Source organism: Lactuca saligna, chromosome 2 (assembly GCF_052625555.1).
Source record: "Lactuca saligna cultivar CGN05327 chromosome 2, ASM5262555v1, whole genome shotgun sequence".
Taxonomy (NCBI): Eukaryota; Viridiplantae; Streptophyta; class Magnoliopsida; order Asterales; family Asteraceae; genus Lactuca; species Lactuca saligna.
In genome coordinates, this window is record NC_136418.1 from 130,219,747 (window position 1) to 130,282,203 (window position 62,457).

General features: G+C 36.7%; 3 protein-coding genes, 2 long non-coding RNA genes and 1 other non-coding gene across 6 annotated transcripts; 4 read left to right on the forward strand and 2 right to left on the reverse strand.

Annotated features, from left to right (window-relative positions):
- Positions 1–1,003: 1,003 nt before the first annotated feature.
- Positions 1,004–2,276, forward strand: LOC145029087 (uncharacterized). Its single transcript, XR_013676365.1, has 3 exons — positions 1,004–1,213; positions 1,858–1,964; positions 2,052–2,276. It is a non-coding gene; the product is annotated as an uncharacterized LOC145029087 (long non-coding RNA).
- Positions 2,277–8,899: 6,623 nt separating this feature from the next.
- On the forward strand, positions 8,900–10,548 carry LOC145031612 (linamarin synthase 2-like). The gene is made up of 2 exons (XM_078980204.1): positions 8,900–9,452; positions 9,522–10,548. Exons 1-2 carry the CDS (start codon positions 8,951–8,953, stop codon positions 10,469–10,471), a joined length of 1,452 nt encoding a protein of 483 aa, XP_078836330.1. The 5' UTR covers positions 8,900–8,950; the 3' UTR covers positions 10,472–10,548.
- Positions 10,549–31,387: 20,839 nt separating this feature from the next.
- Positions 31,388–33,171, forward strand: LOC145031613 (linamarin synthase 2-like). The gene is made up of 2 exons (XM_078980205.1): positions 31,388–31,926; positions 32,016–33,171. Exons 1-2 carry the CDS (start codon positions 31,425–31,427, stop codon positions 32,966–32,968), a joined length of 1,455 nt encoding a protein of 484 aa, XP_078836331.1. The 5' UTR covers positions 31,388–31,424; the 3' UTR covers positions 32,969–33,171.
- Positions 33,172–37,063: 3,892 nt separating this feature from the next.
- LOC145029088 (uncharacterized) lies at positions 37,064–37,939 on the reverse strand. The gene is made up of 2 exons (XR_013676366.1): positions 37,694–37,939; positions 37,064–37,606 (listed from the first exon to the last, which is right to left on the reverse strand). It is a non-coding gene; the product is annotated as an uncharacterized LOC145029088 (long non-coding RNA).
- A 3,120-nt stretch (positions 37,940–41,059) lies between these two features.
- On the reverse strand, positions 41,060–41,166 carry LOC145033129 (small nucleolar RNA R71). Its single transcript, XR_013677368.1, has one exon. It is a non-coding gene; the product is annotated as a small nucleolar RNA R71 (small nucleolar RNA).
- A 952-nt stretch (positions 41,167–42,118) lies between these two features.
- LOC145030083 (uncharacterized) lies at positions 42,119–42,619 on the forward strand. The gene has a single exon (XM_078978510.1). It carries the CDS (start codon positions 42,119–42,121, stop codon positions 42,617–42,619), a length of 501 nt encoding a protein of 166 aa, XP_078834636.1.
- The last annotated feature ends 19,838 nt before the right edge of the window (positions 42,620–62,457 follow it).

The window sequence follows — 62,457 nt, forward strand, 5'->3', positions numbered from 1 at the left end:
ACCGTAGATCGAAAAAACAAAAAAAATAATCACATTAACCGAAATCAAAACAAAAGCCAAAGTTGCGGTTTTAGTTTTACAAAAACCGAAAACTTTCGGTGCGGTGCGGTTTTTAGTTTTGCAAAAAACTGAACCGCACCGCATATATATATATATATATATATATATATATATATATATATATATATATATATATATATATATATATATATATATATATATATATATATATTTCATTTAGTTTATTTATTCCAAAATGATAAGTATCTCAATCTAATCAATGTATAAATTCTTTTGATGGACAATTCATAACATATTTTATCTTGAAGCGAAGCATATCTACGATTAAAAGCATAAAACCAATTAAAAGAAACAAATTGGAGGGTTCTGTGTAATTATTTAATTAGGTGATGTATATATGTTTGTGTAATTAATTAAAAAACAGAAATAATATAGATAAGGAGAAAAAAATGATAGAAGAATGGTGTCTAGCATTTAGGTTGGGAACTTGTCCCACATCGGTGAAAGAATACAAAGGGTGGATGATTTATTATAAATAACTTCATATATGCACATCACTCAGCAGGTGTTGCATGCAGCCTGGTTTAGCTTGCAACCAGTTGGTCCTAGTGAACTACATGGTTTCTTCGGTTATATTAAAAAATTAGTCTGTTTTACGCTAGAAATAAATGGAAGTCAATAAAATTATGGCAAAATTTCGTATACGCCCTTCCTAAATAGCTAAATATCATATTTTTGCGGACTAAACTCTAAATATCGTATTTACCCTTCCTAATGTTTTTTAATATCATAAATACCCAAATCTATTTTTTTATATTTTTTTTATTGATTTATAAATGTTTTTCATAAAATTAAATCATTATAAATAAAATACATAATGATTGGACAATAATACCCTTCCTCCTAATCTCCAATACAACATACGATTGAACCTTTCCTGATCGATTCTGCCAAAAGTCGTTTTCCCCCGTACCTTCTCAAATCACGTTCGAGCCTTCCTTCCATGAGGCTTTCGATCTTTTCTTCCAATCGATACACATAATTGTTCCTTGATTCCAAAATTGATCGTTGATTCCCTGTTATTGCAAACACACACGCAGCAGGTTGCAACTTCCATCCTTTCGTATCTAGCTTCCTTCTGATCGTGTCATACACAATCGTTGATTCCCTTGTATCGCATACACACGCATAGGTAATTACAAACTGAATCCATTCCCATTCCTCAACTATGATTATGTTGTTGTTTGATTTGTTCAACAATTCCTAGACTTATTGTAGCTGCAGTAATCAGGATTTTATGATTTTTTTTTTGTCAATTGAACATTCAATTTGGGATTACAACTAATGAATATGTCACCTACACATCTAGAATCTGGAATTATTGAAGTCCCTGTATAAGTTTCATAATTCCTTTTCCATATAATTTGTCTAATTTGTCATTGATTCCATTATATCATGAAGAAAACTAATTGATGTCAAAACAGAAGAGGTTGACTAGAAAACTAATTGATGTCAAAATATGACTTCATGGGAAGAGATTAACCAGAAAACTAATTTTGATTATGTTGTTGGTGTTTGATTTGTTCAACAGTTCTAAGACTTATTGCAGCTGCATATAATTTGTCTAATTTGTTTGATGATTCCATTATATCATGAAGAAAACTAATTGTAGTCTTGTTGTTATACCTTTATATTTTAATCATGTTATACCTTTATATATGAATAAGCTACTCTTAGCTATTGTGCCAATGATATGCAATGTTGATGTTTGTACTCGTGTTTTTATACCTTTATATCTTTCTTTTTTCTTATCTTTGACTTAAAATTATATTTTAGAGCCGATACAAACCAATGTCGGAAGATCATTCTCAAACAGAAGATACTACCCTTAATGACACATCAAAACCCATATGGGAGAGCAGGGCTACGTCTCCAATAATCGAGTATGTTTATGTGAATACCTTAATGTTAATTCAATTAGATATTTACTGAATTGTATGATTGTTTCTCTAATTAATATTCAATTTCAGGCGTATACCAACATCCAAGTTCAAGTTAAAATTGAAATATGGAGGTTACTTTCGGCTAACGAAGAATAGTTGTAGGCAAATATATTGCTTTGGCTCTCAAAAATGTATCTACATAGACACATTTTTATACAAGTTTAGTCGACTACATGAAGAGGTGGTAAAACGTTATTCATCAAAGAACTACCCAAAAATTTCTATTTTTTATGTTGACAAGTATGCACAAGAAAAATCCCTTATTGTGCTTGATTCTGATGAAAAGTTCATGGCTATGCTTGGCATGTATGGAAACGAGAAACAAGTAACCATTTTAAATTAAAGTCAACAAAATATGATCTAGACATTAAAAACCGCACCATTTTAACCACAAAACCCCACCACCTCATTTTGCGGTTAAAAGTTGAAACCGCACCAAAATAATCGTAAAGCCGAAAAAAACCGCATAACCGAACCACAAATTTAGGTTTTTCAATTAAAATAACCGCAAATGCGGTTTGGTCCAAAAACCGCACCGAACCGCACCATACTCACCCCTATTCCAAGACTTCCTTCTCCAAGCTAGAAACTTCAAGATCTTCTAATTCCTTTACAATGCACAAAATGAACACCAAACTTCCTTCCAAGGCTCAAAATCTTGACAATGGAGGCTACAACTCGTTTTAGGGTTTTCATAATAATGGAGGCTGATAAGGAGGCCAGAAAAAAGGACTTAAGGCCTTTAAATAAGGTTTAAGACCCTAAAAATTAGGGATTTCCTTCCCAGCTGTCAACTCGCCGAGTCGAGGCTCCTCAACTTGTCGAGTTGGTTCATTTAATTCTCGTGATTCTTCCATCTTAAACACGTCGAGTTGGTCCCTCCAACTCGTCGAGTTGACCTAAAAATATAGTTATTCTCAACAATTTCTCTTCAAGATTTCGAGTATTACATTAATACAAAAATAATCATACAATTCTACCAAGTATGTATGTAAACCAGAAAGATAATATAATCACTTTAGCTTCTTTATATGCTTGAGTTAAAAGTTTTTCATAAAAAAGTATTCTCCGTAGACGATTTCCTCCATAAGATATATATTTGAATAACTTTAGTTTAGATCGATAGAAATAAAAACCCTCATTTTTCTACGATATATGTTATTTCTATTTTCTTGATGTATCACCCCCAAATAAATAAAACACTTTTATCACTAATATTACGCCCCTGAACACCTAGTAAATGTGAAATCATATAAATATAGATCATAAACATTACATGAGCGTTAGAGCTCAATAATGAAGGTCAATAATGGTATCCTCTCTATCACATCCCATAGATGCTTCGTCTCTGTCGCATCCTTTTAAACATGTATGTACTTGATTGTGATTGTATTAACCTTGAATGAATTTCTTCATATACATATTATAATGTATGATAAATTCAAGCCTTTCAATTTGAATCTCTTGTTCTCAAACCTAGAAAAATATATCTCCTACCTGTAACAAACCTAAGAGTCAAAAGGTTTAAATTTCAAAAGCATTGCATTGTAAATGAAACTACCTGGTGGTAGGTGATGAATATGATGAAAAGAACTTATTTTCTTCCATGTTTTCCAAATACAATCAAATACACATGCATCATAGTCCATCAAATGAATGGAATTGGTTATCCATGAGGAGAAGATATTATGTGTTGATGGATGAAGAAGACGAAATAATAGCGCTGGTATTTTACCGTTTACGATTTCAAATGGCTTACTGGGTTTCCTTCTTCTAAAACATGTACTAGAGAAATCTTATTATCTGGAATCATAGTCGGACCTCGCTAGAACCCTAGAATTCGATAGACAAAAAGTGGGGTGGTTATAACCATATAAATTAGTGAAGTGAAATCTGTATATCTAAATCAATAGTTTTTTTCTTGATTTAAAGGAATTCAAATCAAAGCTTAATTTAGGAATGAATACAGAAAAAGGTAAACTGGTAATTTGAAATCACAATTCAAAATGCCTTATAGAAACTAAAGCAAAAAATAGAAAAAAAGAACTTACAAAACTACCTAAAATTAGGTGGTAGCTAACAAATGGATTTCAGTGAGTCGACCAAGTGGACAAAAAAAGAAAAACCATTTGAGTTGCAGAATTTGAAATTGAACGTTAGTGATGGAAAAAAGAACTTACAAAACTACCTAAAATTAGGTGGTAGCAACAACAGGTGGATTTCAATGCTAAAGCAGGGACTTTATCGTTCGAGGGGCTACAGACGAGAGTCGGTAATAACTCGTGCATATGAAACCATATGGAGTATCTTTTGTTTTTTCGATCTTGATAGAGATGATAGAAGGAATTAGGAGTTTAAACGAGATCGGAAAGAGGTGATTTGCCGAGATTTATGGCTATGAGGATATCAAATTGAAAGCATTCCTTATTTAAAGGGATTCAAATTAAATCGGTTATGAGGGTACATTGGTAATTTAAGTTTAAGGTTAAAAGCAATTTGGAGATGCCAAATGGCAAAAAAAAGAGTCTTTTATTAGATAGGAAGATTACTAATATATACTATATAGTGTTTGTTTGTCAATGATCTATATCCATCAAAGAGTACTTGAGTGGTATTCCACATGCATTTCCAAGTATGAAAACTTCCATTGTATAAAAAGATTGGAATTTTTTATTATATTAGATCTATTACAATTTGTGTTCACCATAACTTAGACCGGCGAAAGATGACATAATTTTACCGATTGTCACGGTATAGGACTTTAGCGAAACAGCAAGTGAAATTTTATGGCTCCATTGGCTTGTCAAGGATTTGGACTTTTCTTCTGATGGACCTACGCCTCTATTTTATGACAACCAATTTGCTAGGCACATTGCCAACAACCCTTCCATGAACGAACAAAGAATGTTGAAATGGACTGCTACTTTGTTCGTGAGTGAGTAACATCTAAAAAGATTCTACCTCTCTGCATTCATACAACACATCAAGTAGCCGATTTGTTAAACAAAGCTTTAGGTGCACAAAGTCTATAATTTTTATTATACAAGTTGGGCATTTGGAACTTACATGGTCCAACTTGAAGGGAAATAAAGAATTTCATCGTAGTTATCACCATTCTAGCGGATTACTATGATACTAGGTTATAACCCGTGGACACCACGGATAAAAAACGTAAAAATAATTTTTATTAAAAATTTAACGTAATTATTGACTAGTGATAGTAAAATATTAATTAATTTATAAATATAGTTGTTTTGGCTGTAAGTTCATAATGATATAATGATAGGTTAAAACTACGAAAATATAGTGATTTGAATAACTGATCGAGAATTTGTATTTGTAGATATGTTAGGAAATTATGATTTTATACAATGCAATATAATTTTGAACATAGTTTAAAGTAGAAATGGAAATATTAATGGAAATGGTATTCTATGGAATTTAAACTCTATTGGAATATAATAGAAACAAGCTGAGACAAGAAAAAATGTATGTATTAAAATGCTGAAGTAATGTTCATTTATTAATAATGAATAAAATTTGATATAAATAATAAAATTGTACAAAGTATTTATAAATTTCTAAAAACCTCTTTATACACAATATTACATGTTTTATTTGTTAGTCTACTATTTTTATATAAATCAACAATTTTAATCATATTCTACTTTGAACTGTGGATAAAACAACATATAATTGGTGAAATGTAAAAACATGGTCATTGAGAAACAAACCAACATTCGACATTGAGTAACCTTGACTCTTAATAATTGTAATTACAATTTATTTATTTATTTATTTATTATTATTATTATTATTATTATTATTATTATTATTTTACATTTGCTTGATCGACTTTTATCATTTGAAGTCATTGAAGTAGATGATGCTGATAAATACTTCAACCAAATCAATGTGGTGCAAGTTGTTTTAAGAAAACAATCATACTTTTTAAAATTAAGTATAATAGTATGCTTAAAATTGAATAATTTTGGCCCAAAATTCCAAGGTTTCCCTTTTGTCTTACTTTCAATCCAAAATAAATAATGCTATCTAATTATATTACCAAAACTTAAATTTAAAATTTGTTAACGTAAGAAAAAATGAGCTCATTTATACAACAAAATGAAAACATGATATCTACCTAAATATCTATTTGAGATAACACTTTACTTTCCTCATTTGTAACTAACTACAAAATCCAAAAAATCAAATAATAAAATAAATCATAAACAACATTGATGATAAGAACTTAATTTCAAGAGTTTTTGTAAAGACATGCCTTTCTTAGATCCTAGCTCTAGCAATTCAATGTTCACTAAATTACTAAGTTATCAAGTTCATGCAGTTAATGGTTACTAAGCTACACATAACATGAATTTAAGCAACTAAAGCAACAACATGAGCATGCTAGGTAACAATAAATCAAACAAAAGCAATTCACCAACTAAATAAATCCATATACAATTATGCTATTCATAAGTTTGAAGCTTCATCTAGCTAGATAAGAGTAGCTAGATTCAACTGCTCATAGTAGCAACTAAATAACACAATTCAAATAAGAAAACATGTTCATAAGTATTAATCAAGTAAACAAATTATGAACTTTTACTCTTTTGGTGTTGAAAACCCTTTTCCAGGACTTTTCTTCTGCTGTAAATAGCCTCCTCGAACCTCTTCCTCCAACAAAAAGTCCCCCAAATCGTAATGGGCAAAGGTATTTATAATATCTTCAAATTTACCGTTCACATCGTGAGAATTTAAGTCTCACGTCGTGAGAATTTAAGTCTCACGTCGTGAATTTGAGATAATCGTATTCGGCAAGGATTCCTTCACCCGAATGCTTATCTTATAACTCCCTCTACTCACGTCGTGAACCATCAACTGTTCACGTCGTGAGTACGTCTTTTGGGTGTTTTTCGTTCTTTTCTTCAAGCCCCCCAAAGTTCCAAGTATTGTCACTTTTGGTTTCTTTCTTTGAAAATACTTTTATTTGCCTGCACATAACAATTTATCCTTATAAATACCATAATTCTATGCAAATAACCAAAATATTTAATAAAATGTAGATCAATATTGCCTAAAACTATGTATAAATATGGCAATATAGTAACATAACCATTGATATTATGTATACCAGATCCCTCAAGTTACTTGTTGTCAAGCTGCAATGCAAAACACCACCAATAATTGAATCTCTAACAAATTAAGAGAAAACACACAACAAAGAGTGTAAGTAGATGAAAAAAAAGAAGAAGAGAGATATGACTAAATTGTGATTAGGAAAAGTGCTTACAGTTAAACAGATAGAACCCTAATTGCATAAGTTAAACCGATTCAACAAATAACAAACATAGAAAACCAAATTTTGATCAAAATAGATCCAACATAACCATTGAATTATGTACACCAAATTCCTCGAGTTACTTGCTGTCAAGCAACAATGCCAAAACACCACCAACCATTGAATCTATAACAGATTGAGAGAAAACACATGACAAAGAGTATAAGTAGATGAAAAAAAAGATATGCGATTAAACTGTGATTACCGAAAGTGATTATAGTTAAGCAAATAGAACCCTAATTGGCATAATTTATACTGATTCAACAAATAACAAACATAGAAAACCAAATTTGATAAAAATAGATCCACCATGTCAGTAAAAGCGGTAGCAAGAAACATAAAATGTAAAAAAAGAAAACGCATAAAACAGAGATCTAATCTAGATATATAGTATAATGCTTATATGGGGTTCTATAAAGTACCGACTTTGAATGAGATTGTTAGATGTCAGTATTGGTTTCAAAGGTTAAGGTTTTAGTTGTTCATAGCTCAAAGATCTTGATTATTTACAGTCTACATAGCAAAATCAACACAAGAAATATAAGCACCATGAGTAATATATGATAGGGAAAATTACGTTTATCATCATACTTGTATTGCCTATGAAATAGCTCTAGCTCTGAATATGGCGGTTCTATCTACAACAAAAACCATATCTGCTCAAAATTCTACATTAATAAAATTTAAATAAAGCAATTAAATCAATGAAAGAGCTCGAAGCATCATGAGAAATTAGGGAAGGAGTCATGGGAGCGGCCGAGATATAGATGAAGGTGAAATCATAACAAATAAAACCCTAGAACCTAAGGATACTTGACGAAAATTTAGGTTAACATTTTAGGTTTTTTTAGATTTGAAATATGAATTTGAATGAGAAATAATTACTTAAATTCATTTTTTATAATTACGGGAAATTATTTGTGTGACGCTTTAGAAATGTGCCATGGGGCAAAATATGATCTTTTATTAGAAGAAGAGAAGATATATAGAAGATATTTATTGTTATCTTTATCATAATTATTTGGATTCTAGTTTGTTTCCAATTTGGATACGTTTTTGTGTTTCCAATTTGGATACGTGCTTGTATTTCAACTCTGTTTTCAATGAATGCAAACAAACTTTTGAATAATCAATTTCCTTACCGACATGTTTAAGAAGATAATGTTTCATCTTTTGAATCATCCAGAATGGACCACACAAATTTCTTTGACTAAAAAAATGAGTTTGAATGAATCAAAATATCAAAAAATATGTTTGTAATTCATACATCTTAAACCTATTTATAAAATGATTCTTACCATCATATTTAAAGCTACAAAACTACCAATACTTACGTTTCTACCCATACACACATTACTTCGATTTGAAATCGAAAGGCAGACACACATGGTCCCTCATCTTTTTTATGTAGCTAACAAACGTTTGTGTACTAAAGATTTGTTCTCCCAAAATAAAATTATAATTATAATTAATATATAAATTTCATAAAATTATAGATTTTCTGACTAGCTAATGATTGGGACCGCGACCATTCTTTTAAAGGTTAGCATATTCCTTAGCAAACTCGAGAATCTAAACCAAAATGAGTTGCAGAAACAAACCGCATGCAGTTCTTGTGCCATTCCCACTCCAAGGCCATGTAAACCCTTTTATGAAGCTAGCGAAGCTTCTCCACTTTAATGGCTTCCACATCTCCTTCGTCAACACCGAATTCAACCACCACCGTCTCATCCGCTCCAAAGGCCCGGAGTCCGTCGAAGGTTTGCCGGATTTTCGGTTCGAGACCATCCCCGACGGCATGCCTCACTCAGATCAAGATACCAGTCAGGACATACCGATGCTTTGTGACATGACCAGAAAGACATGTTTGATTCCGTTCAAGGAGTTGTTGCAGAAGTTGAGCTCGTCGGCCGGAATCCCACCAGTCAGCTGCGTTGTCGGAGATGGCCTGATGACCTTTGCGATAAAAGCTGCTAAGGATTTTGGGATTCCCGAGGTTCAGTTCTGGACTTCTTCGGCGTGTTCTTTCATGGGACTTTTGCAATATCGAGAGTTCATCAAAAGAGGAATTGTTCCTTTTAAAGGTTAGCAAATGTGTATTTGTTTTAAACTTCATGTTTTAATAATCGTATCTAAACTGTGTTACTGTGTAGATGATAACTATCTAACGGATGGAACATTGGAGAAAACAATCGATTGGATCCCGGGGATGAGCAATATTCGTTATAAAGATATTCCAAGTTTCATTAGAACAACAGATCCCGATGATATCATGCTGGATTTCGCGGGGGAGGAGACCCAAAATAACTTGAATGCTTCCGCGATTATCTTCAATACTTTCGATGCATTAGAGCATAAAGTATTAGAAGCCATTGCACCCAAATTCAATTACCACAACATGTTCACACTCGGCCCTCTTCACTTACTCGCCAAATACGTTCCAGATGATAGTCCAGTACACTCGCTGAATTCGAGTTTATGGAAACCAGATTCCTCATGTTTGCAATGGCTAGACCAGAAGAAGGAAAGGTCTGTTATCTATGTCAATTATGGAAGTTTGACTACTATGACAGAGAAACATCTGATGGAGTTTGCATGGGGTTTAGCAGATAGCAAGCAATCGTTCTTATGGGTGGTTCGACCAGATGTGACAATGGGGGATTCAGCGATTTTGCCTGAAGAATTCTTGAAGGATACGAAGGATAGAGGACTCATGGTGAGTTGGTGCGAACAAGATCAGGTTCTGGCCCACCCATCGATTGGTGGGTTTTTAACACATTGTGGGTGGAATTCTACGACTGAGAGCATATCGGAAGGTGTTCCGTTGATATGTTGGCCTTTCTTCGCAGATCAACAAACAAATTGTAGATACTGTTGCATTGAATGGGGGATTGGGATGGAGATTAATCACGATGTGAAGCGAAATGAAGTTGAAGTTCTTGTTAAGGAAATGCTTCTGGGAAATAATGGAAAGGAAATGAGAAGAAAGGCCAATGAATGGAAAACAAAAGCAAAAGAAGTGAATGATATTGGTGGTTCATCGTATAATAACTTCCATCGGTTTATCAAAGAGGCTCTTCTTTCGGGAGTTTCCCACGTTTAAGAAACGTGTTACTGGTTCAATATGTTTTCATTTTGGATCAGGTACTTGTGTTATAAAAGAATCACTTCCATAGTCCATTTATGAGTTTTACGTAATTTGTTTTAAAAAATGTGTGCGAGCGATTATGAGAGTTTATAAAAACTTTTAATAAAAAACTGATATAAACTTTTAATAAAAAACTAAAAGCTTATTTCAAGTAGAGTTTAACGTTAGTCTTAATCTATGTATTTCAAAAGTTTACAACTATTTTACCATATGGAATCGCATAGGTTCATCGTTTCGGTTCTTGAACTTCCCATTTTTCGGTTTTCGGTTATGCAATTCCAGTTTTAGACACCTATGAGTAAGCAAAATATATGTTGGAACCGTATGTAACTGAACCTGAACCGATCGGAAACTAAATATGTTATTCGGTTTGGTTTTTTGTTACTCCATATCAATAAATTTTGTTCTCAGATTTTTGAGTCTAGTTCGGTTCAGTTCGGTTTCGAAACCAATCTCGGCCTTACAACTACCGATTACTACTAACAACTTGTGCCAAACATATTAACATACCCTATAATTAGAGTCTTTACGATCATGTAAATGACTATTATTAGAGTTATTGTCGTCTAAACACCATAAAATATGACTTCAATGTTTAAATGGCTCCTCAACTAAATTTTGTGACTTTTAAATGATTAAAAATGAAAAATAATATACCTACAAGGAAAAGGTAATTATGGTATTATATCTGTCACACCCCCAAACCGAATTGGCGGAAAAATTCGGGGGTGGAGGACGTCATGTACAATATCATAACAATGCATAATAGTAAAAACAAGCAACAACATCCATTGCATTAATAAAATAGTTAAATACATGTGTGTTCTTTTGTAAGGTTTAAATGACACCAAAAGTGTACAATCAAAATAAAGACGAGTCTTGGATCCACTCCGTCCTTCAAAAGTTGCATGGGTGTACCTGTCTTACTGGTTCACTGAGAGTACAAGTTATTTTGAATGAGAGTATTAGCATAAAATGTTGGTGAGTTCATAAGTATTTAATATCATTTAGTAGTTAAAAACCTCGAAGTAGTTGTATTAACACATTGAAAAGTTTGTAAATTTTTCCCAGAAAATCCTATATTTCCTGCTTACAAATAAAGTAGCATTCTATCCGAGGCCCGATTGTTTTACATGTTTGTTTTTGTATAAAAATGTAATGTTTGCTTATGTACTTGTAATGGTATGGAAAAAAATATAATGGTACTTCATTACTGTGTAAAAGTATATTTTCTCCCATTTACCACTATCATTTATTAGAAAATAGAATGTTTTATCTCAGCAGTGACACTACTGACTATGAAATGATAAAATGAAGACTCAAGGTTGTATTAAATGTACTATACTCCTTGGGGAGTCTTATTGCCTTTAATTCCTATTTGGTTAATTAAAGGTTTAGATGTGAATTAGTTTGTAACCATGTTGATTGACGGCTGAATACCTGACGACCTTCTGGCATCATAAAATAGTGATGTGACATTTTGTCACCACTTGGCCTTACCGGCTAGGACTGTAGCTAGCAGTCGGGGTGTGGGAGTGTCTATCCCGTATAGATCTATACACACAATGCCCGCTCTCCCTCCAGGAGACTGTGGTTACAATGTTATACAACAATGTATTGTTGTATCATGAAGTAGTATTTCACATTCTAGTTATCGTATTCTAGTGTTTGTATAACATGTTATAGTGTATTGAATGTTCTCTCTGTACTAGTGTATGGTATGTTCTCTCGTATAGTATAGTGTGTGCTCTCTTAGTTTCTCGTCCTAGTATGTTCTTTCTGTTTCTCATAATAGTAAGTTTGTATGGACTCATAAATGAACCGACTCTTGTATGTTTCATTGTACTAGAAATAGTGAATAGTAATCTCTCAAACTATACCTATTATAGTTTACTAGTAATGTTTTTTGAACGACTGCATGTGTATTGAAATGAAATAAAAGCTTTTATATCTATATACATATACATAATATATAACTAAGGTTCAAACGACACTCGGGAAAACAACCGAATACTCTAAGTCCACAACCAAACAAGGAACATGAAATCAAGCGAGTTATTAGTCCTAAGTCCTTTCAACCTTACTTATATTGCTATATCTATCTAGACATGATTTTTGACATTATATAAGTTAAAAGAGTTTAAATAAATAGTTTTAGTATGAAAAGAATTTGATAAAGATGTTTGATAACACAGCTTGAAAGTATAAGAAGTTTATCTATTTGTTCTAGTTATTAATCACATGCGATTGGTATAATAACTATAATGATTCAACTTGTATTCCCCCCCCCCCCCCCCCCCCCATAAAAGCATTTAAAATCATTTAAAAGGTAGATTAAGGGGTATGAACTCACCTGATGTGTGTGGTTCGTATGAAAGAGTGGTATAGGATGTTAAGGGTCAAGTGAAGACTTGGGAACACACGGATCCTATTTAGCATATAATGACACATATATGATTATAATTAGTGTTTATTCAACTAACCGGGTAAGGGAAACACCTTAGGGTCTAGGGTACACTTGAATGGAGAGGTAAAAATCACTAATGATTGTGTATAAGGTGAGTTTACGGCTACACTTGGTGTTTGCGGCCAAGTGTTCACATCCCTAGGGTTTACGACCAATAAGTTTATAGCCAACGAGTTTGCGGCCGTAAACTCATGATGAAAAGTGTCAATGGGGGTGTTTTAAGGTCTTACAAACCACAAGGAAGGGTTCTAGCCTCAAGTCCAACGCTTAGGAAGAGTTTAAGGCTCGTATTCACCTCTAACTAAGGTTTACAGCCAAGGGAGATGCTCTTGGCCGTAAACACCTCTTGTTCTTGGGAATGGACGATTTCAAGGTGTTTAGCATGTGATTCAACTAGATATAAAGTATAGGGAAGTAATACTTACGATATAGAAGCTTAACAAGGGTGATTTTGGACCAAAACACAAATGTGTTCTTGGTGTTCTTGAAGATCTAACCCTAAAAGATGAAGTTAGTGGGTTTAATCAAGGGGTAATGCTAGATAAGAAGATGTATCAACTAGACAAGGGATAAAACACTTACATTTTTGGAAGAAAAGTGAAGATTCTTGATGATAGTTGAGAGCAAAACCCGATTTCTTGGCTTGGAATTGGTAAAGTGTTGGAAAAATGGTTAAGTATCATATATATGTAGGGGGAGTTCTCAGCCAACCAAGAGTTTACGGCCAACCTTGAGTTTACAGCCGTAAACTCTAGTTTACGGCCATAAACTCCAATCCTTGGAGTTTTCCGGCTTTATGTAGTGTACTGAACTCTAGAATATACTTCTTATCATTCCTTATGGTGGGTACTAGGCTTAAAATGCTCAAACAGACTCTAAACAGTGCTAAAAGTTGTCAGAACCAAGTCTAACTTTGACTAAATTGAATGGTTGTACAAGATAGAAATTCCGGGTTGTCACAATATCCGGTTTGTAGGTCCTCATCAATTTAGACTTAATTGTATGATGTAGATTATTAATGCAAAATAGACAATATATATGAGATTATTAATACTACACCCATATAGGTATCTTTACTCTCAGTTGTCAATGCACCCTCTTTAGCCGATTGCTCCCCCTCCACCTCCTCCCCTTCTCTTCCAACAACTTATATTTCTAGGGAAAATGACTTACGAGCCCAACAAAGTTTTCAAACCGTTCAAAAAACCCCAATTATGTTTTGTTTGTTCAAGAAAACCCAATGGACTTAACCTTTTGTCTAAAAAAACTCAACTAATTAAGTTACACTTTTGTTCAATTCTATGGAAGTCAAAGAAGAGAAATAGATGACATAGTTTATTACCATATCGATAAAATGACTTGTCAGACTACCGAAGTTTCCAAACCATTTATAAAACCCCAATCATGTTTTGTCTGTTAAAAAAAAACCCAACCCAATGAACTTAACCTTTTGAACAGATAAAACATGATTGGGGTTTTTTAAACGGTTTGAAAACTTTATTGGGATTTCTAGACAAAAGGTTAAGTTCGTTGCGTTTTCTTGTAGAGATAATAATTGAGGTTTTTTGAACGATTTGGAAACTTCGTTGGGCTTATAAGTCATTTACCCTGTAATTCTACCACTTCATCCAACCACAAGACTGCGACCGCTTCCTTCCACCTAAAAGTTAAACCCTTGATTTGAACTCCACGACTAGTGTGAAAGATAAATGGAATCGAGGAATATGTGTGTCTTCCTCAATCTATTTACCACACCAGGGAAAGAATAGTGGCCATCTTTATCGAACTCCAGATCATACCGATTTTACCCTCCATATTTTTTGTTTTGAAACCCCCAAAATTGCAAGTTACTATGTCATATCTCTCCATATCACGAAAAAATCAGCCATTGAGTCAATCCAAATAATCTTCATCACCACAGTCGATCAAAATGGTGCCCAACATTATTGATTTCTCCAAATCAACATCAAAACTAAGCCAAATAACAACAAAATTATCTTCGACGGATAGAATGATTAGCAATTTCTACAAAACATGGTATTTAAATTGCTCCCTGAAGCACGATAGTTGGATCGTAGTTGAAATTGAAGTTGTAAGTGAAGTGATCATCATCATCGACTACGTGTTATTTTCTGAGCCTTTTTATTTCCTTCCCTCAAATTTTATTCAAATGTTTTGTATTATGAAGAATATTTTGAGATTCTCGACTTTTGTTATGTAGTTATAAAATTCGTAATTGTAAGTTATTAACCAAAACCCAAATATTTGATGAAACTCTACTCAGGTTGATGAGTACTCTTATATGTTAGTTCCATCCATTTAGGCAGTTGGAGATGTAAATGAGTTTGACACAAGTTGCTTTAATGTGGAGAGGGGCATTCGTCAAGACCCTTTTTGCAAATTGATGTGTTCTTAGGTCCGTCTTCCATCTTTCACTTGAGGATCCGATCTCCACATGGAATATGATTGACCTGAAGACTACAAACAAACCGTAAGCAATCGACTAGGAGGGGATCCCGAATGATTCTTTGACGGTTAAGTTAGCAAGAGGCTATATATTCGATGGGTTATACGCAAGATTTAGAAGTAGATTCTTTGTACTTACCTTCTTGAGGTGTCGAGGGGTCTATTTATAGCGATATAGGAAGTGGCAAGCTCTTCCTACATTGACCATAACATGCCATCTTATCGCATTTATGGTGTAAATCCTGAAGGTACGACAATTAGTACTATACATACCGTTATACAGCTATCATGTGGCTGAACCTGGATCTCTTGACCACGTATCCTCGTATAGGCTATATCCTCATAGTTTCGACATACTGTCATTACTGTTTAGACGTCACTTTGTACCTTCCTTTTGTTCTTTCCTTTCCCTTATGTAAGTCTCTAATTTGCCTGTGCATCAATCAAATCCGTTTGATGGTGCGGAATCCCAATCAAACGGATGATGTCAGATCAAATAGTAGAGAAGGAGAAGAAGAAGATGATGAATCTCAATGTATTAATGAATAAAATGATGATCCGGGTACAAGAGATTCACAAACACATACTAACACACAGTAGTTCTTCTGTCTCTCTAGCCGTAAACTCTCTAGGGTTCATCAATCTATGCCTCACACCCTAATACCTAGATTTATACTAAGGGAACATGGGCCGGAAACAAATTAGCCGTAAATGAGTTTACGACCGTAAGGTGTTTACGCCGTAAACTCAACCGTAAACATGGCCATAAAATCATAAATATTACAGAAAAACATAATTGCCCAGAAAAGTAAAGTATAAACCATATTTTGACCCAACAATCTCCCCCTTGGTTTATAGCTTTCTTTTCTTAATTGACCCAACAAGCTCCCCCTAAAAAGTAGCTGGCTCTTCTTGTCAATCTTCAATGAGAGCTTGGCTTCAGTTTTAACCTTCGATTTCTTCACAGCATCAGGATGAACATATGAATCTTCAATGAATGACTTCATCTTGAGCACTTGAGGGTTTCTTCAGAATTTGGCATTGAACGCACATTGGGTGAGGAGGCTTGACGTACTGATTCTTGAAAGATGGCGCTTTCAGCTTGAGAATCTTCAGAGAGAACAGATCTTCTGGATCACTTCAGCAAGTACAAAGATAGCAGCAGACTGAATGAGGAGGCTTCAATGCAATCCGTCGCATAATCTTCAAGCCAGCTTGGCCTATCTTCTGGGGTTGAAGCATTAAATGTCGAAAGAATAATCTTCATTTCTTGCTCCTTTGAATGTGAATTCTTCGATGCTCACGGACGAGGCTTTGGATCAGAAATCTTCAACACAAACTCCATGAGTCTTATCTATACCTGAAATCACTTTTCAAGACAAAACAAAACTAAAAGAAAACTTAGCACACAAATTAAAACAGTAACAAAAATATTTTTGGATTTTTTTTTATTTTTCTGAACAAGAAATAAAACACAAATAACACTATTTTTGGATTTTTAATTTTTGATTTTTTTTAATTTTTAATTCTCCCCTAATATTTAAATTAGAAGAAACTATGAACAAATTTAACAAAAATAAAATGATATCTAACTTTAAGAGTGATTTGGGATCAAAGTTGTTAGACAATCTTTATCCACTTGTTGGTACCTTTCATATTCACATCTTTGTCTGGTCGATCGTTGGTATTGTGGTCCACTTAAACACGAAAAATTATGACAGATTTAGGACATACTATTTGTTACAAGACAGGGTGAACTTAAAATCCTAAAATTTACATATGATCCTAATTCTTTAAATACTATATCTTCAGGACCATTCATCTGACGACGACCAAGGATATTGTTGTCCACCTAAATTGAGCAGCGAGATCTATAAACAATCTGTATGAGTTCAATTTTAAGTGTACTGGAACATGTTTCCCGCTTCCTGATATGCCCCAGCCATCAAGAACTTCCAGAGTACTCCTTACACCGGGTGAGCAGACAACCATTCAGAGAGAAGATAGATTCAGAATTTAATAACTTATCACTTTAGAGGGGTTGAGAAGTAGAAAGTTGCATATGTTGTGTACCAGGTCGAATTAGAAGTCACGCAAAGGAGACAACATATGGCTAACAGATAAGAAGAATTTCATATATATAACTTGCAGAGAAATAGAGTTGCATATGTTTCAATCCAGGTCGGATCTCTTCCAATCACGCAAAGGGTGCAACATATGACTAACAGACGGAAAGAAAGAAAATGATATTCTACAGACCTAATTTATTGGAATTTACCAGTCGCCCTATCCAACCGTAATTAAGGACAAAATCCGCACATCAAGGAAAAGTTAAGCCACGGTTCCAAGTACGGGTTCAATTAATGTGACGGGTAGATTCTCATGTATATCTCCCTACTCAACCTATCCGAGCGTCGTATTGTCAGGCTGAACGAATCTAACTAGGTCAAGATTTGTCAAGACTAAGAATTTCCTAAGTTCAACTCTGCCTAGTCAAGTCCATTTAGAATTTTTCGTGCCTACCGACGCATCAAGTCAGAGCAAAGATCCTTCAACTTTGGGTACGTTATGCAGAATCAGGTTGCCCGTTATCACTTGATAATATCACTTCCCAAAACATCTCCCGCAAGCACATTCCATTAACACCACATTTTTGATTTTTTGTTTTTCTAATGTTTTTGTTTTGTTTTTATTTCTCCCCCTAAATTTGTGCATAGGAGAGAAACGAAAGTAAATGCACAAATTTAAACTATCCTAAAACAAAAATTAGTCTTTAAAGCGAATCAACTTAAGAAAAATTTAGGAGTATAGAGAAGAAAACGCAAACCGTAATTCACCGATTGAATTTGCATCCAGAAGGTCTGAGAATAGCATGTGTAATCTCATAACAGATCCGAAAATTCTTCATGTCATTAAGCACAAACCCCGTGAGTGATCACTTCTTTTCTTCCCTTCCCTCAAAGGACACATACTCTCAAACAAATGTTCTGAGTGTTGTACAGTTGAGAGATGTCCCCAATCATATGCTAGGAGCAGCCACTACCAACCAACCGAAGTCTGATGATATGACTCCATAGCTGCTTCGACACAAAGCGGGATCAGCTGGTCTTTGGAACACAGTCCATTTTGAAACTGGGTCGACCTTTGTAATCCCTGCATGGTACTCTCTCCCATGACATGTCCTTCTTATCACAAACAGAAGATGTAGAAATATTAGAGTCGTTAGTTGATTTGGGAGATTGAGCCTTCGGAACCCATTTGTAGTTGGGTTTAACCCATTTCTTTTTCGATCCGATGGGTGGCTCAGTACTTGATTTAGAACTTGAAGCCAGTTGCCTAGATGACTTTGACCTAACCGGTCTTGGCTTCACAGGAGTATCTCTTGAACTAGACTTCTGGGCCAACATTCCCTTCTTGACTTTGGGATTCAGATTCTTGTCCTTTGGAGTTTGATTCTTGGCCTTCTGCGCGTTCCAGTCATCATGGTCTGAACGTGACCTGGAAGGGTTTCTTTTGAAATATCTCCCACTTGGCGCATTTTTCCATCCTTGTGCATAGTAGGGAACGTATGCACGATTTGGACAGTTGTGGGCAATGTGACCATGTGTTCCACAGTGAAAGCATGTCCTTTTCTTCACTAGGGAGTTGTCTCTTCCTATCCCTGGTGGCGTATCCTTGCCTTGTCTCTTGTTGTTCCCACATGCACACTTGCCACAGGCACTCTGTTTAGCTTGAAATGGTGGCATGTATTTACCAACAGGAGGTTGATTAAAGGCAACAAATTCAGAGTTCAAGGGGTCGTTTGTTTGTTCAGAAGAACTCTCCTTGTTCTCATCCTCTGTTACTTTGCCTGCACAAGGAGTAGCAACATTAGAATCTTCAATATTAATAACTCATCCTGACACAAATCCAACTCGTTTTCCATATTGAAGATGTGGCTCCCTGTCAGTTTCATTGTGTGTCATAGGGATGGATGTGTAGTTATGATTATAAGGAGGAGGTACACTATCATACCCTAGACCCTTGTTTTGATTTTCTTTGAATTTTAACTGGTTTTCATATAAGGACTCGACTGTCTGACTTGACGCAGTATAATTTTTGAAACTGACATTAGTTTTTCCACACTTAATTTTTAAAGCATCAAGTTCTTCAGTTACAGCAGCAAGTTGACTCTTAACATAATCATAATTTTCACACTTGTTGCTATACTTTTCCTGAAGTTTCCTAAAGTCCTTGGTTTTTGCTTCTAACCCAGCCTTCAGGGGTTTCTGTCCTTTCCTGAGTTGATATCCTTCATATCTCAGGTCTTCAACTTCTCTTTTAAATATATCAATTTGTTCCCGAAGAAATTTAATCGTGGCTTCACAAGCTGGAGTACATGTAACTTCAGTGACCGGAATGTTTTCAGAACTCATTGTTTCTCTAGACTTCAAAGCATCAAGTTCTTGAATTATATCAGCAAGACTAAGATGATTGAGATCTTTTGTCTTCTTGATGATGGTCGCGTTCATATCCCACGATTTCGGAAGTGAATTTAGCAGCTTTTTGTTTAGCTCGGACTTTGTCAAGAAGATCCCGACTATATTCATCTCAGTAGTGAGTGTAGTGAATCGCTGCAACTGAGTTTCGAGGGTTTCTCCAGGGATATAATCGAAAATGTTGAAATTTTGTCTTAACATATCGTGATGACTCTCTTTCATGTTTCAACTCCCTCGTAAACCTTAAAATCAATTAAAAAGCACAACTAGAAGCTAAAATAAAACTAAGAAGTCAAACCCTTTGATTATAAACCTCAAAAGTCAACCTTAAAAGTCAAATTTAAAAAGTTAAACTCAAAAGTCAAACTTGAAAAGTCAAATTAAAAAAGTTAAACTTAAAAGTCAAATTTAAAAGGTTAAACTCAAAAGTCAAACCGAAAAATTACATTTGAAAGTTTAAAAGTTAAACGAAAAAGTCAAAGTTTAAAGTTAAAGGTCAAACATGGAAGTCAAAGTTAAAATTTTAAATAAAAGTCAAAATTTAAAAACTAATTTTTATATATATATATATATATATATATATATATATATATATATATATATATATATATATATATATATATATATTTATATTTATATTTAATATTTTATTATTGGAAATGAGGTTTTACAAATAAAAGAAATTGATTTTGGGGGTTAAAAGTGCCAATTTTCGAAATTTAGATGCGAAAAGGAGAGGTTTTGAATGAAAAAACGGAAGGTAAGAAACATGTGGCAATGTAGATCATCTGGTAAGGCGTTGGTTTTCTATGGAGGAGACCCGGGTTTAAATCCTGGCACCGCCCCAATTCTGTTCTGGTTTTTTTAAGTGCGAACTGAAGACACAGCTGCCATGCGAGATGCAAGGTGCGAGGCGAGGACGATGTGCGAACCGAGACAATCTAGACAGAGCCACAAATTCCGAGCTGTCTACGAGACGCAAACCTCGGGCCGTGAACTCCGAAACCCTAGCCGCCGCCACTGAGAAACCCTAGCTGCAAACTGTTTACGGCCGGAAACCCTTCAAAGGCCGTAAACCCTTCAAAAAACGACGTTTTTCACACTTTTTTTTTGCTCAAAAACTCGATCAAAAACTCGTTTTTATAAAAAATGCAAAGAACAAACCCCTCTTAATTTTCAGAGATTTATCCAAAAACGCAAAAATAATTCGAAAATAAGATCAAATAATGCCCCAAATCTGACAACATTGACTGATACAACTTGTCTCTGATACCAATTGTAAGTCCCTAATTTGCTTGTGCATCAATCAAATCCGTTTGATGGTGCGGAATCCCAATTAAACAGATGATTTCAGATCAAATAGAAGAGAATGAGAAGAAGAAGATGATGAATCTCAATGTATTAATGAATAGAATGATGATCCGGGTACAAGAGATTCACAAACACACACTAACACACAATAGTTCTTCTGTCTCTCTAGCCGTAAACTCTCTAGGGTTCATCAATCTATTCCTCACACCCTAATACCTATATTTATACTAAGGGAACATGGGCCGGAAACAAATCAGTCGTAAATGAGTTTACGGCCGTAAACTCAACCGTAAACATGGCCATAAAATCATAAATATTACAGAAAAATATAATTGCCCAGAAAAGTAAACTATAAACCATATTTTGACCCAACACCTTAAAAGTTGTTATGCCAATTCGCTGTTCAATGACTCGCGCATCTTCGAACATGCCAGTTCGGGATGTCCACGAAAGGATAGAGGTATTTCCGAATTATACCCCATTAAGTCCCCCAGTTTGTAACTCTATGTATTGGATGGAGTATGGATGAAAACTTTGGTAAGAGCGATATTATAGCCGTTATGGTTGGATAGGGGCGCAAAACTCCTGAATTAACTTTGACGTGACATGTTGACTCTAGGCCTAATGGTGATCCCTATAACCGTCTCTTCATCTGCTATTACTTGAATAGGGGTACAATATCCACCAACCACTTTGTCTACCTATTAATCTTCATATTCTCTAGACTCGCTATAAATATTTGGTTTTAAACCATTCGTTTCACCATTCCCTCTTTCATTTATAGTCAGTTTTCTTTTCCTATCAACCTTTCCTCATTTTCTCCCTCTCTTGTAAACATGGCAAGCACTGGAATTTCTCAGATAGGAATGGTGAAATCCAAATTAACCGTTTGAACCATGGGTACGCTTGTTCGAAAGTACCATATCGATCCCAAGTTCCACCCTCGCTTGTCGGACGCCAACTATGCCATTACTAAAGCTCCTGAAGGCCTCGTGGGGGTTTATCGAGTATTCTCCAAGTTTGGGTGGCATCTCCCTACTTTCGATTTCCTTGAAACCGTTCTAGATTACTATGGTCTACACATCGACCAAATAACCCACAATGGCTTTCGTAAGGTTCTTTTCTTTACCCTATTGTGCGTTGCCCTAGATGTGTCACCATCTACTACTCTGTTTTTCTACTTCTACCTTCCTATGTCCAATGGAGACTAGGTTTCCTTCTCCCTTCGCCATGGTTCGGTGGAGTTATGTGATGGTCTTCCTACTTCTATCAAATTTTGGAAGGAAGAGTTCTTCTACGTTCATGCCTCTGCCTTTTTTGGTCCTATGGAGTATGGTGCAATTGCTGACAAGGCTGTCGACTTCGCCCTTGAACTCTCAGCTGAAGAACTGTTGATAACAGAGAGGTTAGCAAGCAACTTTGTTTGATGGGCAGATCTTGAGGAAACAGTGTTGGGTATGGCGGGAATGAGTCCCCAATGGAATCACTTAGGTAAGAAACCTGTGGGAATTTTTGAGGGAAAAACTATAACCCTTCTTGATCTTCTTCATCGAAAGCATAATGTGAACCTTGCCCTAGTTACAGAGGATGTGATGATCCCGGACTCCTCGAATCATTCAGAATCCAACATGGATTCCACTCTAGAGGTTTCTCAGTCAGAGATCTATAAATCTGTTCCTCCTAACCTTTTCTCTAAAGGTGTGAAATTGGATTCTGATCATGGTAGACCTCCCATAGTGTCTACAAGAGCTTCCTCGATAGGGTTCATCTTAAAGAAGCATTCTGAAAGTGCTCAAAATGACCAGCTCATTCAAATGTCTCTTCCCAAATGGAAACATTCTGGTCGAGAAACAAGAAGCCAAAGTTTGAATGATCTTGATAATTATGCTATTCTCGATGTTACAGGCTCTAAACGTAACTTGAAAGGCCCTATAATCACCGTCTTCCACGAATGTCTAATCGAACCAGATAGAAAAATGAAACATGTGGAAAGCGAGGCAGAGGCATCCCAATTGGCCAAATCAGGATCGGAGGATGCTGCTAAGAATCCCCCTAAAACCCCCTTTTAGAAAAGGAAAATCCTAAGAGCTTTTATGTTGCCACTGTGTTCCAGCAAAAACTCTTTAGGTCTGGGTTTGGCTGCTTTGTGGCGTCGACCACTGATTCTTCGGTTGTTACACCTATCCCTATCCTCTTCGATACCATGACTTAGAACAAGGAGCCTGTGGGAAACGAATCTGTGGACACAGAGGTAATTATCTCTAATCCTCCCTCTTTGTTGGGTCGTATGTTCCTTTTGTTGGGTTTTGAGTATTCTAACACTCTTAAGGTGTACATGCAACCCTAAATACCTTTGATCTATGTTTTCTCTATTATACATGCAAGCTTGTACTTTCCAAGGTATTACTCTAACTAGCATACAAAACTTTGATACTTAGGTAATGAAACTAGTTATGATGACATACCTTTTGTTGTAGTTGGAAGCCTTGTACCTTTAAGAACTTAGTACCCCAAGTGCTGAACCTCAAATGGAATCACACAACACCACCAAGAATTGGAATAACTTGAGAGAAGAACACTTTCACTTCATGAAATCGGCTAGCCCTCCTTACCAAGACTCTAGGTCACATTTCATGAGCTATGAGGCTTCTTATATAGTGTACACATTAGGGTTACACCATGTAACTCATGGCTTTCCATATTCCTCATGATCCATGGGTTTTAACCTCCATAGAGTATCTGTGGGTCACTACATGGGTTTAGCCCAACACGAAGAACTATGGATCATAAGCCCACTTTATAAAAATGAATGATTTACCAAATCAATCCCCATTTATTTAGTTAGTCTCTTTTGATCACAAAATTAATTCCAAACTACTTCTTGATCAATACTAACTAAATAATATGATTTCATATTAATATATTAGAACTTATAATATATTAATAAATCATAAATATCATATTCTCACAAAAGTCTATCCAAATTGTTTCGATGCCATGCAACCCAAATGGACCATGCTACTCTCGGGTCAAGTACATACCAATAATAGTTATGGGATTAGACACCTAATCCAACACCTTTTCTTTCTTAATCGATGTTTGCTTTCTTCGATTTATATTTTTTGTATCCTTGTTATGATTTGGTTGTTTTATTGTTTATGAAGCTATTTTCATAATAGGAAATGAAGCCGTTATGCCAACACTGATTACCCTTGCTGCATCAATTCCCCAGTTTCAGCGTCCTTTCACTGTGACCATTGTTCCTCCGAACCGTTTTCAAATCGGGGTTCTCTCTGATGAGGAAGCACTTGATAAGTCTCGGCCATGCTTGATGGAAGGGGTTTACTTGTTGAATGAAGTGTCCCTCCGCAAGAAAACATGCTCAGAGGAGCTTTTCCAGTGCCAGGTTGTTTTAGAAAAAGATTTGGAAGGGCTAAAACAGTTGCGGGTCCTTCACAAACAGATGGAGAAAGAAGCCAAAGAGTTGAAGGAAGAGGTTCCTGGTTTGTCAGAAAGGAACCAAATTCTGGTAGCGGATGATTCGATCTATTGGTTAGTAGGAGGAGCTGAAAAAGTTGAACCAGGACTTGCAAATGAGGATAAATGATGCTTTGGCCATCGTGCCTTAGCCGTTAAAGAGCTCGAAGGTGTTTCTTAGCTGTATCAATCATTTAATTCGCAATACACATAGAAAGTTTCACAGTTGGAGATTGTTTGTTTGAGTAAGGATGTCAGCATTAAGTTATTGGAGGAGGAGTTGGTTATGATGAAACTCTTGATGTTGGAAAGGGATGCTCAAATTGCTATGTTTAAATGATGCACAAGTCCTGACGGAACATAAAGCGGCCACTTGCCAGGCAAGAGTGGACCAGGGAGCCGAGGAACTGCAGTGGGTTGTGAAAGAAGGAATTCCTCTTTTTGTTCGTGCTTTATTAGATTCAAGAGAGTTTGGTGTTGTGAATGCTACCTTGCAGACATTCGCCATCCAACTTGGCCTTCATCAAGCTTGTGTTGACATGAAGAAAAAATACCCTAAAGAATTGAAGGATAAGAGTGTCTTGTATTTTTACCTAGATGCACAACGTCAAATTATTGATCATTTTTCTGAGCTGACAACGTACAAGTACTCCCTTTTATCTGCTCTAGGGGATGAAGGAATGGACGTGGGTGGTATGAAAAAATTGTTGAAGGTTGTGGGTTGTTCCACAGAGGATGAAGTTGGATCGTGTTAATTTTAGTATTGGTTTGAAGATGTAATCGTTACTTTTTGATTTCACCCCTGCCGCTAGGAGGGTTTGCTTGTTTTGTTATTTTCTTATGGCATCTTGCTAAATGAAAATGGACTTTTGCTTTATATGTTCGAGTCCTTTTTTCTTCCTGTTCATATGGTCATGGAAGTTGTTTGTAGTTCATCTTGTTCTTTTATTGCCCCGAACTGATATCTAACCTTTTTATTGACTCGAACTGTTTTTCAAGTCTAGAAATATTTTACCTACAAACGTGAATGTTACGTTTAGCATATAATTTGATCCACCGAGCTTTAACCCAAGAATCGAATGGTGAGGCATATTATGGCAATGTTTAGGAATTAGTCGAACTGTAAGACTAAAGTAAGAGAAAAAATAACATCAAGCCAGGTGGGTTTCCAAAGATCAGACTTGGCGAGTAAGGTTACGGTTTCCCATAAATCACTCAATGGGTAGACTTGCCGAGTTGGGGAAACAACTCAGTGATTCAGAGGGGGATTAGAGGGCTGGAGTTCAGGGTGGAACTCGCCGAGTTGTTCTTGAGACTCGGTGAGTTGAGTCGGGGTGGCCCCGCGATTCATGCCAGGTGTGACTCGTCGATCAAGGGGAGGAACTCGACGTGCCAAGCGGGACAAAAGAATTTGTGGACACGTGTAGACTCACCGAGTCGCCCAAGTGCACTTGACGAGTCAGGTCAAAGTTTGACTGTTGACTTTTATGGTTTTGGTCAACAATTGTGATGTTGGATCAGGAAGGGGTAAAATGATCTTTTACCCTTCTGGGGGATGGTAGAAAGGGGTGTAGTCTAGCCTTGAGAGCCGTTAATGATTGAAATAATTACTTTATGTGATTAGGCGGGGCTAGGTCATTCCGAGGTTCAAAGATACCGAGTTGTGATTTTCTGAGACATTCCCGAGGTGAGTCTTCTCACTATACATTACCTAGTTTGGTAACCATGAGCAGGCTAGAGGGTCTTTTATGTTATGTGCTATTTGTGTATATGTGTTGTGATATATGTATGCTATGTGGAATAGACCGGACCGGAGGGTCCAATGACATAGATCGGGCTGGAGTGTCCAACGAGACAGACCAGATCGGAGGGCCCAACGATACGGAACTAGAGGGTTCCGCTAAGACACATCGACCAGAGGGTCATATTGTGGCCTTGAGTGGCGTATGTGCCGTATGTGGTATTTTGGGGAAACTCACTAAGCATTTATGCTTACCGTGTTGTGTGAAATGTGTTTCAGGTACCAGCGAGGATCGCGAGAAGGCGCCAGCTTGATTGTACACGTTGTGGGAGTATTTTGATGAGATTCTGGGGAAATGTTTTGGATATTTATATTTTGAGATGGATGTTTATGACTTGAGATACATTGTGATTTTTATAATAAATTATTATGTTTTTGAAAAGCGAAAAATTTGTTGAAAATTTTTACGGTGTTACATGTTGAAGTAGAAAGAAGGGCACAAAGCCAAAATCAACCAGGTGAAGAAGATCTTAGCCCTATTACAGATGACACATGTAGCACCTGGTTCTTGGTATGTATTCTGTTATTAAATCTTCATTTATTTTTGCATTTTAGCCTTGGACTCAACGGGTCGAAGGACTGACTCGCCGAGTAGAAGCGGGATGAGGCGCGGGGTTTGAGCTGCGGACTCGGTGAGTTGGGTCCCGAACTAGGCGAGTAGCCGTTGTTTGGACAAAAACCCTAATCCAGGGGTTTGCACCCTATTTAAGCGACCTTATGCAGCCTCCTTTCCCCCTTTATGCTCCCAAACATGCCTCATAGCAAACCCTAGCTGTTTTGAGTAGATCTAAGGCTTTTTGAGTGATTCTTGTGAGTTTTGACCTCAAGGAAGAAGGAAGAGCATAGAAGGATCATGAGGGGACTGAAGGATTCGAGTTTGGTTCATCATTTGCAGTCTTTGGAAGGTATAAAGTCTGAATCTTGCTCATTCATTTGTTAGATCCCTCTTTGAGGTGATTTAAGGCTTTTATAAGCCATTTTTGGTGGCCAACCATGTTTGCAAACATGATTGGGGGTTGGCCTTCTGTATCATGTCATTTTATGAACCACAAGTCAGATCTAGGTTGCTTTTTGCACCAAGGAAGGCCCCATGCAACAAAAGAACCATTTTAGAGCCTTTTAAGCGCTAATGTCCCATGCATGCACGTAAAGTTTGTAACTTTATGTGCTAGATCAAGTTTAGGGGCCTGTATCTATCATTTGGGTAAGTGTTGTACCTCAGAAATTGAAGCTCTTAGTAAGGAATGTGATAGACTCGGCGAGTCCATTCCTGGACTCGGTGAGTCCAAGGGTTTTGGTCCTATATCAGTGAGGGTCATAAGGACCAGTTGAGTGTTGAAGGGTTTTAGGAGTCTCGGGGAGTGACCCAACGTTCTGGACTAAGCAAAGTGTTCTGTGAATTCATGGTAGTCGGTGAGTGCATAAACGGACTTAGCGAGTCCAAGGCAATCTTTATGGTACTCGGCGAGTTGTTCATACAACTCGGCGAGTCAAGGACAGAACATGTTCATAGGATGAAGAGGAACTCGATGAGTTGTTCATACAACTCGACGAGTCAGGGCAGGAAATGAGTCTCGGTTGATGATGAACTCGACGAGTTGTTCTTCAACTCGGTGGGTCGGATGAGTTTCCTTGTGGCTTTCGAATGGGAGAAGAACTCGTCGAGTTGTCGGCCCAACTCGACGAGTAGAGTCGCGGATGGGTACGAGTAGAGAGTGAGGGACTCAACGAGTTGATGACCCAACTCGGCGAGTCGAGTCAACTGGAAGTTGACTTTGACTTTGACTTGACTTGGTTGAGGGTAAAATGGTCATTTTACCCTAAGTATAGAGATTCGTTTCTAACTAAGTGCTTATGGGGTTTGTAGCCGGAGGATTTCCAGAGCAGCAGCGGAAGGAGGTTTCCCGCACTGATTAGCAGTAGCTACTTGTACGAGGTGAGTTACCTTCCAGTAGGGGTGGGTCTAAGGCCACAATGTCGGCCCACCAATGAGGAGTACTTAGATGATAATTGTCTTTGTGATAATTTATCTTGGTCTGGTATGCATTTGTTTATGAGTCATGTATGTATGATATATTACATGATATGGATAGCTTCCCTGATAGTGGTCCTTAGGATCAAGGGGTAGGTCAGTACCTGGATATGCTTGACTATGTGCTTACATCTTGCTATTGTATGCTAGTTGTAGGGGTGGAATAGTCCCCAGTTACCGGTTGCAAGATACCGATGACGATTACCGGTTGAAAGATACCGATTATGATTACCGGTTGAAAGATACCAATGATGATTACCGGTTGAAAGATACTGATTATGATTACCGGTTGAAAGATACCGATGGTATTGTTTGGTATGTGGTATGATGGGGGAACTCACTAAGCTTTGTGCTTACGGTTTCAGTTTTTGGTTTCAGGTACCTCTTCATCTATGGGGAAGGAGTCGGCGGCGTAGTATGGCATCACACACACATTTGATCTTTCCACACGCTGTTTTCTGGGATTGTACTCTGATATGTTATTTGCTTATGTTGTGGGTTTGAAACATGATACTTGATTTTATCAGATGACGTGTTGATTTAATATTTTCTAGTAAATGTTTTATGAGCACTTAATTAAAAATGAAATTTTTGGACTTAAATTTTGGGGCGTTACAACACAAGTGACCCGATATCACCAGTATCAACTCTAACAACCAGGTTAGGTAACTCATCAATTTTATCTTCGAGCACAGGAAGCACATCAATTGAAACACCAGGAAGTAATCAGAGCATCAACAACTCTACCTACGATCATACACATGTTCGAGGGTCTCGATCATTATACGACATTTATGATGAAACACAATCGGTAGAAATGGAAGATGAACAAGAGGAATTGATGTTCATTGGAGATGAGCCTACAACTTATTTTGAAGCAGCGTGTAACCGAGAATGGGTAGACGCAATGAAAATAGAGCATCGGTCGATTGAAAAAAAACCGAACTTTGATGTTGACTGATCTGCCTCGTGGTAAAAAACCCATAGGGTGGAAGTGGGTTTTCAAATTAAAAAGAGATTCTGATGGAAAAGTAGTACGACACAAAGCGAGGCTTGTAGCGAAGGGATACATATAGGAAAATGCGTTGATTTTAGCGAGGTTTTTGCACCGGTGGCTCGGATAGAAACAGTATGCTCGCTGTTAGTTCTGGCTGTTTTTGAGGGGTGGCAGGTGGACCACCTCTATGTAAAGTCGACCTTCTTGAATGGTGACTTACAAGAGGAGGTGTATGTAACTCAACCTGATGGTTTTGTGATTGCAGGAAAGAAACACATGGTGTACAAGCTAAATAAAGCTCTCTACGGCTTACGTCAAGCACCAAGAGATTGGAATGTCAAGCTTGATAAAATGTTCAAGGAGTTGGTTTTCAAAAGTGTCCCCAAAAACAAGTTGTCTACAAATGCCAAGAATCAAAATTTGTACTAATTGTTAGAGTGTATGTTGATGATTTGATAGTAACAGGTTCGAGTGAAGAAGGAATTTGTGTGTTTAAAAGGAAAATGCGGTAAGTTTTCGACATGAGTGATCTTGGGAAATTGTCATACTATCTTGGAATGGAAGTTCAACAACGCAAGAACATAATCTCTATTTGCCAAAGGAGGTATGCTTAAAAGATATTACAGATAGCTGGCATGTTTGATTGCAACTTAGCAAAATGTCTCATGGAACTGAAGCTTAACCTGACCAAAGATGAAGGAGTGCTGGTGAATGCTACACATTATCGTTGTCTCATTGGGAGTTTGCGTTATTTAACTCACACCAGACCAAACCTAAGTTATTCAGTGGGTGTCGTTAGTAGATTCATGGAGTCACCACGAGAAAGTCACCTCAAAGCAGTTAAGCAAATTTTGCGATACATCAAAGGGACTATCAACTATGGGTTAGTGTATCGGAAGGGAGGAGACGGGAAGATACTCAGCTACAGTGACAACAGCCACAATGGGGATCATGAAGACGGGAAAAGTACATCTGGGATGACATTTTATTTTTTAGGAAATCTAATCACTTGGTGTTCACAAAAACAGTGAACAATAGCTTTGTCTTCTTGCGAAGCCGAGTTTATGGAGGTGACTTCAACAGCTTGTCAAGCTTTGTGGCTACAAGGTTTGTTGAAGCATTTGACAGGTTCTAAAGAAAGTTGTGTAAAGCTTCTTGTAGACAACAAATCCGCAATTGAGCTGATGAAAAATCCGGTATTCCATGGAAGAAGTAAGCACATCAACACCCGACATCATTTCATTCGAGAATGTGTTGAAAAGGGTTTCATATGTGTTGGGCATGTAAGCGGGGAAGAACAAAGGCAAAATATCTTGACCAAAGCACTTCCACGAGTCAAATTTGTAGAAATGCGGAATTTGTTGGGTGTTGAAGACCTGAAGACATAAATCAAGATTAAGGGGGAGAATGTTGGAATTAATCCTAATTTGGTTCATGTTTAACTCAGTTTTTAATGCATTAAAAATGAAAAAGTGGTTACCATATTATTAGCTAAATGTGGTTAATCAGGTAGTAAAGTATTTTCAGTTTCAATTCTTAGTTTAAAGCCTTTTATTTCAGCTTTCAATGTAATAGTATATAAAATTTTCAATCCGTGTTTTACTCTTAACAGCATTAAAATAAAAACTTCCAAAAGTTCTTCCAAGTGTGCGTATCTCTAATTCCTAATTCAATTTGCATATTTTGAATGTGTAGCTTGATATTTTGCTGTCAGATTTCCAACAGTGTACTAAATTTTTTTTCCCCAAAAATAACAATTATAGTTAATGTATAAATTTCATAAAATTTTATAGATTCTCTAAGTAGATAAGATTGGGACCGCCGAACATTTATTTAATGGTTTGCATCTTCCTTAGCAAACTCGACAATCTAAAGCAAAATGCGTTGCAGAAACAAACCGCATGCAGTTCTTGTGCCATTCCCAGCACAAGGCCATCTGAACCCTTTTATGAAGCTCGCGAAGCTTCTCCACTTTAATGGCTTCCACATCACCTTCGTCAACACCGAATTCAACCACCACCGTCTAATCCGCTCCAAACAACCGGAGTCCGTCGAAGGTTTGCCGGATTTCCGCTTCAGGACCATACCCGACTGTATGCCTCTTTCAGATCCAGATGCCACTCAAGACATACCCATGCTTTGTGACATGATCAGAAAGACATGTTTGGTTCCGTTCAAAGAGTTGTTGCAGAAGTTGAACTCGTCGGCCGGAGACCCACCAGTCAGCTGCGTCGTCGGAGATGGCTTGATGACCTTTGCGATAAAAGCTGCTAAGGATTTTGGAATACCGGAGGTTCAGTTCTGGACGGCTTCGGCGTGTGCTTTCATGGGTTATCTGCAATATCGAGAGTTCATCAAAAGAGGAATTGTTCCTTTTAAAGGTTAGTAAATGTGTATATGTTTTAAATTTCGTCTTTTGATAATCGGTACTTTTTTTTTTTTAGATAATAGTAGTATCTTAACTGTGTAGATGATAACTACCTAACGGATGGAACATTGGAAAAACCAATCGATTGGATCCCGGGAATAAGCAATATTCGTTATAAAGATATTCCAAGTTTCATTAGAACAACGGATCCCGATGATATCATGTTTGATTTCTTGGGGGAGGAGGCTCAAAATAATTTGAATGCTCCGGCGATCATCTTCAATACTTTCGATGCATTAGAGCACAAAGTATTAGAAGCCATTGCATCCAAATTCAATTACCACAATATTTTCACAATAGGCCCTCTTCCTTTACTAGCCAAATACGTTCCAGATGATAGCCCAGTAAACTCACTGAATTTGAGTTTATGGAAGCCAGATTCCTCATGTTTGCAATGGCTAGACCAGAAGAAAAAAAGGTCTGTTATCTATGTCAATTATGGAAGTTTGACTACTATGACAGAGCAAAATCTGAGTGAGTTTGCATGGGGTTTAGCAAATAGCAAACAATCGTTCTTATGGGTGGTTCGACCAGATGTGACAATGGGGGGTTCAGCGATTTTGCCTGAAGAATTATTGAAGGAGACGAAGGATAGGGGACTCATGGTGAGTTGGTGCGAACAAGATCAGGTTGTGGCCCACCCATCGATTGGTGGGTTTTTAACACATTGTGGGTGGAATTCTACGACTGAGAGCATATCGGAAGGTGTTCCGATGATCTGTTGGCCTTTCTTCGCAGACCAGCAAACAAATTGTCGATATTCTTGCATTGAATGGGGGATTGGGATGGAGATTAATCACGATGTGAAGCGAAATGAAGTTGAAGTTCTTGTTAATGAAATGCTTCTCGGAAATAATGGAAAGGAAATGAGAAGAAAGGCTAATGAATGGAAAACAAAAGCAAAAGAAGCGAATGATATTGGTGGTTCATCATATAATAACTTCCATCGGTTTATCAAGGAGGCTCTTCTTTCGGGAGAAGTTTCCCACGTTTAAGAAACGTGTTACTGGTTCAATATGTTTCATTTTGGATCAGGTACTTGTGTAAGAGAATCACTTCCATAGTCCACTTATAAGTTTTTTTGTAATTTGTTTCAAGGGAAAATAAGAAATTTTTAGGGTTTACTTTTTTAGTCATTAAAATTGTTTTATGCCTTTATGAAAGAACTAAGTTGTGGGCAACCTGTGCTTTTAGATTCTTTACTTGTTTTAGCCGGTTTGTATAATATGGTTTGTATAATAGATAGATTAAACTTGGGCCTCACCCATCTCTCTCTCTCTCTCTCTCTCTCTCTCTCTCTCTCTCTCCATCAATTAAACCGCTTTTATGACCTATCATAGTCAAACGTTTTCTCTCTTTCAATTTCAACGTTCCCGAAATTTGTTTTTTTTTTTTTTTTTGCCACAATTCAATTATGAATGTATTCAAACATGATTTTCATTTACTCTTCTTTTTCGTGATTCTAATAATCTAATTGCCATCGTTAACATCTGCTCAAGCAAGCTATAATATAACATCCCAAAATTCAAGACTAAAAATTTCATTTTTAATAAAGTTATTATAAAACCGATAGTATAAAAACATCAATTGTATTATCCCATATTAAAACCAGTATGTCAATAATCAAAACATGTCATAATGAAACAATATCAGAGTATAATCTCAATGATTTCATGTGCGGAAAACATAGTGTGATGTGTTGCGATCTTACCGGCTCCTTTCCTTTTGAAGAAGAAGTACCTGAAACCAAAACTGAAAATCGTAAGCACGAAGCTTAGTAAGTTCCCCCATCATACCACATACCATACAATACACATACTGCTTAGCATATCTGGATGTTGGTCTACCCCTTCGGTCTCTTTCAACTGGTAACCACCTAGCATATCTAGGTGTTGGCCTACCCCTTTGTTCTTTTTCAACCGGTAACTGCCTAGCATATTTGGGTGTTGGCATACCTCTTCGGTCCCTTTCAACTGGTAATCGAGGACTATTTCACCCCTACCACTACCACATAATACCCTAGCATATACACATAAATCACATACCGCCTAACATATCTGAGTGATGACATACCTCTTCTGTCTCTTTCAACCAGTAATAGAGGACTATTTCACCCCTACCACTACCACATAATAACATAACATAACATACTGTCAAACATATATGGGTGCGCGACCTACCCTCCGATTTATTTCAACCGGCTATGGGGTCTAACCTAACCGTCCTACCACTATCACATAATATCATAGCATACTAGCACATAAAGCATATCAGATAGTGGCACAATAGACAATTATCACAAAGACAATCATCTCAACTATAATCAACTACTAGTGAGCCAACATTGGTGCCTTCGACCCACTTATATTGAAAGGTAACTCACCTCGCACTACTGAAGTCCCGCAGACAAACCCCTAGCTGTTGAATGATAGATTCCCGAACTGTCAACATCTAAACAACACCCAATTAATAATTGGGTTCCAATACATAACCATAAGTGATAAGTCCATGCTTGGAGTCACCCCATCTTAGGTTGATTGAAGCCTAAGGCCCAATCCAAAGGCCCAAAAGTCAAACTATGAACCAAAGCCCAACATATGGCCTAATTTTCTGAATTGGGCCCAAACCTCTACATGGCCTTACCTTAAGGCCCAACCATTTATTCCAGTCTAAACATTTGGCATTCCTATGGTCCAACATCTCATAATCATCAAGGCCTAGTTATGGCCCATCTATGGCCAATTTTTCCAAATTAGGCCGAAACCCCTCACATGGGCCTTACCCTAAAGCCCATCCACATATTCTAGTCCATATGCTTGTTCTTGGATGACCCATCAATAGCCCAACCACCAAAGCCCAAAAGAAAGTCCCAACTCAAGGCCCAAGCAAAATTAGGGTTTTCACATAAAATGACAATTAGGGTTAAGTGTTCTTACTTAACCCATTAAGGACTTAATCCATTAAGTCCATCACTCTACTCGTTCAAACATACAATATGGTCGGGACTAATTTATAACTCCAATCCAATGGTCCAAACATGCGGGTCCCGACAATTCCAAATTAACATATACAAAATTAAGGTTTTCTAAACCCTAATTAGGGTTTCTAACCCAATCGTGATCCAATTAGTCCATTAGTTAAGCTTTTAAGCCAATTAATTGTTAATTAAGTCAGACACCACCCACTACCACCTCGGGTAGTGGTGGTCAACGACGGCTCGCGGCGGCGGCCACCACCTCACGGTGGTGGTTATGAATTTCCTTGATTATTTCGGCCACTAATTACAATTGTACAACAATATTCAAATGAACACACACACAAAGCCACCCTTGTGGCGGCAAGCGGTGGTTGTAGGTGATAGCCACCACCTCACGGTGGTGGTGGTGGTGGCTTTTCTCGTGAAATCCGGCCAAGCCACCACACGTATGTCATGCACACAAGTGGCAGAAGCACACACACACACACACACACACACTCCTTTTGTTCATAAAATGGACCCACCCACCCACCTAGTGGCGTATGACGGTGGCAGTAGCAGCGACAGCCACCATGGTTGGCAACCATGGTGGTTTTCCTCGGGTTTTTCTATCCAACGAGCACCCATCTACACTTCACGGTAGAGCAGCAACACACGAACAAGAGCTATAACACGAAAGGCACCTGCGACTGAGCTACCCTCGAGATGATGACGACAACCGGAACTCAGCAGAAGGCCACCATAGAGAATGATGGCGACGACGGATGCTAGTAGTTGTAATCGAATAAGAAACGGGAGGAGGAGGGGTTGCAGTGGCGTGGGTCTAGCGTCTTCACCGATGGACGACGACAACATCCATGACTCATGGATCCGGCCATTGAGGTGGCATCAACAATGCTCACATCATTGTTGGAAGTGGCTCTGGCGGTTGGCTTCAGTTATTCTCAGACTTCACAAGTGAGGAGATGACGGCTGGAACGAGATAAGGGTGGCGGCGTCGGTAGTGAAGGGAGGCATAAGGATGGTGACGGCTGAATTTTCATGCTAGGGTTAGGGTTACCGGGAGGGTGACGGGTTATATACCCCGACCCCATTAAACTTCATTCCATAACTGCACATCTAGTCCCTCATTCTCCCTTTCCTTTCAAATAAAGTCCATAAGTTACCCTTTTAGCCCCAGCCTCTAAAAATCCTTTCATAACAAGCCCAATATTTTACCAAGCAGTCCCTCCTCTACAAGTTATTTTCAACTGAAGTGCATATATTACCATTCAGACCCTTAGCCATCAAAATCTTAAAATTTAGGTCCTATATTTACCAAACACCCCCTCACCTGAAAATCTTTACAAAACAATCCTGGCTTACACTTTTAAATCCCTAATTCCAAAATTATGATGTTTAACTCCTCGAAGCCAACACCTTGCTAAATTATTATGGATTTTGGGCTAATATTCATTCATTAATTTTAGAGTAAATTACACGAATGGTTCCTATGGTTTAGGGTAATTTGCACGTTTGGTTCATAACTTATTTTTTTAACTCGAAAGGTCCCTACAATTTGTTTTTGTTACACGTTTGGTCCCTGTCTTACCTAAAAAGACTATTTTGCCATTGATTTTTTAATTTATTTAAATAAACATACCACGGACTTCATTCCTCTCACCTTACCTTACCTATTCCACCATTTTTCCTTATTTAAATAATAGTCTTTTTAGGTAAGATAGGGACTAAGAACGTAACAAAAATAAATAGTAGGGACCAAACGCATAACAAAAACAAACACTATGGACTTTCCGAGTTAAAAAAATTAGTTAGGGACCAAACGCGTAAATTACCCCAAACCATAAGGATCATTCATGTAATTTACTCTTAATTTTATCTATTTATTTATTTAATAAACAGGATGTTACATGTAATCGAGTTTGGAGAGGTGAAAGCGGTGATTGGCAAAATACAGTTTCCTACCCTTCGGATTTAGCTATGGTTATGAAATTTATCTAGATTGTTTCGATGGAGAGATTCGTTTAGGTGGATACACCGTTCATAATTTACCCAGAGATCATATATTGATTAATCTACCGGTGAACCAAAAACACACACTCAGCACATCAGATTCAAAATAATACATATTTATTTATCCCTCACTAGATTTTTTTTCATCGACTCCAATGGCAAGATGATAAAAAAGCATCAATTCAAACTCAAATCTCCACATACAAAATCAAAAACCTAGAAATTATAGAGAGAATAAATCGAAAACTACACACATCGTCGACCTTTTATTTACCACGCGCATCAGGAACTTACTACAACCTTCATCGCCATCTCCACAAGTGCCTCCACTGGCAACAACAACTCATCTCGGATCTTTAATTGTGTGCACATTTAACTAAGCTGAAAGCTTGAAAGATAAAATCTGGTTCAAATCCTGTTAATTTTGAAGGGCCATATGATGATTAAGAAGAATAAAACCCAAATCAATCGTGGGTGTGGCGGTATAAAGAGAAAGAGATGTAACCATATGGAGGGAAACAACTCTTCGTCGGTGAGATGCGGTTCTATTAAGGCTTGATTTGTTAATCGCATCAGAAGAATAATGGATTAAAAATTGTTGTGGGTTCTTGATTTTTTATATGTTCACCGACAATGGAGTTACCTGGAGGGAAAAAAAATTAGAAAGATGATGCATTGATGATGGAAGTAGGAGTTACCGGAGAGCAGTGGTAACGATAAGGATCTCCACCTCCACTAATGCTTTGCTTGTGCTGTGTAACCGGTAAGGATGAGGACCTTCATGTCTGTTAATCCCTTAACATTGCCGTTTATTGATTCACATGTCTTCATCCCTGATATGTTTGAACTTATGTAGAAGATAAGCCTCTTGAGGGTGGAGAAGAAGGTTTTAAAAGGCAGAGGTAATGGTAAGGAGAGGAGTGGCGTTTGTGTTGTGTTGTCGGTAATGAATTTGTATGGAGAGAGAGAGAGAGAGTTAATTGTTTTAATTATTAAATTGTAAAAGTACGTGAGCTGTCATGTCATAAGGGGTAACCGGGTTACCCCTTCGTTTTTTCAAAAAGGATGTTTTAGACCCGACACAACCAACTTTGTTCCCTTAAAAGACACAGAAATAATATTAAGGACTGAATGAGTCAACCCTAAAAAGTTCGTGGATTATGTGTATCATTTTTCCTTGTTTTAAAAATTAATGTGTGCGAGCGATTATGATAGTTTATAAAAAACTCGAATTTAAAATAAACAGTTTCATTTATAAGTAAGAAATTAAAAAAAAAAACTATTCAAAGGTTATTTCAAGTAGAGTTTAACGTTAGTCTTAATCTTTGTATTTCAAAAGCATTCAACTATTTTACTGTTTTGGAACCGCATAGGTTAATCGTTTCGGTTCTTGAACTTCCCATTTTCGGTTTTCATTTATGCAATTCCAGTTTTAGACACTTAGGAGTAAGCAAAATATATGTTGGAACCGAATCTAACTGAACCTGAACTGCCTGGAAACTAAATATGTTATTCGGTTTTGTTTTTGGTTCCTCCATATCAATAAATTTTGTTTTTGGATTTTCGAGTCTAGTTCGGTTTCTGGTTTCGAAACCAATATCAGCCTTGCAACTACCGATTACTACTAACAATTTGTGCCAAACATATTAACATACCCTATAATTAATGTGTTTATGATCATGTAAATGAGTCATTATTATTAGAGTTATTGCTGTCAAAACACCATAAAATGTGACTTAAGTGTTTAAATGGTCTGATATGTGCATAATTAGTTAATTATTTAGCATATACTTTTATTCATTTTTAACTAATTTTGTGTATAATGTGGACAAAATGTACTTAATAAAGCTTAAATTTTGTTTTCAGTTCATAAGACATGCTTAGGGGTGAAAATGAACAAAGGGAAGCAATTGAAGATCAAAGAGTGAAGAATGAAGGACAAAAGAAGACCTACTCGGCGAGTTCTCGAGCATACTCAACGAGTACATGAGAAGATTCCAGAAGATAAGTCAAGACTCCTGATTTGAGACGGATAACTCACACCTACTCGGCGAGTTGGGTCTGCTACTCGCTGAGTACACCCTGTTTTTGGATAATTATAAATACCAATTCATTATCCGATTGGAAAAGACTTTTTGCAATTTTAAGAGATGGACCTGCGACAAAGAATCCCTAGAGGAGCTAAGGAACCCTAATCTTCAATCCTTGGAAGAATCAAGGCTATTAGGTTAATCATTCCACTTAGCTTTAGGATTTAAGATGTTTAGCTTAATTAAAATTGTTATTGAGTTTGTTTTTATCATGACTATTAGCTAAATTCGTTTAGTTTCTGTTTGGGAAGACTAATTTGCTCCTATGGTTATAATATACTTTTTGATTGATTATGATTTGGTGATTTTATTAAATTAAGTTTGTTAAAGAACCTTATGCATTGATAACAACTATTTTCTGTTAATTGGAAGGTAATTAAGCTGCATGAACATCTCTTGATTATTAACCTCATATGTATTGTGAACACTTGATCATATGCTTAAGAGTAATGAATATGAAATTAAGATTAATAAGAAAATAAGTAAGTTAATGTGTGAGCTTGTTTGAGGAACCAACAAACAAGAGGTTAATTGAAATATCAACTTGATTAACCAATTACAAATCTTATTTAATCCAAATAATTGAACTAGGTAATTAGTTAATTTAAACAATTGGCCACTGCTTGAATTAATTAACTGTCTAAGGGTTAGGAGTAATGAGCATGAACCTAACCACTATAGTTGGTAACCAATAATAATTAATTTATCTTGAAAATAACCATAGGAGTGAATTAGTTGAACCTAAACAGAACCCCTTTAATAAATTTGGTGAAATTGTCATTTGTTTTAATCGTTAGTTAGTTAAGTGTTTTATTTGCTTTGCTTAAGTTTCTAGTCTTGTAAAACTAGAGAAAAACCATTTTACTTTTATTATTTGCTTATTTAAAATTAGTTATTAGATCAATTTCCGTTCCCTGAGTCCGATACCCTAGTTATCCAACTATACCACTAAAAGATAGGTTCACTGCCTTTGTGTGCTTAACTCATTAATAAAAAGTAGGATTAAAACTAGTTTGTTTTCCATACATCAAGTTTTTGGCGCCGTTGCCGGGGAACGGTTATAAATAATTTATATAATTTCTAATTTTTTCGACCCTTTGTGTGAGTTTACTGGCACAAAGTTAATTTATTGCATATTAGTAATTAGTAGTTAGGATTTAGGAGCTAAATTCATTTTGATATTAAGTTTAGATTTCCTTCAAATTTACACTGCTACTCGCCGAGTGCATGCGCACCTACTCGGTGAGTACAAGTTTATTTAAGCCTTTAATTGTCGTTTTTTTAGTACATTTTTTGTTCTTTTTACGTTGTTATCTTGTTATTTCAAAACTCTCATGACCAGAGGATTAAACACCCCGCTGGTACCCCCGTTTGAAGATCCCGAATCCGCTTTGAGAAGAAACAAAGGAAAAGACGTGGAAAGCTCGAATACACCAAGGAAGTCACCTTTGTCCAACTTGAAGACTGTTTTTGGGAAGAAGAAGAGCAGCAAATTAGGAGCATCCAGCGCATCTTTGGCAAGTGAAGACCCGATCAAGGAAGATACCGAGTACGACACCGAAGAAGAAGAAGAACCCACGTACAGACACGACTCCAATTCTGGCGATGAGTAAGCTCATACCATGGCTAACATTGATGAAATCCCCATGGGAGAATGGAAGAAGAGGATCCGCGATGACACCGGCCCGGGACTTGTGCAGCCCGCAATTCCCGCTACTGCTACTTTTGGGCTAAAGGGCCACATACTTGCCCAACTCAAAGAAATTCCTTTTTATGGAAAAGATCACGAAGATGCCTACAAGCATTTGGATGAAGTTAATGATGTAGCTGATTACTTCAATGTTCCAAATGTTCCTCGTGAGACTCAAATACTTCGCATGCTTCCTGTGACATTCAAAGGTGCTGCAAAAGATTGGATCAAATCACTTCCCCCCGGATGAGTCACTACATGGGCCAAGATGAAAGAAGAGTTCATTGACCACTTTTGCCCACCTTCCAAGATAGCCAAACTAAAGAAAGCAATAGCTAACTTTGAACAACAAGCTAGAGAGTCCTTATATGAAGCTTAGGAGAGGTACAAGAGTTTACTAAGAAACTACCCACATCATGATCTAAATAGCCAGCAAGAAGTCTCCATTTTCTATGATGGAGTCAATGTCACCACTAGACAACTACTTGACTCACAAGGACCGCTTACCAAAAAGCCACCCCCAGTAATCAAGGAATTAATTGAACAATTCTCTAAGCAGTCTAGAGAATAGCACAACCCAAGAAACGATGTTACTAGGGGAGCCGCATATGCAGCTACTGAAGACTTATCCACGGTCGTGGCTATGCTGAAAACCATGGATAAGAGGATGGATAAAATGGATCAAACAATCTATGATATTCGGGTGGGTTGTGAAAATTGCAATGGACCGCATCTTACTAGAGACTGCGACCTGGATGAAAATGGCAACAAAAAGGTGCAAGTATGTTACTCAAGTGGACACCGATATGATGAAGAATGGAGAAAACCAAAGAAAGAGTGGCTCCCGTATGAAGAGTACAAGAAGGCTAAGGAGGAGAAGTACAAGCAAAAAGGAAGAGGTTTTTACCAAAAGGAAGAGCTGACACAAGAAAGGAAACCAAGTTTGGAAGAAATGCTTACCAAATTTGTAGCAGCTTCAGAAAAAAGACATGGTGATCATGATGCTGCCATTCAAGAAACAAGAAATATCCTTAGAAACCAGCAAGCATCCATTCACAACATAGAAACGCAGCTGGGGCAACTTGCTCAACAAATAAACCAAAGAGCACCGGGCGAACTTCCTAGTAAAACCGAAAATAACCCACGAGGCATGCACATAAATATAGTTACAACAATAAGTGGGAAAATAATTACCCCTCTGGCCCCTATTCAGAAAGAAGCACCTAAAGAATCACAGAGGAAAGAGGCAGAAACTCAAGAAGAAGATCAAAACTGTCAATCTGACAGCCCTACTCACCGAGTACCAAACCTGGACTCGGCGAGTACAAGGCTAAATCCGACAGAACAGGTCCCTGAAAAGCCATATCAGCCTCCGATGCCATACCCATCCCGAGCTAAGAAGGAGAAGCAGGAAGAAGAGTACCAGAAGTTCTTAGATCATATCAAGACTCTTCAAATCAACATACCCTTCATTGAAGCCGTCGTCCAAATGCCCAAACATGCCAAGTTCCTCAAGGAACTTCTCACTAATAGAAGGAAGATGGAAGAAGTGAAGAAGGTAGTTCTAAATGAAAACTGTTCAGCTGCTATGCTAAATAAGCTACCAAAGAAGAAAGGTGACCCGGGGAGCTTAACACTACCTTGCCAATTTGGAAACTTAGCTATAATTCACGCCTTAGCTGATTCGGTAGAAAGTGTCAACTTAATGCCATATTCGTTCTTCAAGATGTTGGATCTCCTGGAACCAAGACCAATCCGCATGGCAATCCATTTAGCAAACAAGACTGTCACTTTCCCAAGGGGCATATGCAAAGATTTGCTTGTCAAGGTGGACAAATTTGTCTTTCCCGCTGACTTTATCATCTTAGACATGTAGGCGAATCCTCAAGTACCAATAATCCTCGGAAGAGCCTTCCTCAACACTGCAAGTACTATAGTAGATATGCGGGATTCAAAGCTTACCTTGCAGGTAAGTGATGATTCTGTAACCTTTGGTGTTGATCAAGCTATGAAGTATTCAAGGAACAGTGACGACACAGCTTTCTCAATCGACATGCTAGACGAACTATTGGAGGATTGTGAAGAGGAAGATTCCAGCGAGTCCACAACTGTTGATGAAGAATTTGATGCAGAAAAAGACTTAATGGAGATCGAAAGGTTGCTGGAAGAAGCTGAATATGAAGAAATAATGAAGCAAACTGAGAGCCCTACTCGCCGAGTAGGGCCGATCTGATGGGTTTTGGTCATAAGACATCCTATGTGCTCATACAAACCCTAATGCTTGGATCTAGGTTTCTCTATTGTACATGCTTTGAATCCAAGACTATAAACCCTAATTCTAGCATACAAGTAATCATATTAACATGCAATTAGGTTTAAGATCATACCTTGATTGTTATGTAGAAATAACAATCCTAAATCTCCTTGTATTGACTTTAGAATGCTTAGAGTCACAAGTGTCACTCCTTTAATGGCTTACAAACACCATAAGCAAGAGGATGAAGAGGAGAGAGGTTGGAGGCTGCCAAAAACGTGTGTAAACCCTTACAAGAACATTAGCCACGTTTTTGAGCCTTAAGGGGTCTTTATATAGTTGGGCTATTAGGGTTATCTAACAAGGAAACCCTAATTTGGATGCTTAAGCCCTAAGCAACCCATAGACTCCTTTAATTAAGCCCATGGACGATTTCCTTATGGGTTTCCCATTAGAATTCGTCCATCCCTTAATATAAGGCAATCCATGGCCCAAATTGCAATTATCCTATAATTACAATTCCAGTCCCTTAAGTTTAATTAATTTCTTTTAGTCACAAAACTAACTACCAATTAATTATTGACTAATATTAATTAAACAATATGATTTCTCCTTTAATATATTATTCTCATAATACATTAATAAATCATATTTAATCCTTACTCTCCATAAATCATCCTATCAAGTTGCTTTGGTGAAGGCAACCCAAAAGGACCATGCACCATCGGGTCAAGTACATACCAAAATAGTTATGGACTTAGACACTAATCCAACAGTCTCCCACTTGGATAAGTCTAACAACTATTCTGCGTATGACTTCAGATCCTGATCTGCAATCATAGCTTTCCAAAGCCACTGTCAACTCTGATCATATCAGATACGCGTGTCCTTAGATAAGGGATCATATATTCCTCCATTCTAGATATCGTATGATTTCTAATCATTCTCTTTGTACTATATCTCGATTTCCGATTTATGACGACAGACTAATTGAACAAATCAAATTAGCCCTAGCCCGGCCGAGCATTTACGTATGTCATCACTAAACCATCGAGGGGCCCAAAGATATCGCTTTTATCCTACCTTGGATAAAAGGAATGGATAAACTTTGATACAATGCTTGCTTGCACTTACTAACCAAATCACCCACAACAATATGTTTTATAACACCAAGTTACTAGTGCGTTTACATATTATCAATGTGCAACCGATTCGCAAGATACAACTCACACATCTCGGTTTCAAGAATATAAGATGTTATCGTCTCACTAATCACTCGAGATACAATTCATGGAGTGATCCAAGTGAGCGTGGGTTTAATCCAATGCTCAAATCATATTCATAAGCACTCATGAACGTTGCAGCAAACATTTGCTTATGTCTAATACTTTTTTAGACAATCCACACACCAATTCACGACAGTCTTCATTCATATCTACTTCCAACATATGAATGACTGTGGCCCGTTCGAATAATTCGATTATTCTTAATAAACTCAATTATTCTGGAAGTCAAAAACATGCAAGGTGAAACACAAGAATAATACTAATCCCATATGGCCTCAGCCCTTTGAGTATAAACAAAACACGTTTTATTTATCACCATATCGAATACTCATTATTTGTTGTTTCGGGTAATCAACTTTTTACTTGAATCATTACACTTGTCTCATGCTCCTAGCATGCACACAATGTTTACCTATGGTTCTTACTTTTGTGAAATAGACAAATTGAATACATTTCCAATCATTCTCATTTCACAACTCCAAATCCATTTTCTTAAGTGTAAGAATATCAAATTCTTGTTACTTATAGAATATACTAGATTCTAACACTTTATGCAACGATCCTTTTGTAATGTCACTGCACCAAAGTCTCAAAGACTATTGCCAATGATATTACAAAGTCCTCTATCGGAGATTGTTACAAGACAATTCCTTAGATATGATGTCTCTCTCTCAAAGTACATTCCTTTGAACATCCTTTTGCATAAAAGTTTCTAATCTAGACATAGATTTTCAATATTTACTTCCTAATATGAACACGCTTCCATATTTTCCTCATGACAACTCATTCATAATAGAATCTTTTCTATTTGTAATGATGTCGATATTATCCATCCAATATGGAAACATTTCCATATTTTCCAATACTATACTTCCAACTACTCACAAGCGACCAATCCTCGTCGAACTTTGGATTGTCCTTTGATAGTTGTTTAATTATTTTTAGTCAAATCCAATTCTTGTCCCTTTTCCCTCTAAATGCACTAGACATTTGGAAAATTTTAGAATGGTCAAACATTAAAGCATTTGCAATCGATCCTATACCCGAAGCGTATGAGACACGACGCACAATGTTTTATTTGCTATGTTCTCAAAATTCGAATTGTGAAGAGGAATGTCGTAATCATAATCGAAACTTTAAGAACACACTATGTACCCTTGACTAAGTTTATTAACATTTCTCAACCTAATCCTTTAGATTTGAAATGAAGCATAATATTCTCTCCCTTAATTATAGCAAAACAACTTTATAACTCTTACAACTTTGCAAAGTATGGCTCTTGTTTTCTATAATTAATATTGCCAACTATGCAATACGTGCCTTAATAATCATACAATCATAACATTTATGCTCCCACTATCATGATGATTATTATAAAACATAACACTTATGCTCCCACTAGCTTCGACATGTATTCATAAACATCTTAACTTTCAGAAAAACAATACCGATTGAATTTCTTAAGTCCATGTTTCTAATACTTAGTGCTTTGATAATCTTTTATCAAGGCTTCTTGAACTTATACACCTTTGCCTTAGATAGTTCATATGTGTGTCTTAACAATTAAGACTAATTGCCAAACCTCACAATTCAAATTATGGAAAGGGATGCCGTAACCATGATCAAATTCGAGAATGCAATTTTACAATCACTATCTTCTTAAAATCTTTCTTAGTGAAAGCATTTTCTCACAATCATTTTCATGAAGGAGGAAATCTTATGACACTTAGATTTAAATGGTGTATTTGTTCCTATCCATGTGAATTTGTTAAAACAAATTTTACAACAAATTCAGACTCATATGGACCGAACTTTCTTAATCTTGATTTCTTGCCTTATGGTAGCACAGCTGCCCACCACGTCTTCCAAGTAGTTGAGCATCTCACCTTTTTCCTATCAATGTACCTTTCATTGATCAAGGTCCTTGCCTTTTATGCATTCAAATGAGAACTCATAGGACTCACATGCATGATTAACTTGATTGGATTGGCACAGAAACAAAACAATGTCTTCAGGATAGGTTGTAAACCTCAACTTGTGTGCTAGTGATGATCGATAAGGTTTATTTTATTTGTTCTTGAAACCTTTCAAGACCATTAAGACTCCCACCGACTCCTTGACATATAAGATTCTCTTGTCAATAAACATTTGTTGACAACCAAATATTCAAGAGTTAGTGTAGCTTTTATCAAAACACTTCATAAATTGGTCTTAGTTGGTCTCTGTCTTATCCACGACATCACAACTTTCCACAATTGATGAATGTTATACTATTCACTCAATGTCACAATCTTGACTTTAAGACTTGTTTTGGAACGAAGTATGATTGACTTCTTGATTTGACCATTTCTTCAATCTTTGATTCCTCTTCTTGGACATACAATTGTACCAAGACTCACTTAGAGGATCAATTGAGATATGGTTCTCAATCATTAAGACCTATCATAAAGCATAAAAGGTACTCTCCCTTCTTCTTAGAATGGAGAAACTTTTATCTCTCTGCCTACTTGATTCTTCTTATTCGTTTTGCTATTGATCTAAACCCTTTAATCAATTCAAAATTACACTTAATCTTGTAAGTGTAATCATATTTACTAAGCCTTTAGTAAATCATGACGAATATCTTTGTTACTCTTATGGTAAACTCGATCAACACACAACTTTGTGTACTCGATTTCCTAGTCCTTCACTTGACACTTTGTCAATGAATTAGTCTAATTTCCAAATATGAAATTTCTCATTTATCGTACAACCAAGTTGCGTGATTCCAAGTTTCTGTCCAATTGAAACTTGGGCGATGAGAAACCTCCCTATTTGGTAAATTCTTGACATTTCCATAACTAAGAATTATATCCATTCGTTGTAGAAATATGCAAACATCAATTTTCATAACGATTTCATTGCAAGGAAGTAAACAAATAAATAAGTCAAACAAAATTTATTTTATTTATAAAAGCAGCGGAAAAACATTTGTCCTTACAATGCAAAATCTATTGAAAACTATGTAAAAAGAAAATTTCTAACAACTCTATCATAACTATCTAAGCTCAAAATCCAATCTTCAAGTCCATGCGATCAAGATCCATCTCTTGTGATTAGATTCATCTTGCTCTCTTATCAAGCTTCCTTTCTTTTCACCGATCCTTCAAAACATTCAAATGCAATCTTATCACATCATGTATTAAGAATCAATGAATAGGAACTTAATGGAGTTAGATAGTGGATTCTTACCTAAAGCGTAGTCATACTTTTGACTCTCCCATCTTTTAGATCTCTTAGGTAGATAGGGCAACTTCGTCTCCAATGCCCCTTCTCTTGGCAATAAAAGCAAATTGACTCCTTTGGAACAACACATGGAACTACTTCAGACATCGCCTTTCTCTTATGATCAAACTTTTCGATCATTGCATGTCTTTTCATTGCCATTGTCTATATCCATAGAGGTCTTGAAGGCAGATTCACCAATCAACTTTGCTTTTTCTATTGCGCTAAACCATTGTTGATTCAGCAGCAATAAGCATGTAGGTGAGATCTATAAGTGTCACATCGTGGTGCATCATATAGTACTCTCTTACGAACTCACTATACGAGTTAGGAAGTGACTGAAGAACCCAATCAACAGTCATCGCTTCACCGACAACAGATCCCATCATTCTTAGTCTATCAATGTGTGATTTCATCCCTAAGACGTGTGCACACACCGACTTGCCCTCTTTAAGTTCACTTGCCAAAAGGGCTTGAGTGATATTAAACCTTTCAATTTTACAATCTTGTGGGTTAGGGAGAATAATTGGAGGAGGAGGAGGAAGTGAAGCATGATTTCTTGTTCCTCGATCGAATCGTGGAATATCATCTTCATGTGGAATGGTTGTTCCACAGGATTTGAGAAGACCATAGTTGTCGAACTTTGACATCGGGAGAAAAACGAATTCAAGTTAGTTGATTGATTGAGTCCTTGGTAAATCACCCAAATGAAATTCCAAGGCTAGGACCCAACACAATATCCTACAACTCGGGAGAGGGATGCCGTAACCCAAATTGCAGAACATTTGAAGGTAAGTGAATGACGATTCACTAATTTCCACCATGAAAAACGAAAAAGAAATTTAAGTTTTAAATCTATGAAAACTCCTAGATCCTTTGAGATTCATTGAACATTTCAATGGCATGTTTAAATCTCGATATGCCCCTCTAGTTTGTGACTGGGATGCCGAGGATCACAAAGCGGGTGTGAATAACCATGCAAACTACATGGTGCCCTCACATGTTACAATCACCTATTCGATGTGCCGGTAAACCACACACGCTCCACCGAACTATGACAAACATTGAGTCACCCTTTGCTACCTTTTCTTAGAACCATTTAGTATGCCGGTAAACCACACACGCTCCACTAACGTCTTCGCAAGGGCACAAAGTGTAATTTCATGGAATTGCATCAATTCACTTTTGCCTAGGTAACTAAGATTGGGAATTTGAAAAACATTTAGTTACTTTGTATTTCATTATACTTATAATGGAAGGTTTCGTCCTATCCTATCCGTTCGGCTAACGATCCTCCACTAGTCAAGAGTGCGGTGGGTAAGAGTGGATACCCATTCAATCGCCATTTTATAGGCAATTTCCTTAAACACCCCTTATAGACCAGCTTCGTGAATGAGGCCTACTAACGGTAAGACTGACTTTTACTCATAAACATATATAATGTTAGACTTTTAATGTTATATATAGTATAGAGTGTATTTTATCCTTTTAAAATACTATATGGTTAACTTTAACAATTACACTTTTAATTCAATTAAAATGGTTAACCTAAACTTTTATGGATTTATTAAACCTCTTTTAATTATACTCCTTAATTAATTAATAAAACCATAAGGGTGTGATTCGAACTTTTCAAAACATTACTGGGGTTTTAGAATTTAACATTCTTAATTAAACTTTTAATCAACTTTTAAATTCCAAAACTTGATGGCAAGTTTTGAAACATTTCAAAACATTAGGGTTTTAACTATTTAAATTTCAAAACTTAAAAACTTTTGGGTTCAAATTTAAACTATAAAACCTAAAGGGGAAAATATGAAACTTTTCATAACTACAATGATCAAATAACAAATAATCTAAATTAACATTTAATCACATAATTATCTATATTTAATTTATTTAATGATTTCTTGCAAAACAATTATCAATTTACTCAAAATAATTAATCAATTATCTTATAAGGAAACAATTATCTTGTTAATTGATAATTATCTTTAATTAGATCAAGAATATAGTCATATATATCATAAAATCGGATTTATATTGATCTAACATGATAAGGTAACTATCCAAATGCAAAAACAGCAAGAAATCCCGAGATAAGCATTATCTGACGCTCGAACTCGCCGAGTACTACGCTGTACTCGCCGAGTTGAGGGGTACTCGCCGAGTTCCTCAGCCATAAAGCCCAAAAAACGATTTTCCAGTTATACAATGCATCAATACAATTGAAACCATCCTAGGCTCTGATACCACTGATGGGTTTTGGTCATAAGACATCCTATGTGCTCATACAAACCCTAATGCTTGGATCTAGGTTTCTCTATTGTACATGCTTTGAATCCAAGACTATAAACCCTAATTCTAGCATACAAGTAATCATATTAACATGCAATTAGGTTTAAGATCATACCTTGATTGTTATGTAGCAATAACAATCCTAAATCTCCTTGTATTGACTTTAGAATGCTTAGAGTCACAAGTGTCACTCCTCTAATGGCTTACAAACACCATAAGCAAGAGGATGAAGAGGAGAGAGGTTGGAGGCTGCCAAAAATGTGTGTAAACCCTTACAAGAACATTAGCCACGTTTTTGAGCCTTAAGGGGTCTTTATATAGTTGGGCTATTAGGGTTATCTAACAAGGAAACCCTAATTTGGATGCTTAAGCCCTAAGCAACCCATAGACTCCTTTAATTAAGCCCATGGACGATTTCCTTATGGGTTTCCCATTAGAATTCGTCCATCCCTTAATATAAGGCAATCCATGGCCCAAATTGCAATTATCCTATAATTACAATTCCAGTCCCTTAAGTTTAATTAATTTCTTTTACTCACAAAACTAATTACCAATTAATTATTGACTAATATTAATTAAACAATATGATTTCTCCTTTAATATATTATTCTCATAATACATTAATAAATCATATTTAATCCTTACTCTCCATAAATCATCCTATCAAGTTGCTTTGGTGAAGGCAACCCAAAAGGACCATGCACCATCGGGTCAAGTACATACCAAAATAGTTATGGACTTAGAAACTAATCCAACACGATCTACTCGCTGAGTTCCTCCAGTGAAAAAGAGGAATTCGTAATTCAGCCACCAACTTGCCGAGTACCCTGCCTGCACTTAGCGAGTCCAGCAGTCAGAACCAAAAATCTGAGCTGAAAATGCTACCTGAACATCTGGAGTATGCTTTCCTTGAAGAGGGCAACCAAAAGCTAGTGATTATAGCCTCTGACCTGTCCAAATCTGAAAAGGAGGAGCTCGTGCAAGTGTTGAAGAAACGGAAGTGTGCCATAGCTTGGAGCATCACCAACATCAAGGGAATAAGCCCATCTTATTGCTCTCACAAGATTATTCTGGAAGAAGGAGTGAAGCCGGTTGTGCAGCACCAAAGAAGACTAAACCCGAAAATGCAAGAAGTAGTCAAGAAAGAAGTGGTCAAACTCCTAGATGCGGGAATTATCTATTCCATCTCCGATAGTCCGTGGGTGAGTCCGGTCCAATTGGTGCCTAAGAAAGGAGGGATGACGGTCATAACCAACGAGAATAATGAGCTAATTCCTACATGAATGGTAATCGGTTGGTGAGTGTGCATCGATTATCAAAAGTTAAACGATGCCACTCGAAAATACCATTTCCCTTACCTTTTATTGATCAAATGTTAGAAAGGTTATCGGGCCATAGCTATTATTGCTTTCTAGATGGATTCTTGGGTTACTTTCAAATACCCATAGACCCCATGGACCAAGAAAAGACCACATTCACTTGCTGAAGTGGGACTTTTGCATGTAGGCGCATGCCCTTTGGGCTATGCAGTGCACCCGCGACTTTTCAAAGGTGCATGACAGCCATATTCCACGACATGGTGGAAAAATTCATGGAAGTATTTATGGACGACTTTTCCATTTTTGGATCTTCTTTCCATGATTGTCTCACAAACCTTGACTTAATGCTTGTTCGGTGTGAAAAAACCGATTTGGTCCTCAACTGCGAGAAATGTCACTTTATGGTTAAAGAGGGTATAGTGTTGGGCCATAAAGTTTCCAAAATGGGAATTGAAGTGGACAGGGAAAAGATTGACACCATTGCCAAATTACCCCCACCAACTAATGTGAAGGACATTAGAAGTTTTCTAGGACACGCGGGTTTTTACCGGTGTTTCATAAAAGATTTTTCCAAAATAACTAGACCTTTGACACAATTATTATTAAAAGATGCACCATTTAATTTTACTAAAGAGTGTTTAGATGTGTTTGAATTTTTAAAGGAAAAATTAACTAATGCCCCTATCATTGTTGCACCAAATTGGAGCTTACCCTTTGAAATTATGTGTGATGATAGTGATTATGCTTTAGGAGCTGTCCTTGGTCAAAGGGTTGATAAGCACTTTCGACCCATATACTATGCTAGCAAGACTCTAAATCCAGCCCAAGAAAATTACACCACCACGGAAAAAGAACTATTAGTTGTGGTGTATGCTTTTGATAAATTCCGTCCATATTTAGTTTTTATCAAAAACTACCGTTTTTACTGACCACTCTGCTATCAAGTATTTGTTTGCCAAACAAGATGCCAAGCCAAGATTGATAAGATGGGTGCTACTTCTTCAAGAGTTTGACATAGAGATATGAGACAAAAAGGGAATGGAGAATGTAGCAGCTGATCATTTGTCAAGACTTGAAAACCCGAAATTGCATGAAGAAAGAGTTGGCGATGACATCCCGGACGAGTATATTATGGTGGCCATGAGAGAAGAACCATGGTTTGCCAATATAGCTAATTACTTAGCTAGCAACTACATCCCAAAAGATCTCACAAGTCAACAAAAGAAGAAATTATTTTCTGAGATAAAATATTACTTTTGGGATGAACCATATCTTTTTTCGAAGCTGCGCGGATGGGATCATACGAAGATGCGTGTTCGGGAGTGAAAGCCAGAAAATATTAGAGCATTGCCATAGTGGACCCACGGGTGGACATCACAGAGCACATTACACGGCGAAGAAGATCTTTGACATTGGGTTTTATTGGCCTACTATTTTTAAAGATGTAGCCCAATTTGTCAAAGAGTGTGATGCTTGTCAAAGAGTGGGAAACATTTCATCTCGAAATGAAATGCCACAACATAGTATCCAAGTGTGCGAGATATTCGATGTGTGGGGGATCGACTTCATGGGACCATTTCCCGTGTCTAGAGGCAACAAATACATCTTGGTGGCGGTGGGTTATGTATCCAAATGGGCAGAGGCACAAGCATTACCAACTAATGACGATCGGGTAGTGGTGCGATTTTGAAGAAACTATTTTCACGATTTGGAGTCCCGAAAGCACTTATAAGTGACCGAGGCACACATTTTGCTAATGATCAACTAGAGAAGGTGCTAAGGAAATATGGGGTAACCCATAAATTTTCTACATCCTACCATCCACAAACTAGTGGACAAAACGAAGTGACGAATCGAGCGTTAAAGCGAATTTTGGAGAAATCGGTGGGGAGCAATCGCAAGGAATGGTCGGAGAAGCTAGATGATGCACTTTGGGCTTTCCGTACAGCTTTCAAAACACCTAATGGTACTACACCATATATATTGGTGTATGGAAAGCAATGTCATTTGCCGGTGAAGATAGAGCATAAGGCGTTTTGGGTCTTAAAGATGTGTAACTTCAACACGGAACAACTCAAGAGCAACCGATTGATGTAAATGAATGCCCTTGAAGAGCTTAGAAATGATGCATACACGAGTTCGTTGCTTTATAAAGAGAAGACTAAGATGTGGCACGACAGGAGGATTAAAGAAAATAAAGAATTCCATGAAGGCCAAAAAGTGTTGCTCTTTAATTCAAGGCTAAAGCTTTTCTCGGGGAAACTAAGGTCAAGATGGGATGGTCCTTTTCTGGTGAAGAAGGTATTTCCACATGGTGCTATAGAGCTATTGTCAAGAGATGTAACGCCTTTCAAAGTTAATGGACATCGAGTCAAGAAATATGAAGAAGGAGTTCCCCGGAATGAAGGAATGGAAGAATTGTTGTTGCTGGAAGGAAGGGCAACCACGTAGAAGGGGAGGAGTCCAGCTAATGACTCCTTAAAAAGAAGAGCTTCTCGGGAGGCAACCCGAGCTTCAAGTTTGCATTCTCTTTTCCTTTACTTTAATTCTATTTGTATTGTTTTCATTCGTCTTCTATTAAGAATATAGTTGCTTGAGGACAAGCAATGCCTAGAGTGTGGGGTGGATGGTTTAAAAAAATAAGAAAACGTATAATTTTTTCACCAACATTAAAAATTTTTCAATCTGCAAGGGATACTCGCCGAGTAGGCATGCATACTCGGCGAGTACCTGCCTAATTAAACCCAATAAACACAATTTCAGATTTCTACTTGGCGAGTAGGTCTCTCCTACTCGGCGAGTAGCCGATTTACATAGGTGGTTTATAATCTGTAAAAAAAAGGGTTTTCACCCATTCACTCCCCACACTCGCCGTGCAGAGTAGTCTCAAGCCAACCTTTGTGATTTTTTCTTCAATCTCCACTCAATCCTCATCTCTCCAAGAAAAAGGTAAGATTTTTCTACTGTAAACCCACCAAAGGTTCAATCTTTATCAATGAATGGCCCTATTTTGTCTAGAATCGGATTTTGGGGGTACCCTCAAATTCTAGGGCTCTAATTTTGCCATGAATTAGGCAATGTTAGGAGTAATTTCTGTTAGATCCATGGTATATTGACTCAATACTACAAACCCCTGTGAGCAATTGGGAGTTTTGGGCACCCTACATATGAACGAGACCGATTATGTCTCGCAGTTCATCCTACTTGCCGAGTAGGTGTTACGGACTCGGCGAGTAGGCAGTATGCAGCTTTATTATTTGATTTTAATAGCAGGGTTTTGCTTGTTTGTGTCTTCTTTATTGTTGTTTTGCAGAAACCATGTTCAGAAGGGGACAATCTTTGAGGGAGGGGGCCAAGGTGAAAACTCGTGGCTCTCGTTCCGACAAATAACATCCAAGTCCTCACAAGCCCGCGCCAAGAACAAGCTAGAGGCGCTGAAACAAAAGGAAATTCATTTGCCTAATGTTGTGGATTGGGAGTGGTTCGGTCAAGTGGGTTTGGAAGAAGAGCTCACTCCTTATTTGGTCAAGGAGTGTAATTTGGGGGATAGAACCATCATCTGTGATGGGTGGCTGCAGTTATTCAAGATCCAGGAACCGGTATATGTTGAGCTGTGCTGGGAGTTCTTTGCTACCATCTCATTCCGAGATGGTAGTGAATATTACAACCCCAACGTTATTACTTTTTCTCTTGGTGGGGAGCTGCGACAGTGCAGCATGGCAGAGTTCTCTTGGAGGCTGGGGGTGTATGACCAAAGCACCATGCTTAATGAAGATTTTGAAGCATTTTTGGAACACTGCCACATGGATCTTCCTGAAGGGGTGGTGGCTTCTACCTGGTGGAACACAATTGCCAACCAGGTGTACATTCCCTCTACTGCTCAGGAGGGGCATATCCGCTCACTAATCCATCGCCTGATTCACCGCCTTGTGGCCAACACTATTAACATGCGAAAGGATTGGGACAAAGTCCCAACCCTTGATATTTTCTATCTCTGGAGTATTATTACTCCAGATGCTTTCTGCAACCTTCCTTATTGCATTGCCAGGTTTTTAGCTGAAGGGGCGGTCAAGGAGAAAGTCAACTCCAAAATAAATTGAGGCATGTTTGTTACGAGGCTGGCCAGGTCATTTGGAGTGTTAGACTTACCCGAGGCGAGGGCACTCACGGTTATTTACCCTCCACCGTTCAACACTGCTTTATATAGGAGGGCCCGGATCGTTGAGAAGTTTGGTGACTCTTTTTCCATTCCACACGCGGACGAGCCGACAATCCCCGAGGAGCCGGGAAGGCGGGTTCGGCAACGAAGCGAAAGGGTACGGGAAGACCCACCGGTTATTCCGGTGGAGGAAGATAATGATGGATGGAAGCAAGTAGAGTACCGGCACTACCTAGATGATATCGGGCGAGAGGTTAACTATAATAACCAATCGTTCGAGTATCTTTTTGAGCAAATGCATATTGCTCCAAGACCCAGCCCGGGATACCCGTACATTATGAATTGGGAAGAGAGGATGATGAGAGGTGATGGTGGAGGAGTAAGTGGAGCAGGAGGGGAGGACATGGAAGATGAAGAAGAATGAAGACTTTGTTTTTTTATGTTTTATGATGTTTTGTTTTGGATATTTGTAAACTTGGATAATTTTTATTTTTGGTTGGTATGATTGTTACTTTCACTTTTAGTGGTTTGTTTTCAGGTATGGAAGATTAGGAAGCATACTAGATTATTAAGGGTCAAGTAAGGGATGAGAGAAGTTCAAGAAAAAGTTTTACAAAGTCTTGTCCTTAGGATCGAGTCCGTTAGAGTCGAGAGTCGTGAAGAGTGTTGCTGCTGAAGGACTTAGAGAAGGGTCAGTAAAGTGTCAAATTTCAAAACCCAGGGTCAAAGGAAGAAGAAACGAATTAGTTTTGGAATTACAGTGCTTACTCGCCGAGTGCACAAAACCTATTCGGCGAGTACATGGGAGTATTACACGAATGGTTCCAGGCTGAGAGCTACTCGCCGAGTACATGGCATTACTCGCCGAGTAGATGTACAATTTTCAAGTCCCCAAGCTGCTTTGAGCACTTTCACTGCAGCATTTATCCACTTTTTATGAAGAGTTTTTACTGGAAATCTTCTAAGAAGTCTGTTCCACAACATTCTGAAGCTGTCAACCACAAGAGACGTTTGACACCCAAGACATGGATGAGCTGTTCCCATGTCTAAATTCAATTGAAGATGGAGCTAAAAAGAAGAGAATCAACCCTATCGACTGCTACCCCAGGGTAGTTTGTTCCAATTCTCTCTATATTTGCATTTTTATTATACAATGAGGGCATTGCATTAAAATAAGTGTGGGGTAGGGGGTTTGGTCACAAATTAGAAAACTTAGAATCTTAATTTAGGTTAATTTTAAAATTTTACTTTGTTGCATGCCAAAGAGGAAATTACTTAGGAATTAATTTAGAAAATTTTGGTAAAAACAATTAGGATTCTATGTTAGAATTGTGTTGATAATTGCATGAAAACCCAAATGTTTAGTTGAGCCTATATACGTTCTAGTGCATTTGTGGCTTCCTTATTCCAGTGAAATCATGGGACAAAAACACGACACCCCTCAGCCTGAGGGATGCAATACGTTTAGCAGCCTAAACCTGAAATGTATCCAGGAAAATTATTATCGTTAGCCAATAAAGGTTGAGGTTGAGCGCCCCTGCTTAAGCCAGGGCCGATCCGGAGTTATTTTAGGCCCTGTGCAAACACGAAAAAAAATGTGTATTAAAATTAGATTTATATAAAAAATTCCTAAATATATTAAAGTAGCAAAACATATTAAAAAAATGAGACATTATTGGAATCGAACAAAGGTGGATTAGTAAAAGACATTGCACCATCTCCAACTAAACTAAAACAGGATTGGTTATTAAGGTGCTCTACTTAATTTATATATTATAAATTACTCATAGAAAAAAGAAACAAATAAAAACTAATGGGCGCGTCAGGGGGAAGAATCGAACACGGGTGTACAAACATTCAACATTTGCGCCGATAACCAACTGGACTACAAGAATTATATACAAATCAACGAAAAACATTATATATAATATATATTTATTTAGTAATAGGATGATTTGCGGGCCTTATTTTTTTCGGGGCCCTATTCGGTCGAACATCTTGAACTCCCCTAGGGCCGGCCCTGGCTTAAGCATGTAGGATTTTGAGTGAAAAAAGTGAGAAATACATGTTAAAAAAAAAAAGAGAATTGCAACAAAAGTTGTAAGAATTTTGGAGCAAATAAAGTGAAGATCAAAAGATCAAAATTCCAAGAAATTCAAAAAGTTGAAGATACCAAAAATAATCAATACAAGGTGGTGAATTCAAAGAGATTAAAGATCAAATTATCAAGGAAGTAAAGAAGTCAAAAGAGCTCCATAGTGGTATCATAAATTGTAATTATCTAGATTATGTATGCTTGAGTTGCTCAACTAAAAATACCTTGAGGGTAAGAGGTTTTCTGCGGATGGATTCGGAGGGTTGCATAAAATGAGCATAGTTCGGGGTGAGTGGGCGAATGTTTATGAGGATTGTGAGTATTTGGAGTATGGGGGTATTTAGAACAATTTTAGACACAAATGCATGCGTTGCGGACTTGGCATAATGGCTGGGTTAGATTGGAGTTGTTATATATGATTCTAATGTTTTAAAATTTAGTTTTACTTGGGGGCAAGCAAAAGTCAAGTGTGGGGTATTTTGATATGTGCATAATTAGTTAATTATTTAGCATATATTTTTATTCATTTTTAACTAATTTTGTGTATAATGTGGACAAAAGGTACTTAATAAAGCTTAAATTTTGTTTTCAATCCACAAGACATGCTTGGGGGTGAAAAGGAACAAAGGGAAGCAATTGAAGATCAAAGAGTGAAGAATGAAGGACAAAAGAAGACCTGCTCGGCGAGTTCTCGAGCGTACTCGGCGAGTACATGAGAAGATTCCAGAAGATAAGTCAAGACTCCTGATTTGAGACGGATAACTCACACCTACTCGGCGAGTTGGGTCTGCTACTCGCCGAGTACATCCTATTTTTGGATAATTATAAATACCAATTCATTATCCGATTGGAAAATACTTTTTGCAATTTTAAGAGCTGGTCCTGTGACAAAAAATCCCTAGAGGAGCTAAGGAACCCTAATCTTCAATCCTTGGAAGAATCAAGGCTATTAGGTTAATCATTCCACTTAGCTTTAGGATTTAAGATGTTTAGCTTAATTAAAACTGTTATTGAGTTTGTTTTTATCATGACTATTAGCTAAATTCATTTAGTTTCTGTTTGGAAAGACTAATTTGCTCCTATGGTTATAATATACTTTTTGATTGATTATGATTTGGTGATTTTATTAAATTAAGTTTGTTAAAGAACCTTACGCATTGATGACAACTATTTTTTGTTAATTGGAAGGTAATTAAGCTGCATGAACATCTCTTGATTATTAACCTCATATGTATTGTGAACACTTGATCATATGCTTAAGAGTAATGAATATAAAATTAAGATTAATAAGAAAATAGGTAAGTTAATGTGTGAGTTTGTTTGAGGAACCAACAAACAAGAGGTTAATTGAAATATCAACTTGATTAACCAATTACAAATCTTATTTAATCCAAATAATTAAACTAGGTAATTAGTTAATTTAAACAATTGGCCACTGCTTGAATTAATTAACTGTCTAAGGGTTAGGAGTAATGAACATGAACCTAACCACTATAGTTGGTAACCACTAATAATTAATTTATCTTGAAAATAACCATAGGAGTGAATTAGTTGAACCTAAACAGAAACCCTTTAATAAATTTGGTGAAATTGTCATTTGTTTTAATCGTTAGTTAGTTAAGTGTTTTATTTGCTTTGCTTAAGTTTCTAGTCTTGTAAAACTAGAGAAAACCCCTTTTAATTTTATTATTTGCTTAGTTAAAATTAGTTATTAGATCAATTTCCGTTCCCTGAGTTCGATACCCTACTTATCCAACTATACCACTAAAAGACAGGTTCACTGCCTTTGTGTGCTTAACTCATTAATAAAAAGTAGGATTAAAACTAGTTTGTTTTCCACACATGATGGTCCCTGAACTAAAATTTTGTGACTTCTAAATGATTAAAAATGAAAAATAATATACCTTCTAGGAAAAGGTAATGAATGGTATTATATCCGGTTTGTAGGTCCTCATCAATTGAGACTTAATTGTATGATGTAGATTATTAATGCTACATAGACAAGATATATGAGATTATTAATAACACACCCATATAGGTATCTTTACTCTCACCTCTCAATTCACCCTCTTTAGTTGATTGATCCCCTCCTCCCCTTTTCTACCAACGACTTATATTTCTATGGAAAATGACTTACGAGCCCAACGAAGTTTCCAAGCTGATAAAAAAAACCCCAATCATGTTTTGCATGTTCAATAAAACCCAACGAACTTAACATTTTGTCTAAAAAGGCTCAACTAAGTTACACTTTTGTTCAATTCTATGGAAGTCAAAGAAGAGAAACAGATGGTGTGGCTTATTACCATATTAGAAAAATGACTTGTCAGAATAACGAAGTTTCCAAACCGTTAAAAAAACATCAATCATGATTTATTGTTCAAAAAATCGAACCCAACGAACTTAACCTTTTGAAGAGACAGAAGAACATGATTTGGGATTTTTGAACGGTTGGGAAACTTTGTTGGACTTTTTTAGACAAAAATGTTAAGTTCATTGGGTTTTCTTGAACATACAAAACATAATTGAGGTTTTTTGAATGGTTTGGAAACTTCATTGGGATTGTAATTCATTTTCCCTCTATTTCTACCACTTCATCCAACCACAACACTGCGGCCCCTTCATTCAACCTAAAAATTAAACCTTGATTCGAATTCCAAGACTAGTGTGAAAGACAAATGGAATCAAGGAATATGTGTGTCTTCCTCACTTATTTACCACACCAGGGAAAGAATAGTGGCCATCTTTATCAAATTCCAATTCGCGAAAAAACCAGCCATTGAATCAATCCAAATAATCTTCATCACCATAGTCGATCAAAACGGGGCCCAACATTATCAATTTCTACAAATCAACATCAAAACTAAGCCAAATCACAACAAAATTATCTTCAACAGATAGAATGATTAGCAATTTCTACAAAACATGGCCTTTAAATCGTTCCGTGAAGCAAGATAGTTGGATCGTTGTTGAAGTTGAAGTTGAAAGTGAATTGATCATCATCATCGACTACATGTTGTTATTGTTTGAGCCTTTTCATTTCCTTACCTCAAATTTTATTCAAATGTTTTATCTTATGAAGAATATATTGATATTCTTGACTTTTGTTATGTAGTTATAAAATTCGTAGTTGTAAGTTATTAACCAAAACCCAAATGTTTGATGAAACTCTACTCAGGTTGATGAATACTCTTATATGTTAGTTCCATCCATATTGGTAGTTGGAAATGTTAATGAGTTTGACTCATGTTTCTTTAATGTGGAGGGGGGCATTCATCAAGACCTTTTTTGCATATAAACCTATAAAACCAGATTTTAGGGTTGTACCATCTGGAATGTTCTCCTAGCCAATAATAGGCAAGTTGGCTCCAAAAAGTACAACATTTCAGAGTTGTACCATCTGTATGTGTCCTTGAAGGTATGCCAATTTGTACGTGTTTTAATATGGGTTTCATTTCTTTTTTATTCATCATTTTCATATCTATAAAGAGATAAGGGAGAGACTGATGGTGATGAATACTTATGAAATCGATTTTTGTTCTTGATTTATGGGTTGAGTTAAAATTGGCACAACTACGAAGCTTTATTAATTTGATTTTTGATTTTTAATGACAGGTTTCAGTTTTTTGTTCATGAGTGTATGGGTTGGTGGTAGTGATAAGTGATGGTGCTTGGTGGTGGTTGGAGATGGTGGTTAGTGATGGTGATTGGTGGTAGGATATGGTGGTTATCAATGAGAAAGAAAAACCTTGAGGAAGATGAATGGAGTTTGTAGACAAGAGATACGAGAGTTATGTGTGAAATAGGTTAGTAAGCATGGACTTGTTAGAAAAGTGGAAAGCATTGAAGAAATGTAAAGTAAATTTTTTTTCAACCTACAAGACATTTGGAATATAGATTATTATTATGTGTTAGACATTTGGAATATAGATTATTATTATTATTATGTGTTATTTTGAATCAAAAATCCACCGTGGAAGCCATCTTAGCACTATGTGGACATTGAGGATGGATAATTTCTTTGGTCAGCATCCACATCAACTTGGTTACCGAGAGACCATGCATTTATTCCAAAATGACATAAATTGCATGACTTTTGTTACTTTAGACCATCTCCAACCCATCTTTATTTTGCCTAAGAATAAATTTAAAAATATGATAAATAGTGTTTCATCTCTAACTCTAATTTATTTTTATCATATTTTTAACTCCAAAATATATATTTATAATATATTCCATTCTTGTAACTTATATAAATTGTCAAACACATTTTCTATTAATTAGTTTTTAATATATATATATATATATATATATATATATATATATATATATATATATATATATATATTATCTTTTTTCATTATAATAATATATGTTACGTATTTTGTAAATATATTTAAATTATAAACACTTTATAAAACATGTTACCGTGTTTTTAAATTTTGTTATGTATTTGATTTTTATATGAATTAGATACATAAATATTAAACTTTACACTTATGATTAATTAATATCATTTAATATATAACAGGATATTAAAACTATTAAATATTATATTTTTAAGTATAACCGGTAGATAAAAATAAACTACAAATGTATAAAAAAGATTAAAATCATCAACCAAAACTTCAATCATATTTTTGGAGAAATGAATAATGTTACTGATCAATATTTTGGGTATTACTATTCATTTCTCTAAAAGTACTGAAATAAATAGGATAAGGTTTGAAATAAATGAAGTAAAAAATAAAGGAAAATAGTATTTGACGTGCGCTAAAGATGGTCTTATGGTTTAAAAGATACAAAATTTAGTTTAATGACTATTTAAACTCGAAAGATAGAGTTTATGAGGTTTTGCCTCCATCCGTTGTTTTAATGGTTAAAGATTAACAACTTCAACCCCAAGACCTCATTGATGACCAATTTTTTTTTCGGACATTAAGGTTTTAGTTGAAAAACAAATGGACTTAATTTAACTAAAATTTTAACCACGAGGACCATTTTTATAACTTACTCTAAAAACGGTGGTTGTTGACACTTTA

Excerpts from the sequence above, each read along its gene's own strand:
- LOC145030083 (XM_078978510.1), top strand. The coding sequence starts at position 42,119 with ATGCCATACCCATCCCGAGCTAAGAAGGAGAAGCAGGAAGAAGAGTAC.
- LOC145031613 (XM_078980205.1), top strand. The coding sequence starts at position 31,425 with ATGCGTTGCAGAAACAAACCGCATGCAGTTCTTGTGCCATTCCCAGCA. Across the intron at positions 31,927-32,015 it reads AGGAATTGTTCCTTTTAAAG|ATGATAACTACCTAACGGAT; the intron begins GTTAGTAAATGT and ends TTAACTGTGTAG.
- LOC145031612 (XM_078980204.1), top strand. The coding sequence starts at position 8,951 with ATGAGTTGCAGAAACAAACCGCATGCAGTTCTTGTGCCATTCCCACTC. Across the intron at positions 9,453-9,521 it reads AGGAATTGTTCCTTTTAAAG|ATGATAACTATCTAACGGAT; the intron begins GTTAGCAAATGT and ends GTTACTGTGTAG.